Source organism: Thalia democratica, chromosome 8 (assembly GCF_965202585.1).
Source record: "Thalia democratica chromosome 8, ktThaDemo2.hap1.1, whole genome shotgun sequence".
Taxonomy (NCBI): Eukaryota; Metazoa; Chordata; class Thaliacea; order Salpida; family Salpidae; genus Thalia; species Thalia democratica.
Window position 1 is genome coordinate 57,456,298 of NC_139172.1, and position 72,089 is coordinate 57,528,386.

Consider the following 72,089-nt stretch of genomic DNA (forward strand, 5'->3'; position numbering starts at 1 on the left):
GCTTAAAATTGTTTAAAAAAAAATTTACGGTCTTCTGAACTTTTTACATTAAAAAACACCTATGCTTGCTTTCGTCAATGTATAATCCATACGTTTTAGCACTCTTACACAAACAATTCTTGACTAAAACAGTTAAAACTTTGCAAATATGTTGTTTAATGTATTGGCTACGACAAGCTTTTTTTATTTTTGCTCAAAATTGTTTAAAAAAAATTTTACAGTCTTCTGAACTTTTTACTAGTCAATGTATAATCCATACGTTTTAGCACTCTTACACAAACAATTCTTGACTAAAACAGTTAAAACTTTGCAAATATGTTGTTTAATGTATTGGCTACGACACGCTTTTTTTATTTTTGCTTAAAATTGTTTAGAAAAAATTTTACAGTCTTCTGAACTTTTTACTAGTCAATGTATAATCCATACGTTTTAGCACTCTTACACAAACAATTCTTGACTAAAACAGTTAAAACTTTGCAAATATGTTGTTTAATGTATTGGCTACGACACGCGTTTTTTATTTTTGCTTAAAATTGTTTAAAAAAAATTTTACAGTCTTCTGAACTTTTTACTAGTCAATGTATAATCCATACGTTTTAGCACTCTTACACAAACAATTCTTGACTAAAACAGTTAAAACTTTGCAAATATGTTGTTTAATGTATTGGCTACGACACGCTTTTTTTATTTTTGCTTAAAATTGTTTAGAAAAAATTTTACGGTCTTCTGAACTGTTTACATTAAAAAACACCTATGCTTGCTTTCGTCAATGTATAATCCATACGTTTTAGCACTCTTACACAAACAATTCTTGACTAAAACAGTTAAAACTTTGCAAATATGTTGTTTAATGTATTGGCTACGGCACGCTTTTTTTATTTTTGCTTAAAATTGTTTTAAAAAAATTTTACGGTCTTCTGAACTTTTTACATTAAAAAACACCTATGCTTGCTTTCGTCAATGTATAATCCATACGTTTTAGCACTCTTACACAAACAATTCTTGACTAAAACAGTTAAAACTTTGCAAATATGTTGTTTAATGTATTGGCTACGACACGCTTTTTTTATTTTTGCTTAAAATTGTTTAAAAAAAAATTTACAGTCTTCTGAACTTTTTACTAGTCAATGTATAATCCATACGTTTTAGCACTCTTACACAAACAATTCTTGACTAAAACAGTTAAAACTTTGCAAATATGTTGTTTAATGTATTGGCTACGACACGCTTTTTTTATTTTTGCTTAAAATTGTTTAGAAAAAATTTTACGGTCTTCTGAACTTTTTACATTAAAAAAACACCTATGCTTGCTTTCGTCAATGTATAATCCATACGTTTTAGCACTCTTACACAAACAATTCTTGACTAAAACAGTTAAAACTTTGCAAATATGTTGTTTAATGTATTGGCTACGACACGCTTTTTTTATTTTAGCTTAAAATTGTTTAAAAAAAATTTTACAGTTTTCTGAACTTTTTACTAGTCAATGTATAATCCATACATTTTAGCACTCTTACACAAACAATTCTTGACTAAAACAGTTAAAACTTTGCAAATATGTTTTTTAATGTATTGGCTACGACACGCTTTTTTTATTTTTGCTTAAAATTGTTTAGTTAAAATTTTACGGTCTTCTGAACTTTTTACATTAAAAAACACCTATGCTTGCTTTCGTCAATGTATAATCCATACGTTTTAGCACTCTTACACAAATAATTCTTGACTAAAACAGTTAAAACTTTGCAAATATGTTGTTTAATGTATTGGCTACGACACGCTTTTTTTTATTTTTGCTTAAAATTGTTTAGAAAAAATTTTACGGTCTTCTGAACTTTTTACATTAAAAAACACCTATGCTTGCTTTCGTAAATGTATAATCCATACGTTTTAGCACTCTTACACAAACAATTCTTGACTAAAACAGTTAAAACTTTGCAAATATGTTGTTTAATGTATTGGCTACGACACGCTTTTTTTATTTTTGCTTAAAATTGTTTAAAAAAAATTTTACGGTCTTCTGAACTTTTTACATTAAAAAACACCTATTCTTGCTTTCGTCAATGTATAATCCATACGTTTTAGCACTCTTACACAAACAATTCTTGACTAAAACAGTTAAAACTTTGCAAATATGTTGTTTAATGTATTGGCTACGACACGCTTTTTTTTATTTTTGCTTAAAATTGTTTAGAAAAAATTTTACAGTCTTCTGAACTTTTTACATTATAAAACACCTATGCTTGCTTTCGTCAATGTATAATCCATACGTTTTAGCACTCTTACACAAACAATTCTTGACTAAAACAGTTAAAACTTTGCAAATATGTTGTTTAATGTATTGGCTACGACACGCTTTTTTTATTTTTGCTTAAAATTGTTTAAAAAAAATTTTACAGTCTTCTGAACTTTTTACTGTCAATGTATAATCCATACGTTTTAGCACTCTTACACAAACAATTCTTGACTAAAACAGTTAAAACTTTGCAAATATGTTGTTTAATGTATTGGCTACGACACGCTTTTTTTATTTTTGCTTAAAATTGTTTAAAAAAAATTTTACAGTCTTCTGAACTTTTTACTAGTCAATGTATAATCCATACGTTTTAGCACTCTTCCACAAACAATTCTTGACTAAAACAGTTAAAACTTTGCAAATATGTTGTTTAATGTATTGGCTACGACACGCTTTTTTTATTTTTGCTTAAAATTGTTTAAAAAAAATTTTACGGTCTTCTGAACTTTTTACATTAAAAAACACCTATGCTTGCTTTCGTCAATGTATAATCCATACGTTTTAGCACTCTTACACAAACAATTCTTGACTAAAACAGTTAAAACTTTGCAAACATGTTGTTTAATGTATTGGCTACGACACGCTTTTTTTATTTTTGCTTAAAATTGTTTAAAAAAAATTTTACAGTCTTCTGAACTTTTTACTAGTCAATGTATAATCCATACGTTTTAGCACTCTTACACAAACAATTCTTGACTAAAACAGTTAAAACTTTGCAAATATGTTGTTTAATGTATTGGCTACGACACGCTTTTTTTATTTTTGCTTAAAATTGTTTAAAAAAAAATTTACAGTCTTCTGAACTTTTTACTAGTCAATGTATAATCCATACGTTTTAGCACTCTTACACAAACAATTCTTGACTAAAACAGTTAAAACTTTGCAAATATGTTGTTTAATGTATTGGCTACGACACGCTTTTTTTATTTTTGCTTAAAATTGTTTAGAAAAAATTTTACGGTCTTCTGAACTTTTTATATTAAAAAACACCTATGCTTGCTTTCGTCAATGTATAATCCATACGTTTTAGCACTCTTACACAAACAATTCTTGACTAAAACAGTCAAAACTTTGCAAATATGTTGTTTAATGTATTGGCTACGACACGCTTTTTTTATTTTTGCTTAAAATTGTTTAAAAAAAATTTTACAGTCTTCTGAACTTTTTACTAGTCAATGTATAATCCATACGTTTTAGCACTCTTACACAAACAATTCTTGACTAAAACAGTTAAAACTTTGCAAATATGTTGTTTAATGTATTGGCTACGACACGCTTTTTTTATTTTTGCTTAAAATTGTTTAAAAAAAATTTTACAGTCTTCTGAACTTTTTACTAGTCAATGTATAATCCATACGTTTTAGCACTCTTACACAAACAATTCTTGACTAAAACAGTTAAAACTTCGCAAATATGTTGTTTAATGTATTGGCTACGACACGCTTTTTTTTATTTTTGCTTAAAATTGTTTAGAAAAAATTTTACGGTCTTCTGAACTTTTTACATTAAAAAACACCTATGCTTGCTTTCGTCAATGTATAATCCATACGTTTTAGCACTCTTACACAAACAATTCTTGACTGAAACAGTTAAAACTTTGCAAATATGTTGTTTAATGTATTTACTACGACACGCTTTTTTTATTTTTGCTTAAAATTGTTTAAAAAAAATTTTACAGTCTTCTGAACTTTTTACTAGTCAATGTATAATCCATACGTTTTAGCACTCTTACACAAACAATTCTTGACTAAAACAGTTAAAACTTTGCAAATATGTTGTTTAATGTATTGGCTACGACACGCTTTTTTTATTTTTGCTTAAAATTGTTTAAAAAAAATTTTACAGTCTTCTGAACTTTTTACTAGTCAATGTATAATCCATACGTTTTAGCACTCTTACACAAACAATTCTCGACTAAAACAGTTAAAACTTCGCAAATATGTTGTTTAATGTATTGGCTACGACGCGCTTTTTTTATTTTTGTTTAAAATTGTTTAGAAAAAATTTTACGGTCTTCTTAACTTTTTACATTAAAAAACACCTATGCTTGCTTTCGTCAATGTATAATCCATACGTTTTAGCACTCTTACACAAACAATTCTTGACTAAAACAGTTAAAACTTTGCAAATATGTTGTTTAATGTATTGGCTACGACACGCTTTTTTTATTTTTGCTTAAAATTGTTTAAAAAAAATTTTACGGTCTTCTGAACTTTTTACAATAAAAAACACCTATGCTTGCTTTTGTCAATGTATAATCCATACGTTTTAGCACTCTTACACAAACAATTCTTGACTAAAACAGTCAAAACTTTGCAAATATGTTGTTTAATGTATTGGCTACGACACGCTTTTTTTATTTTTGCTTAAAATTGTTTAAAAAAAATTTTACAGTCTTCTGAACTTTTTACTAGTCAATGTATAATCCATACGTTTTAGCACTCTTACACAAACAATTCTTGACTAAAACAGTTAAAACTTTGCAAATATGTTGTTTAATGTATTGGCTACGACACGCTTTTTTTATTTTTGCTTAAAATTGTTTAAAAAAAATTTTACAGTCTTCTGAACTTTTTACTAGTCAATGTATAATCCATACGTTTTAGCACTCTTACACAAACAATTCTTGACTAAAACAGTTAAAACTTTGCAAATATGTTGTTTAATGTATTGGCTACGACACGCTTTTTTTATTTTTGCTTAAAATTGTTTAAAAAAAATTTTACAGTCTTCTGAACTTTTTAATAGTCAATGTATATTCCATACGTTTTAGCACTCTTACACAAACAATTCTTGACTAAAACAGTTAAAACTTTGCAAATATGTTGTTTAATGTATTGGCTACGACAGGCTTTTTTTATTTTTGCTTAAAATTGTTTAGTTAAAATTTTACGGTCTTCTGAACTTTTTACATTAAAAAACACCTATGCTTGCTTTCGTCAATGTATAATCCATACGTTTTAGCACTCTTACACAAATAATTCTTGACTAAAACAGTTAAAACTTTGCAAATATGTTGTTTAATGTATTGGCTACGACACGCTTTTTTTATTTTTGCTTTAAATTGTTTAAAAAAATTTTACAGTCTTCTGAACTTTTTACTAGTCAATGTATAACCCATACGTTTTAGCACTCTTACACAAACAATTCTTGACTACAACAGTTAAAACTTTGCAAATATGTTGTTTAATGTATTGGCTACGACACGCTTTTTTTTTATTTTTGCTTAAAATTGTTTAAAAAAAATTTTACAGTCTTCTGAACTTTTTACTAGTCAATGTATAATCCATACGTTTTAGCACTCTTACACAAACAATTCTTGACTAAAACAGTTAAAACTTTGCAAATATGTTGTTTAATGTATTGGCTACGACACGCTTTTTTTATTTTTGCTTAAAATTGTTTAAAAATAATTTTACAGTCTTCTGAACTTTTTACTAGTCAATGTATAATCCATACGTTTTAGCACTTGTACATAAACAATTCTTGACTAAAACAGTTAAAACTTTGCAAATATGTTGTTTAATGTATTGGCTACGACACGCTTTTTTTATTTTTGCTTAAAATTGTTTAGAAAAAATTTTACGGTCTTCTGAACTTTTTACATTTAGAAAACACCTATGCTTGCTTTCGTCAATGTATAATCCATACGTTTTAGCACTCTTACACAAACAATTCTTGACTAAAACAGTTAAAACTTTGCAAATATGTTGTTTAATGTATTGGCTACGACACGCTTTTTTTATTTTTGCTTAAAATTGTTTAGAAAAAATTTTACAGTCTTCTGAACTTTTTACATTAAAAAACACCTATGCTTGCTTTCGTCAATGTATAATCCATACGTTTTAGCACTCTTACACAAACAATTCTTGACTGAAACAGTTAAAACTTTGCAAATATGTTGTTTAATGTATTTACTACGACACGCTTTTTTTATTTTTGCTTAAAATTGTTTAAAAAAAATTTTACAGTCTTCTGAACTTTTTACTAGTCAATGTATAATCCATACGTTTTAGCACTCTTACACAAACAATTCTTGACTAAAACAGTTAAAACTTTGCAAATATGTTGTTTAATGTATTGGCTACGACACGCTTTTTTTATTTTTGCTTAAAATTGTTTAAAAAAAATTTTACAGTCTTCTGAACTTTTTACTAGTCAATGTATAATCCATACGTTTTAGCACTCTTACACAAACAATTCTCGACTAAAACAGTTAAAACTTCGCAAATATGTTGTTTAATGTATTGGCTACGACGCGCTTTTTTTATTTTTGCTTAAAATTGTTTAGAAAACATTTTACGGTCTTCTTAACTTTTTACATTAAAAAACACCTATGCTTGCTTTCGTCAATGTATAATCCATACGTTTTAGCACTCTTACACAAACAATTCTTGACTAAAACAGTTAAAACTTTGCAAATATGTTGTTTAATGTATTGGCTACGACACGCTTTTTTTATTTTTGCTTAAAATTGTTTAAAAAAAATTTTACGGTCTTCTGAACTTTTTACAATAAAAAACACCTATGCTTGCTTTCGTCAATGTATAATCCATACGTTTTAGCACTCTTACACAAACAATTCTTGACTAAAACAGTTAAAACTTTGCAAATATGTTGTTTAATGTATTGGCTACGACACGCTTTTTTTCTTTTGCTTAAAATTGTTTAAAAAAAATTTTACAGTCTTCTGAACTTTTTACTAGTCAATGTATAATCCATACGTTTTAGCACTCTTACACAAACAATTCTTGACTAAAACAGTTAAAACTTTGCAAATATGTTGTTTAATGTATTGGCTACGACACGCTTTTTTTATTTTTGCTTAAAATTGTTTAAAAAAAATTTTACAGTCTTCTGAACTTTTTACTAGTCAATGTATAATCCATACGTTTTAGCACTCTTACACAAACAATTCTTGACTAAAACAGTTAAAACTTTGCAAATATGTTGTTTAATGTATTGGCTACGACACGCTTTTTTTATTTTTGCTTAAAATTGTTTAAAAAAAATTTTACAGTCTTCTGAACTTTTTAATAGTCAATGTATATTCCATACGTTTTAGCACTCTTACACAAACAATTCTTGACTAAAACAGTTAAAACTTTGCAAATATGTTGTTTAATGTATTGGCTACGACAGGCTTTTTTTATTTTTGCTTAAAATTGTTTAAAAAAAATTTTACGGTCTTCTGAACTTTTTACATTAAAAAACACCTATGCTTGCTTTCGTCAATGTATAATCCATACGTTTTAGCACTCTTACACAAACAATTCTTGACTAAAACAGTTAAAACTTTGCAAATATGTTGTTTAATGTATTGGCTACGACACGCTTTTTTTATTTTTGCTTTAAATTGTTTAAAAAAATTTTACAGTCTTCTGAACTTTTTACTAGTCAATGTATAACCCATACGTTTTAGCACTCTTACACAAACAATTCTTGACTACAACAGTTAAAACTTTGCAAATATGTTGTTTAATGTATAGGCTACGACACGCTTTTTTTTTATTTTTGCTTAAAATTGTTTAAAAAAAATTTTACAGTCTTCTGAACTTTTTACTAGTCAATGTATAATCCATACGTTTTAGCACTCTTACACAAACAATTCTTGACTAAAACAGTTAAAACTTTGCAAATATGTTGTTTAATGTATTGGCTACGACACGCTTTTTTTATTTTTGCTTAAAATTGTTTAAAAATAATTTTACAGTCTTCTGAACTTTTTACTAGTCAATGTATAATCCATACGTTTTAGCACTTGTACATAAACAATTCTTGACTAAAACAGTTAAAACTTTGCAAATATGTTGTTTAATGTATTGGCTACGACACGCTTTTTTTATTTTTGCTTAAAATTGTTTAGAAAAAATTTTACGGTCTTCTGAACTTTTTACATTTAGAAAACACCTATGCTTGCTTTCGTCAATGTATAATCCATACGTTTTAGCACTCTTACACAAACAATTCTTGACTAAAACAGTTAAAACTTTGCAAATATGTTGTTTAATGTATTGGCTACGACACGCTTTTTTTATTTTTGCTTAAAATTGTTTAGAAAAAATTTTACAGTCTTCTGAACTTTTTACATTAAAAAACACCTATGCTTGCTTTCGTCAATGTATAATCCATACGTTTTAGCACTCTTACACAAACAATTCTTGACTAAAACAGTTAAAACTTTGCAAATATGTTGTTTAATGTATTGGCTACGACACGCTTTTTTTATTTTTGCTTAAAATTGTTTAGAAAAAATTTTACAGTCTTTTGAACTTTTTACATTAAAAAACACCTATGCTTGCTTTCGTCAATGTATAATCCATACGTTTTAGCACTCTTACACAAACAATTCTTGACTAAAACAGTTAAAACTTTGCAAATATGTTGTTTAATGTATTGGCTACGACACGCTTTTTTTATTTTTGCTTAAAATTGTTTAAAAAAAATTTTACAGTCTTCTGAACTTTTTACTGTCAATGTATAATCCATACGTTTTAGCACTCTTACACAAACAATTCTTGACTAAAACAGTTAAAACTTTGCAAATATGTTGTTTAATGTATTGGCTACGACACGCTTTTTTTATTTTTGCTTAAAATTGTTTAAAAAAAAATTTACAGTCTTCTGAACTTTTTACTAGTCAATGTATAATCCATACGTTTTAGCACTCTTACACAAACAATTCTTGACTAAAACAGTTAAAACTTTGCAAATATGTTGTTTAATGTATTGGCTACGACACGCTTTTTTTTATTTTTGCTTAAAATTGTTTAGAAAAAATTTTACGGTCTTCTGAACTTTTTACATTAAAAAACACCTATGCTTGCTTTCGTCAATGTATAATCCATACGTTTTAGCACTCTTACACAAACAATTCTTGACTAAAACAGTCAAAACTTTGCAAATATGTTGTTTAATGTATTGGCTACGACACGCTTTTTTTATTTTTGCTTAAAATTGTTTAAAAAAAAATTTACAGTCTTCTGAACTTTTTACTAGTCAATGTATAATCCATACGTTTTAGCACTCTTACACAAACAATTCTTGACTAAAACAGTTAAAACTTTGCAAATATGTTGTTTAATGTATTGGCTACGACACGCTTTTTTTTATTTTTGCTTAAAATTGTTTAGAAAAAATTTTACGATCTTCTGAACTTTTTACATTAAAAAACACCTATGCTTGCTTTCGTCAATGTATAATCCATACGTTTTAGCACTCTTACACAAACAATTCTTGACTAAAACAGTCAAAACTTTGCAAATATGTTGTTTAATGTATTGGCTACGACACGCTTTTTTTCTTTTGCTTAAAATTGTTTAAAAAAAATTTTACAGTCTTCTGAACTTTTTACTAGTCAATGTATAATCCATACGTTTTAGCACTCTTACACAAACAATTCTTGACTAAAACAGTTAAAACTTTGCAAATATGTTGTTTAATGTATTGGCTACGACACGCTTTTTTTATTTTTGCTTAAAATTGTTTAAAAAAAATTTTACAGTCTTCTGAACTTTTTACTAGTCAATGTATAATCCATACGTTTTAGCACTCTTACACAAACAATTCTTGACTAAAACAGTTAAAACTTTGCAAATATGTTGTTTAATGTATTGGCTACGACACGCTTTTTTTATTTTTGCTTAAAATTGTTTAAAAAAAATTTTACAGTCTTCTGAACTTTTTAATAGTCAATGTATATTCCATACGTTTTAGCACTCTTACACAAACAATTCTTGACTAAAACAGTTAAAACTTTGCAAATATGTTGTTTAATGTATTGGCTACGACAGGCTTTTTTTATTTTTGCTTAAAATTGTTTAAAAAAAATTTTACGGTCTTCTGAACTTTTTACATTAAAAAACACCTATGCTTGCTTTCGTCAATGTATAATCCATACGTTTTAGCACTCTTACACAAACAATTCTTGACTAAAACAGTTAAAACTTTGCAAATATGTTGTTTAATGTATTGGCTACGACACGCTTTTTTTATTTTTGCTTTAAATTGTTTAAAAAAATTTTACAGTCTTCTGAACTTTTTACTAGTCAATGTATAACCCATACGTTTTAGCACTCTTACACAAACAATTCTTGACTACAACAGTTAAAACTTTGCAAATATGTTGTTTAATGTATTGGCTACGACACGCTTTTTTTTTATTTTTGCTTAAAATTGTTTAAAAAAAATTTTACAGTCTTCTGAACTTTTTACTAGTCAATGTATAATCCATACGTTTTAGCACTCTTACACAAACAATTCTTGACTAAAACAGTTAAAACTTTGCAAATATGTTGTTTAATGTATTGGCTACGACACGCTTTTTTTATTTTTGCTTAAAATTGTTTAAAAATAATTTTACAGTCTTCTGAACTTTTTACTAGTCAATGTATAATCCATACGTTTTAGCACTTGTACATAAACAATTCTTGACTAAAACAGTTAAAACTTTGCAAATATGTTGTTTAATGTATTGGCTACGACACGCTTTTTTTATTTTTGCTTAAAATTGTTTAGAAAAAATTTTACGGTCTTCTGAACTTTTTACATTTAGAAAACACCTATGCTTGCTTTCGTCAATGTATAATCCATACGTTTTAGCACTCTTACACAAACAATTCTTGACTAAAACAGTTAAAACTTTGCAAATATGTTGTTTAATGTATTGGCTACGACACGCTTTTTTTATTTTTGCTTAAAATTGTTTAGAAAAAATTTTACAGTCTTCTGAACTTTTTACATTAAAAAACACCTATGCTTGCTTTCGTCAATGTATAATCCATACGTTTTAGCACTCTTACACAAACAATTCTTGACTAAAACAGTTAAAACTTTGCAAATATGTTGTTTAATGTATTGGCTACGACACGCTCTTTTTATTTTTGCTTAAAATTGTTTAGAAAAAATTTTACAGTCTTTTGAACTTTTTACATTAAAAAACACCTATGCTTGCTTTCGTCAATGTATAATCCATACGTTTTAGCACTCTTACACAAACAATTCTTGACTAAAACAGTTAAAACTTTGCAAATATGTTGTTTAATGTATTGGCTACGACACGCTTTTTTTATTTTTGCTTAAAATTGTTTAAAAAAAATTTTACAGTCTTCTGAACTTTTTACTGTCAATGTATAATCCATACGTTTTAGCACTCTTACACAAACAATTCTTGACTAAAACAGTTAAAACTTTGCAAATATGTTGTTTAATGTATTGGCTACGACACGCTTTTTTTATTTTTGCTTAAAATTGTTTAAAAAAAAATTTACAGTCTTCTGAACTTTTTACTAGTCAATGTATAATCCATACGTTTTAGCACTCTTACACAAACAATTCTTGACTAAAACTGTTAAAACTTTGCAAATATGTTGTTTAATGTATTGGCTACGACACGCTTTTTTTTATTTTTGCTTAAAATTGTTTAGAAAAAATTTTACGGTCTTCTGAACTTTTTACATTAAAAAACACCTATGCTTGCTTTCGTCAATGTATAATCCATACGTTTTAGCACTCTTACACAAACAATTCTTGACTAAAACAGTCAAAACTTTGCAAATATGTTGTTTAATGTATTGGCTACGACACGCTTTTTTTATTTTTGCTTAAAATTGTTTAAAAAAAATTTTACAGTCTTCTGAACTTTTTACTAGTCAATGTATAATCCATACGTTTTAGCACTCTTACACAAACAATTCTTGACTAAAACAGTTAAAACTTTGCAAATATGTTGTTTAATGTATTGGCTACGACACGCTTTTTTTATTTTTGCTTAAAATTGTTTAAAAAAAATTTTACAGTCTTCTGAACTTTTTACTAGTCAATGTATAATCCATACGTTTTAGCACTCTTACACAAACAATTCTTGACTAAAACAGTTAAAACTTTGCAAATATGTTGTTTAATGTATTGGCTACGACACGCTTTTTTTATTTTTGCTTAAAATTGTTTAAAAAAAAATTTACGGTCTTCTGAACTTTTTACATTAAAAAACACCTATGCTTGCTTTCGTCAATGTATAATCCATACGTTTTAGCACTCTTACACAAACAATTCTTGACTAAAACAGTTAAAACTTTGCAAATATGTTGTTTAATGTATTGGCTACGACAAGCTTTTTTTATTTTTGCTCAAAATTGTTTAAAAAAAATTTTACAGTCTTCTGAACTTTTTACTAGTCAATGTATAATCCATACGTTTTAGCACTCTTACACAAACAATTCTTGACTAAAACAGTTAAAACTTTGCAAATATGTTGTTTAATGTATTGGCTACGACACGCTTTTTTTATTTTTGCTTAAAATTGTTTAGAAAAAATTTTCAGTCTTCTGAACTTTTTACTAGTCAATGTATAATCCATACGTTTTAGCACTCTTACACAAACAATTCTTGACTAAAACAGTTAAAACTTTGCAAATATGTTGTTTAATGTATTGGCTACGACACGCTTTTTTTATTTTTGCTTAAAATTGTTTAAAAAAAATTTTACAGTCTTCTGAACTTTTTACTAGTCAATGTATAATCCATACGTTTTAGCACTCTTACACAAACAATTCTTGACTAAAACAGTTAAAACTTTGCAAATATGTTGTTTAATGTATTGGCTACGACACGCTTTTTTTATTTTTGCTTAAAATTGTTTAGAAAAAATTTTACGGTCTTCTGAACTGTTTACATTAAAAAACACCTATGCTTGCTTTCGTCAATGTATAATCCATACGTTTTAGCACTCTTACACAAACAATTCTTGACTAAAACAGTTAAAACTTTGCAAATATGTTGTTTAATGTATTGGCTACGACACGCTTTTTTTATTTTTGCTTAAAATTGTTTAAAAAAAATTTTACGGTCTTCTGAACTTTTTACATTAAAAAACACCTATGCTTGCTTTCGTCAATGTATAATCCATACGTTTTAGCACTCTTACACAAACAATTCTTGACTAAAACAGTTAAAACTTTGCAAATATGTTGTTTAATGTATTGGCTACGACACGCTTTTTTTATTTTTGCTTAAAATTGTTTAAAAAAAAATTTACAGTCTTCTGAACTTTTTACTAGTCAATGTATAATCCATACGTTTTAGCACTCTTACACAAACAATTCTTGACTAAAACAGTTAAAACTTTGCAAATATGTTGTTTAATGTATTGGCTACGACACGCTTTTTTTATTTTTGCTTAAAATTGTTTAGAAAAAATTTTACGGTCTTCTGAACTTTTTACATTAAAAAAACACCTATGCTTGCTTTCGTCAATGTATAATCCATACGTTTTAGCACTCTTACACAAACAATTCTTGACTAAAACAGTTAAAACTTTGCAAATATGTTGTTTAATGTATTGGCTACGACACGCTTTTTTTTATTTTAGCTTAAAATTGTTTAAAAAAAATTTTACAGTCTTCTGAACTTTTTACTAGTCAATGTATAATCCATACATTTTAGCACTCTTACACAAACAATTCTTGACTAAAACAGTTAAAACTTTGCAAATATGTTTTTTAATGTATTGGCTACGACACGCTTTTTTTATTTTTGCTTAAAATTGTTTAGTTAAAATTTTACGGTCTTCTGAACTTTTTACATTAAAAAACACCTATGCTTGCTTTCGTCAATGTATAATCCATACGTTTTAGCACTCTTACACAAATAATTCTTGACTAAAACAGTTAAAACTTTGCAAATATGTTGTTTAATGTATTGGCTACGACACGCTCATTTTTATTTTTGCTTAAAATTGTTTAGAAAAAATTTTACGGTCTTCTGAACTTTTTACATTAAAAAACACCTATGCTTGCTTTCGTCAATGTATAATCCATACGTTTTAGCACTCTTACACAAACAATTCTTGACTAAAACAGTTAAAACTTTGCAAATATGTTGTTTAATGTATTGGCTACGACACGCTTTTTTTATTTTTGCTTAAAATTGTTTAGAAAAAATTTTACAGTCTTCTGAACTTTTTACATTATAAAACACCTATGCTTGCTTTCGTCAATGTATAATCCATACGTTTTAGCACTCTTACACAAACAATTCTTGACTAAAACAGTTAAAACTTTGCAAATATGTTGTTTAATGTATTTGCTACGACACGCTTTTTTTATTTTTGCTTAAAATTGTTTAAAAAAAATTTTACAGTCTTCTGAACTTTTTACTGTCAATGTATAATCCATACGTTTTAGCACTCTTACACAAACAATTCTTGACTAAAACAGTTAAAACTTTGCAAATATGTTGTTTAATGTATTGGCTACGACACGCTTTTTTTATTTTTGCTTAAAATTGTTTAAAAAAAATTTTACAGTCTTCTGAACTTTTTACTAGTCAATGTATAATCCATACGTTTTAGCACTCTTACACAAACAATTCTTGACTAAAACAGTTAAAACTTTGCAAATATGTTGTTTAATGTATTGGCTACGACACGCATTTTTTATTTTTGCTTAAAATTGTTTAAAAAAAATTTTACGGTCTTCTGAACTTTTTACATTAAAAAACACCTATGCTTGCTTTCGTCAATGTATAATCCATACGTTTTAGCACTCTTACACAAACAATTCTTGACTAAAACAGTTAAAACTTTGCAAACATGTTGTTTAATGTATTGGCTACGACACGCTTTTTTTATTTTTGCTTAAAATTGTTTAAAAAAAATTTTACAGTCTTCTGAACTTTTTACTAGTCAATGTATAATCCATACGTTTTAGCACTCTTACACAAACAATTCTTGACTAAAACAGTTAAAACTTTGCAAATATGTTGTTTAATGTATTGGCTACGACACGCTTTTTTTATTTTTGCTTAAAATTGTTTAAAAAAAATTTACAGTCTTCTGAACTTTTTACTAGTCAATGTATAATCCATACGTTTTAGCACTCTTACACAAACAATTCTTGACTAAAACAGTTAAAACTTTGCAAATATGTTGTTTAATGTATTGGCTACGACACGCTTTTTTTATTTTTGCTTAAAATTGTTTAGAAAAAATTTTACGGTCTTCTGAACTTTTTACATTAAAAAACACCTATGCTTGCTTTCGTCAATGTATAATCCATACGTTTTAGCACTCTTACACAAACAATTCTTGACTAAAACAGTCAAAACTTTGCAAATATGTTGTTTAATGTATTGGCTACGACACGCTTTTTTTATTTTTGCTTAAAATTGTTTAAAAAAAATTTTACAGTCTTCTGAACTTTTTACTAGTCAATGTATAATCCATACGTTTTAGCACTCTTACACAAACAATTCTTGACTAAAACAGTTAAAACTTTGCAAATATGTTGTTTAATGTATTGGCTACGACACGCTTTTTTTATTTTTGCTTAAAATTGTTTAAAAAAAATTTTACAGTCTTCTGAACTTTTTACATTAAAAAACACCTATGCTTGCTTTCGTCAATGTATAATCCATACGTTTTAGCACTCTTACACAAACAATTCTTGACTAAAACAGTTAAAACTTTGCAAATATGTTGTTTAATGTATTTACTACGACACGCTTTTTTTATTTTTGCTTAAAATTGTTTAAAAAAAATTTTACAGTCTTCTGAACTTTTTACTAGTCAATGTATAATCCATACGTTTTAGCACTCTTACACAAACAATTCTTGACTAAAACAGTTAAAACTTTGCAAATATGTTGTTTAATGTATTGGCTACGACACGCTTTTTTTATTTTTGCTTAAAATTGTTTAAAAAAAATTTTACAGTCTTCTGAACTTTTTACTAGTCAATGTATAATCCATACGTTTTAGCACTCTTACACAAACAATTCTTGACTAAAACAGTTAAAACTTCGCAAATATGTTGTTTAATGTATTGGCTACGACGCGCTTTTTTTATTTTTGCTTAAAATTGTTTAGAAAAAATTTTACGGTCTTCTTAACTTTTTACATTAAAAAACACCTATGCTTGCTTTCGTCAATGTATAATCCATACGTTTTAGCACTCTTACACAAACAATTCTTGACTAAAACAGTTAAAACTTTGCAAATATGTTGTTTAATGTATTGGCTACGACACGCTTTTTTTATTTTTGCTTAAAATTGTTTAAAAAAAATTTTACGGTCTTCTGAACTTTTTACAATAAAAAACACCTATGCTTGCTTTCGTCAATGTATAATCCATACGTTATAGCACTCTTACACAAACAATTCTTGACTAAAACAGTTAAAACTTTGCAAATATGTTGTTTAATGTATTGGCTACGACACGCTTTTTTTCTTTTGCTTAAAATTGTTTAAAAAAAATTTTACAGTCTTCTGAACTTTTTACTAGTCAATGTATAATCCATACGTTTTAGCACTCTTACACAAACAATTCTTGACTAAAACAGTTAAAACTTTGCAAATATGTTGTTTAATGTATTGGCTACGACACGCTTTTTTTATTTTTGCTTAAAATTGTTTAAAAAAAATTTTACAGTCTTCTGAACTTTTTACTAGTCAATGTATAATCCATACGTTTTAGCACTCTTACACAAACAATTCTTGACTAAAACAGTTAAAATTTTGCAAATATGTTGTTTAATGTATTGGCTACGACACGCTTTTTTTATTTTTGCTTAAAATTGTTTAAAAAAAATTTTACAGTCTTCTGAACTTTTTAATAGTCAATGTATATTCCATACGTTTTAGCACTCTTACACAAACAATTCTTGACTAAAACAGTTAAAACTTTGCAAATATGTTGTTTAATGTATTGGCTACGACAGGCTTTTTTTATTTTTGCTTAAAATTGTTTAGAAAAAATTTTACGGTCTTCTGAACTTTTTACATTAAAAAACACCTATGCTTGCTTTCGTCAATGTATAATCCATACGTTTTAGCACTCTTACACAAACAATTCTTGACTAAAACAGTTAAAACTTTGCAAATATGTTGTTTAATGTATTGGCTACGACACGCTTTTTTTATTTTTGCTTTAAATTGTTTAAAAAAATTTTACAGTCTTCTGAACTTTTTACTAGTCAATGTATAACCCATACGTTTTAGCACTCTTACACAAACAATTCTTGACTAAAACAGTTAAAACTTTGCAAATATGTTGTTTAATGTATTGGCTACGACACGCTTTTTTTTTATTTTTGCTTAAAATTGTTTAAAAAAAATTTTACAGTCTTCTGAACTTTTTACTAGTCAATGTATAATCCATACGTTTTAGCACTCTTACACAAACAATTCTTGACTAAAACAGTTAAAACTTTGCAAATATGTTGTTTAATGTATTGGCTACGACACGCTTTTTTTATTTTTGCTTAAAATTGTTTAAAAATAATTTTACAGTCTTCTGAACTTTTTACTAGTCAATGTATAATCCATACGTTTTAGCACTTGTACATAAACAATTCTTGACTAAAACAGTTAAAACTTTGCAAATATGTTGTTTAATGTATTGGCTACGACACGCTTTTTTTATTTTTGCTTAAAATTGTTTATAAAAAATTTTACGGTCTTCTGAACTTTTTACATTTAGAAAACACCTATGCTTGCTTTCGTCAATGTATAATCCATACGTTTTAGCACTCTTACACAAACAATTCTTGACTAAAACAGTTAAAACTTTGCAAATATGTTGTTTAATGTATTGGCTACGACACGTTTTTTTTATTTTTGCTTAAAATTGTTTAAAAAAAATTTTACGGTCTTCTGAACTTTTTACATTAAAAAACACCTATGCTTGCTTTCGTCAATGTATAATCCATACGTTTTAGCACTCTTACACAAACAATTCTTGACTAAAACAGTTAAAACTTTGCAAATATGTTGTTTAATGTATTTACTACGACACGCTTTTTTTATTTTTGCTCAAAATTGTTTAAAAAAAATTTTACAGTCTTCTGAACTTTTTACTAGTCAATGTATAATCCATACGTTTTAGCACTCTTACACAAACAATTCTTGACTAAAACAGTTAAAACTTTGCAAATATGTTGTTTAATGTATTGGCTACGACACGCTTTTTTTATTTTCGCTTAAAATTGTTTAGAAAAAATTTTACAGTCTTCTGAACTTTTTACTAGTCAATGTATAATCCATACGTTTTAGCACTCTTACACAAACAATTCTTGACTAAAACAGTTAAAACTTTGCAAATATGTTGTTTAATGTATTGGCTACGACACGCTTTTTTTATTTTTGCTTAAAATTGTTTAAAAAAAATTTTACAGTCTTCTGAACTTTTTACTAGTCAATGTATAATCCATACGTTTTAGCACTCTTACACAAACAATTCTTGACTAAAACACTTAAAACTTTGCAAATATGTTGTTTAATGTATTGGCTACGACACGCTTTTTTTATTTTTGCTTAAAATTGTTTAGAAAAAATTTTACGGTCTTCTGAACTTTTTACATTAAAAAACACCTATGCTTGCTTTCGTCAATGTATAATCCATACGTTTTAGCACTCTTACACAAACAATTCTTGACTAAAACAGTTAAAACTTTGCAAATATGTTGTTTAATGTATTGGCTACGACACGCTTTTTTTATTTTTGCTTATAATTGTTTAAAAAAAATTTTACGGTCTTCTGAACTTTTTACATTAAAAAACACCTATGCTTGCTTTCGTCAATGTATAATCCATACGTTTTAGCACTCTTACACAAACAATTCTTGACTAAAACAGTTAAAACTTTGCAAATATGTTGTTTAATGTATTGGCTACGACACGCTTTTATTATTTTTGCTTAAAATTGTTTAAAAAAAATTTTACAGTCTTCTGAACTTTTTACTAATCAATGTATAATCCATACGTTTTAGCACTCTTACACAAACAATTCTTGACTAAAACAGTTAAAACTTTGCAAATATGTTGTTTAATGTATTGGCTACGACACGCTTTTTTTATTTTTGCTTAAAATTGTTTAAAAAAAATTTTACAGTCTTCTGAACTTTTTAATAGTCAATGTATATTCCATACGTTTTAGCACTCTTACACAAACAATTCTTGACTAAAACAGTTAAAACTTTGCAAATATGTTGTTTAATGTATTGGCTACGACAGGCTTTTTTTATTTTTGCTTAAAATTGTTTAGAAAAAATTTTACGGTCTTCTGAACTTTTTACATTAAAAAACACCTATGCTTGCTTTCGTCAATGTATAATCCATACGTTTTAGCACTCTTACACAAACAATTCTTGACTAAAACAGTTAAAACTTTGCAAATATGTTGTTTAATGTATTGGCTACGACACGCTTTTTTTATTTTTGCTTAAAATTGTTTAAAAAAAATTTTACAGACTTCTGAACTTTTTACTAGTCAATGTATAATCCATACGTTTTAGCACTCTTACACAAACAATTCTTGACTAAAACAGTTAAAACTTTGCAAATATGTTGTTTAATGTATTGGCTACGACACGCTTTTTTTATTTTTGCTTAAAATTGTTTAAAAAAAATTTTACAGTCTTCTAAACTTTTTACTAGTCAATGTATAATCCATACGTTTTAGCACTCTTACACAAACAATTCTTGACTAAAACAGTTAAAACTTTGCAAATATGTTGTTTAATGTATTGGCTACGACACGCTTTTTTTATTTTTGCTTAAAATTGTTTAGAAAAAATTTTACGGTCTTCTGAACTTTTTACATTAAAAAACACCTATGCTTGCTTTCGTCAATGTATAATCCATACGTTTTAGCACTCTTACACAAACAATTCTTGACTAAAACAGTCAAAACTTTGCAAATATGTTGTTTAATGTATTGGCTACGACACGCTTTTTTTATTTTTGCTTAAAATTGTTTAAAAAAAATTTTACAGTCTTCTGAACTTTTTACTAGTCAATGTATAATCCATAAGTTTTAGCACTCTTACACAAACAATTCTTGACTAAAACAGTTAAAACTTTGCAAATATGTTGTTTAATGTATTGGCTACGACACGCTTTTTTTATTTTTGCTTAAAATTGTTTAGAAAAAATTTTACGGTCTTCTGAACTTTTTACATTAAAAAACACCTATGCTTGCTTTCGTCAATGTATAATCCATACTTTTTAGCACTCTTACACAAACAATTCTTGACTAAAACAGTCAAAACTTTGCAAATATGTTGTTTAATGTATTGGCTACGACACGCTTTTTTTATTTTTGCTTAAAATTTTTTAAAAACAATTTTACGGTCTTCTGAACTTTTTACATTAAAAAACACCTATGCTTGCTTTCGTCAATGTATAATCCATACGTTTTAGCACTCTTACACAAACAATTCTTGACTAAAACAGTTAAAACTTTGCAAATATGTTGTTTAATGTATTGGCTACGACACGCTTTTTTTTATTTTTGCTTAAAATTGTTTAGAAAAAATTTTACAGTCTTCTGAACTTTTTACATTAAAAAACACCTATGCTTGCTTTCGTCAATGTATAATCCATACGTTTTAGCACTCTTACACAAACAATTCTTGACTAAAACAGTTAAAACTTTGCAAATATGTTGTTTAATGTATTGGCTACGACACGCTTTTTTTATTTTTGCATAAAATTGTTTAAAAAAAATTTTACAGTCTTCTGAACTTTTTACTGTCAATGTATAATCCATACGTTTTAGCACTCTTACACAAACAATTCTTGACTAAAACAGTTTAAACTTTGCAAATATGTTGTTCAATGTATTGGCTACGACACGCTTTTTTAATTTTTGCTTAAAATTGTTTAAAAAAAATTTTACAGTCTTCTGAACTTTTTACTAGTCAATGTATAATCCATACGTTTTAGCACTCTTACACAAACAATTCTTGACTAAAACAGTTAAAACTTTGCAAATATGTTGTTTAATGTATTGGCTACGACACGCTTTTTTTATTTTTGCTTAAAGTGTTTTAAAAAAATTTTACAGTCTTCTGAACTTTTTACTAGTCAATGTATAATCCATACGTTTTAGCACTCTTACACAAACAATTCTTGACTAAAACAGTTAAAACTTTGCAAATATGTTGTTTAATGTATTGGCTACGACACGCTTTTTTTATTTTTGCTTAAAATTGTTTAAAAAAAAATTTACAGTCTTCTGAACTTTTTACTAGTCAATGTATAATCCATACGTTTTAGCACTCTTACACAAACAATTCTTGACTAAAACAGTTAAAACTTTGCAAATATGTTGTTTAATGTATTGGCTACGACACGCTTTTTTTATTTTTGCTTAAAATTGTTTAGAAAAAATTTTACGGTCTTCTGAACTTTTTACATTAAAAAACACCTATGCTTGCTTTCGTCAATGTATAATCCATACGTTTTAGCACTCTTACACAAACAATTCTTGACTAAAACAGTCAAAACTTTGCAAATATGTTGTTTAATGTATTGGCTACGACACGCTTTTTTTATTTTTGCTTAAAATTGTTTAAAAAAAATTTTACAGTCTTCTGAACTTTTTACTAGTCAATGTATAATCCATACGTTTTAGCACTCTTACACAAACAATTCTTGACTAAAACAGTTAAAACTTTGCAAATATGTTGTTTAATGTATTGGCTACGACACGCTTTTTTTATTTTTGCTTAAAATTGTTTAAAAAAAATTTTACAGTCTTATGAACTTTTTACTAGTCGATGTATAATCCATACGTTTTAGCACTCTTACACAAACAATTCTTGACTAAAACAGTTAAAACTTTGCAAATATGTTGTTTAATGTATTGGCTACGACACGCTTTTTTTATTTTTGCTTAAAATTGTTTAGAAAAAATTTTACGGTCTTCTGAACTTTATACATTAAAAAACACCTATGCTTGCTTTCGTCAATGTATAATCCATACGTTTTAGCACTCTTACACAAACAATTCTTGAAACAGTTAAAACTTTGCAAATATGTTGTTTAATGTATTGGCTACGACACGCTTTTTTTATTTTTGCTTAAAATTGTTTAAAAAAAATTTTACGGTCTTCTGAACTTTTTACATTAAAAAACACCTATGCTTGCTTTCGTCAATGTATAATCCATACGTTTTAGCACTCTTACACAAACAATTCTTGACTAAAACAGTTAAAACTTTGCAAATATGTTGTTTAATGTATTTACTACGACACGCTTTTTTTATTTTTGCTCAAAATTGTTTAAAAAAAATTTTACAGTCTTCTGAACTTTTTACTAGTCAATGTATAATCCATACGTTTTAGCACTCTTACACAAACAATTCTTGACTAAAACAGTTAAAACTTTGCAAATATGTTGTTTAATGTATTGGCTACGACACGCTTTTTTTATTTTTGCTTAAAATTGTTTAGAAAAAATTTTACAGTCTTCTGAACTTTTTACTAGTCAATGTATAATCCATACGTTTTAGCACTCTTACACAAAGAATTCTTGACTAAAACAGTTAAAACTTTGCAAATATGTTGTTTAATGTATTGGCTACGACACGCTTTTTTAATTTTTGCTTAAAATTGTTTAAAAAAAATTTTACAGTCTTCTGAACCATTTACTAGTCAATGTATAATCCATACGTTTTAGCACTCTTACACAAACAATTCTTGACTAAAACAGTTAAAACTTTGCAAATATGTTGTTTAATGTATTGGCTACGACACGCTTTTTTTATTTTTGCTTAAAGTGTTTTAAAAAAATTTTACAGTCTTCTGAACTTTTTACTAGTCAATGTATAATCCATACGTTTTAGCACTCTTACACAAACAATTCTTGACTAAAACAGTTAAAACTTTGCAAATATGTTGTTTAATGTATTGGCTACGACACGCTTTTTTTATTTTTGCTTAAAATTGTTTAAAAAAAAATTTACAGTCTTCTGAACTTTTTACTAGTCAATGTATAATCCATACGTTTTAGCACTCTTACGCAAACAATTCTTGACTAAAACAGTTAAAACTTTGCAAATATGTTGTTTAATGTATTGGCTACGACACGCTTTTTTTATTTTTGCTTAAAATTGTTTAGAAAAAATTTTACGGTCTTCTGAACTTTTTACATTAAAAAACACCTATGCTTGCTTTCGTCAATGTATAATCCATACGTTTTAGCACTCTTACACAAACAATTCTTGACTAAAACAGTCTAAACTTTGCAAATATGTTGTTTAATGTATTGGCTACGACACGCTTTTTTTATTTTTGCTTAAAATTGTTTAAAAAAAATTTTACAGTCTTCTGAACTTTTTACTAGTCAATGTATAATCCATACGTTTTAGCACTCTTACACAAACAATTCTTGACTAAAACAGTTAAAACTTTGCAAATATGTTGTTTAATGTATTGGCTACGACACGCTTTTTTTATTTTTGCTTAAAATTGTTTAAAAAAAATTTTACAGTCTTATGAACTTTTTACTAGTCGATGTATAATCCATACGTTTTAGCACTCTTACACAAACAATTCTTGACTAAAACAGTTAAAACTTTGCAAATATGTTGTTTAATGTATTGGCTACGACACGCTTTTTTTATTTTTGCTTAAAATTGTTTAGAAAAAATTTTACGGTCTTCTGAACTTTATACATTAAAAAACACCTATGCTTGCTTTCGTCAATGTATAATCCATACGTTTTAGCACTCTTACACAAACAATTCTTGAAACAGTTAAAACTTTGCAAATATGTTGTTTAATGTATTGGCTACGACACGCTTTTTTTATTTTTGCTTAAAATTGTTTAAAAAAAATTTTACGGTCTTCTGAACTTTTTACATTAAAAAACACCTATGCTTGCTTTCGTCAATGTATAATCCATACGTTTTAGCACTCTTACACAAACAATTCTTGACTAAAACAGTTAAAACTTTGCAAATATGTTGTTTAATGTATTTACTACGACACGCTTTTTTTATTTTTGCTCAAAATTGTTTAAAAAAAATTTTACAGTCTTCTGAACTTTTTACTAGTCAATGTATAATCCATACGTTTTAGCACTCTTACACAAACAATTCTTGACTAAAACAGTTAAAACTTTGCAAATATGTTGTTTAATGTATTGGCTACGACACGCTTTTTTTATTTTTGCTTAAAATTGTTTAGAAAAAATTTTACAGTCTTCTGAACTTTTTACTAGTCAATGTATAATCCATACGTTTTAGCACTCTTACACAAAGAATTCTTGACTAAAACAGTTAAAACTTTGCAAATATGTTGTTTAATGTATTGGCTACGACACGCTTTTTTTATTTTTGCTTAAAATTGTTTAAAAAAAATTTTACAGTCTTCTGAACTTTTTACTAGTCAATGTATAATCCATACGTTTTAGCACTCTTACACAAACAATTCTTGACTAAAACAGTTAAAACTTTGCAAATATGTTGTTTAATGTATTGGCTACGACACGCTTTTTTTATTTTTGCTTAAAATTGTTTAGAAAAAATTTTACGGTCTTCTGAACTTTTTACATTAAAAAACACCTATGCTTGCTTTCGTCAATGTATAATTCATACGTTTTAGCACTCTTACACAAACAATTCTTGACTAAAACAGTTAAAACTTTGCAAATATGTTGTTTAATGTATTGGCTACGACACGCTTTTTTTATTTTTGCTTAAAATTGTTTAAAAAAAATTTTACGGTCTTCTGAACTTTTTACATTAAAAAACACCTATGCTTGCTTTCGTCAATGTATAATCCATACGTTTTAGCACTCTTACACAAACAATTCTTGACTAAAACAGTTAAAACTTTGCAAATATGTTGTTTAATGTATTGGCTACGACACGCTTTTTTTATTTTTGCTTAAAATTGTTTAAAAAAAAATTTACAGTCTTCTGAACTTTTTACTAGTCAATGTATAATCCATACGTTTTAGCACTCTTACACAAACAATTCTTGACTAAAACAGTTAAAACTTTGCAAATATGTTGTTTAATGTATTGGCTACGACACGCTTTTTTTATTTTTGCTTAAAATTGTTTAAAAAAAATTTTACGGTCTTCTGAACTTTTTACATTAAAAAACACCTATGCTTGCTTTCGTCAATGTATAATCCATACGTTTTAGCACTCTTACACAAACAATTCTTGACTAAAACAGTTAAAACTTTGCAAATATGTTGTTTAATGTATTGGCTATGACACGCTTTTTTTATTTTTGCTTAAAATTGTTTAAAAAAAATTTTACAGTCTTCTGAACTTTTTACTAGTCAATGTATAATCCATACGTTTTAGCACTCTTACACAAACAATTCTTGACTAAAACAGTTAAAACTTTGCAAATATGTTGTTTAATGTATTGGCTACGACACACTTTTTTTATTTTTGCTTAAAATTGTTTAAAAAAAATTTTACAGTCTTCTGAACTTTTTACTAGTCAATGTATAATCCATACGTTTTAGCACTCTTACACAAACAATTCTTGACTAAAACAGTTAAAACTTTGCAAATATGTTGTTTAATGTATTGGCTACGACACACTTTTTTTATTTTTGCTTAAAATTGTTTAAAAAAAATTTTACAGTCTTCTGAACTTTTTACTAGTCAATGTATAATCCATACGTTTTAGCACTCTTACACAAACAATTCTTGACTAAAACAGTTAAAACTTCGCAAATATGTTGTTTAATGTATTGGCTACGACGCGCCTTTTTTATTTTTGCTTAAAATTGTTTAGAAAAAATTTTACGGTCTTCTGAACTTTTTACATTAAAAAACACCTATGCTTGCTTTCGTCAATGTATAATCCATACGTTTTAGCACTCTTACACAAACAATTCTTGACTAAAACAGTTAAAACTTTGCAAATATGTTGTTTAATGTATTGGCTACGACACGCTATTTTTATTTTTGCTTAAAATTGTTTAAAAAAAATTCTACGGTCTTCTGAACTTTTTACATTAAAAAACACCTATGCTTGCTTTCGTCAATGTATAATCCATACGTTTTAGCACTCTTACACAAACAATTCTTGACTAAAACAGTTAAAACTTTGCAAATATGTTGTTTAATGTATTGGCTACGACACGCTTTTTTTCTTTTGCTTAAAATTGTTTAAAAAAAATTTTACAGTCTTCTGAACTTTTTACTAGTCAATGTATAATCCATACGTTTTAGCACTCTTACACAAACAATTCTTGACTAAAACAGTTAAAACTTTGCAAATATGTTGTTTAATGTATTGGCTACGACAGGCTTTTTTTATTTTTGCATAAAATTGTTTAGAAAAAATTTTACGGTCTTCTGAACTTTTTACATTAAAAAACACCTATGCTTGCTTTCGTCAATGTATAATCCATACGTTTTAGCACTTTTACACAAACAATTCTTGACTAAAACAGTTAAAACTTTGCAAATATGTTGTTTAATGTATTGGCTACGACACGCTTTTTTTATTTTCGCTTAAAATTGTTTAGAAAAAATTTTACAGTCTTCTGAACTTTTTACTAGTCAATGTATAATCCATACGTTTTAGCACTCTTACACAAACAATTCTTGACTAAAACAGTTAAAACTTTGCAAATATGTTGTTTAATGTATTGGCTACGACACGCTTTTTTTATTTTTGCTTAAAATTGTTTAAAAAAAATTTTACAGTCTTCTGAACTTTTTACTAGTCAATGTATAATCCATACGTTTTAGCACTCTTACACAAACAATTCTTGACTAAAACACTTAAAACTTTGCAAATATGTTGTTTAATGTATTGGCTACGACACGCTTTTTTTATTTTTGCTTAAAATTGTTTAGAAAAAATTTTACGGTCTTCTGAACTTTTTACATTAAAAAACACCTATGCTTGCTTTCGTCAATGTATAATCCATACGTTTTAGCACTCTTACACAAACAATTCTTGACTAAAACAGTTAAAACTTTGCAAATATGTTGTTTAATGTATTGGCTACGACACGCTTTTTTTATTTTTGCTTATAATTGTTTAAAAAAAATTTTACGGTCTTCTGAACTTTTTACATTAAAAAACACCTATGCTTGCTTTCGTCAATGTATAATCCATACGTTTTAGCACTCTTACACAAACAATTCTTGACTAAAACAGTTAAAACTTTGCAAATATGTTGTTTAATGTATTGGCTACGACACGCTTTTATTATTTTTGTTTAAAATTGTTTAAAAAAAATTTTACAGTCTTCTGAACTTTTTACTAATCAATGTATAATCCATACGTTTTAGCACTCTTACACAAACAATTCTTGACTAAAACAGTTAAAACTTTGCAAATATGTTGTTTAATGTATTGGCTACGACACGCTTTTTTTATTTTTGCTTAAAATTGTTTAAAAAAAATTTTACAGTCTTCTGAACTTTTTAATAGTCAATGTATATTCCATACGTTTTAGCACTCTTACACAAACAATTCTTGACTAAAACAGTTAAAACTTTGCAAATATGTTGTTTAATGTATTGGCTACGACAGGCTTTTTTTATTTTTGCTTAAAATTGTTTAGAAAAAATTTTACGGTCTTCTGAACTTTTTACATTAAAAAACACCTATGCTTGCTTTCGTCATAAATAATCCATACGTTTTAGCACTCTTACACAAACAATTCTTGACTAAAACAGTCAAAACTTTGCAAATATGTTGTTTAATGTATTGGCTACGACACGCTTTTTTTATTTTTGCTTAAAATTGTTTAAAAAAAATTTTACAGTCTTCTGAACTTTTTACTAGTCAATGTATAATCCATAAGTTTTAGCACTCTTACACAAACAATTCTTGACTAAAACAGTTAAAACTTTGCAAATATGTTGTTTAATGTATTGGCTACGACACGCTTTTTTTATTTTTGCTTAAAATTGTTTAAAAAAAATTTTACAGTCTTCTGAACTTTTTAATAGTCAATGTATATTCCATACGTTTTAGCACTCTTACACAAACAATTCTTGACTAAAACAGTCAAAACTTTGCAAATATGTTGTTTAATGTATTGGCTACGACACGCTTTTTTTATTTTTGCTTAAAATTGTTTAAAAAAAATTTTACAGTCTTCTGAACTTTTTACTAGTCAATGTATAATCCATAAGTTTTAGCACTCTTACACAAACAATTCTTGACTAAAACAGTTAAAACTTTGCAAATATGTTGTTTAATGTATTGGCTACGACACGCTTTTTTTATTTTTGCTTAAAATTGTTTAGAAAAAATTTTACGGTCTTCTGAACTTTTTACATTAAAAAACACCTATGCTTGCTTTCGTCAATGTATAATCCATACTTTTTAGCACTCTTACACAAACAATTCTTGACTAAAACAGTCAAAACTTTGCAAATATGTTGTTTAATGTATTGGCTACGACACGCTTTTTTTATTTTTGCTTAAAATTTTTTAAAAACAATTTTACGGTCTTCTGAACTTTTTACATTAAAAAACACCTATGCTTGCTTTCGTCAATGTATAATCCATACGTTTAAGCACTCTTACACAAACAATTCTTGACTAAAACAGTCAAAACTTTGCAAATATGTTGTTTAATGTATTGGCTACGACACGCTTTTTTTATTTTTGCATAAAATTGTTTAAAAAAAATTTTACAGTCTTCTGAACTTTTTACTGTCAATGTATAATCCATACGTTTTAGCACTCTTACACAAACAATTCTTGACTAAAACAGTTAAAACTTTGCAAATATGTTGTTCAATGTATTGGCTACGACACGCTTTTTTAATTTTTGCTTAAAATTGTTTAAAAAAAATTTTACAGTCTTCTGAACTTTTTACTAGTCAATGTATAATCCATACGTTTTAGCAGTCTTACATAAACAATTCTTGACTAAAACAGTTAAAACTTTGCAAATATGTTGTTTAATGTATTGGCTACGACACGCTTTTTTTATTTTTGCTTAAAATTGTTTTAAAAAAATTTTACAGTCTTCTGAACTTTTTACTAGTCAATGTATAATCCATACGTTTTAGCACTCTTACACAAACAATTCTTGACTAAAACAGTTAAAACTTTGCAAATATGTTGTTTAATGTATTGGCTACGACACGCTTTTTTTATTTTTGCTTAAAATTGTTTAAAAAAAAATTTACAGTCTTCTGAACTTTTTACTAGTCAATGTATAATCCATACGTTTTAGCACTCTTACACAAACAATTCTTGACTAAAACAGTTAAAACTTTGCAAATATGTTGTTTAATGTATTGGCTACGACACGCTTTTTTTATTTTTGCTTAAAATTGTTTAGAAAAAATTTTACGGTCTTCTGAACTTTTTACATTAAAAAACACCTATGCTTGCTTTCGTCAATGTATAATCCATACGTTTTAGCACTCTTACACAAACAATTCTTGACTAAAACAGTCAAAACTTTGCAAATATGTTGTTTAATGTATTGGCTACGACACGCTTTTTTTATTTTTGCTTAAAATTGTTTAAAAAAAATTTTACAGTCTTCTGAACTTTTTACTAGTCAATGTATAATCCATACGTTTTAGCACTCTTACACAAACAATTCTTGACTAAAACAGTTAAAACTTTGCAAATATGTTGTTTAATGTATTGGCTACGACACGCTTTTTTTATTTTTGCTTAAAATTGTTTAAAAAAAATTTTACAGTCTTATGAACTTTTTACTAGTCAATGTATAATCCATACGTTTTAGCACTCTTACACAAACAATTCTTGACTAAAACAGTTAAAACTTTGCAAATATGTTGTTTAATGTATTGGCTACGACACGCTTTTTTTATTTTTGCTTAAAATTGTTTAGAAAAAATTTTACGGTCTTCTGAACTTTTTACATTAAAAAACACCTATGCTTGCTTTCGTCAATGTATAATCCATACGTTTTAGCACTCTTACACAAACAATTCTTGAAACAGTTAAAACTTTGCAAATATGTTGTTTAATGTATTGGCTACGACACGCTTTTTTTATTTTTGCTAAAAATTGTTTAAAAAAAATTTTACGGTCTTCTGAACTTTTTACATTAAAAAACACCTATGCTTGCTTTCGTCAATGTATAATCCATACGTTTTAGCACTCTTACACAAACAATTCTTGACTAAAACAGTTAAAACTTTGCAAATATGTTGTTTAATGTATTTACTACGACACTTTTTTTATTTTTGCTCAAAATTGTTTAAAAAAAATTTTACAGTCTTCTGAACTTTTTACTAGTCAATGTATAATCCATACGTTTTAGCACTCTTACACAAACAATTCTTGACTAAAACAGTTAAAACTTTGCAAATATGTTGTTTAATGTATTGGCTACGACACGCTTTTTTTATTTTTGCTTAAAATTGTTTAGAAAAAATTTTACAGTCTTCTGAACTTTTTACTAGTCAATGTATAATCCATACGTTTTAGCACTCTTACACAAACAATTCTTGACTAAAACAGTTAAAACTTTGCAAATATGTTGTTTAATGTATTGGCTACGACACGCTTTTTTTATTTTTGCTTAAAATTGTTTAAAAAAAATTTTACAGTCTTCTGAACTTTTTACTAGTCAATGTATAATCCATACGTTTTAGCACTCTTACACAAACAATTCTTGACTAAAACAGTTAAAACTTTGCAAATATGTTGTTTAATGTATTGGCTACGACACGCTTTTTTTATTTTTGCTTAAAATTGTTTAGAAAAAATTTTACGGTCTTCTGAACTTTTTACATTAAAAAACACCTATGCTTGCTTTCGTCAATGTATAATTCATACGTTTTAGCACTCTTACACAAACAATTCTTGACTAAAACAGTTAAAACTTTGCAAATATGTTGTTTAATGTATTGGCTACGACACGCTTTTTTTATTTTTGCTTAAAATTGTTTAAAAAAAATTTTACGGTCTTCTGAACTTTTTACATTAAAAAACACCTATGCTTGCTTTCGTCAATGTATAATCCATACGTTTTAGCACTCTTACACAAACAATTCTTGACTAAAACAGTTAAAACTTTGCAAATATGTTGTTTAATGTATTGGCTACGACACGCTTTTTTTATTTTTGCTTAAAATTGTTTAAAAAAAAATTTACAGTCTTCTGAACTTTTTACTAGTCAATGTATAATCCATACGTTTTAGCACTCTTACACAAACAATTCTTGACTAAAACAGTTAAAACTTTGCAAATATGTTGTTTAATGTATTGGCTACGACACGCTTTTTTTATTTTTGCTTAAAATTGTTTAAAAAAAATTTTACGGTCTTCTGAACTTTTTACATTAAAAAACACCTATGCTTGCTTTCGTCAATGTATAATCCATACGTTTTAGCACTCTTACACAAACAATTCTTGACTAAAACAGTTAAAACTTTGCAAATATGTTGTTTAATGTATTGGCTATGACACGCTTTTTTTATTTTTGCTTAAAATTGTTTAAAAAAAATTTTACAGTCTTCTGAACTTTTTACTAGTCAATGTATAATCCATACGTTTTAGCACTCTTACACAAACAAATCTTGACTAAAACAGTTAAAACTTTGCAAATATGTTGTTTAATGTATTGGCTACGACACACTTTTTTTATTTTTGCTTAAAATTGTTTAAAAAAAATTTTACAGTCTTCTGAACTTTTTACTAGTCAATGTATAATCCATACGTTTTAGCACTCTTACACAAACAATTCTTGACTAAAACAGTTAAAACTTCGCAAATATGTTGTTTAATGTATTGGCTACGACGCGCTTTTTTTATTTTTGCTTAAAATTGTTTAGAAAAAATTTTACGGTCTTCTTAACTTTTTACATTAAAAAACACCTATGCTTGCTTTCGTCAATGTATAATCCATACGTTTTAGCACTCTTACACAAACAATTCTTGACTAAAACAGTTAAAACTTTGCAAATATGTTGTTTAATGTATTGGCTACGACACGCTATTTTTATTTTTGCTTAAAATTGTTTAAAAAAAATTCTACGGTCTTCTGAACTTTTTACATTAAAAAACACCTATGCTTGCTTTCGTCAATGTATAATCCATACGTTTTAGCACTCTTACACAAACAATTCTTGACTAAAACATTTAAAACTTTGCAAATATGTTGTTTAATGTATTGGCTACGACACGCTTTTTTTCTTTTGCTTAAAATTGTTTAAAAAAAATTTTACAGTCTTCTGAACTTTTTACTAGTCAATGTATAATCCATACGTTTTAGCACTCTTACACAAACAATTCTTGACTAAAACAGTTAAAACTTTGCAAATATGTTGTTTAATGTATTGGCTACGACAGGCTTTTTTTATTTTTGCATAAAATTGTTTAGAAAAAATTTTACGGTCTTCTGAACTTTTTACATTAAAAAACACCTATGCTTGCTTTCGTCAATGTATAATCCATACGTTTTAGCACTTTTACACAAACAATTCTTGACTAAAACAGTTAAAACTTTGCAAATATGTTGTTTAATGTATTGGCTACGACACGCTTTTTTTATTTTTGCTTAAAATTGTTTAAAAAAAATTTTACAGTCTTCTGAACTTTTTACTAGTCAATGTATAATCCATACGTTTTAGCACTCTTACACAAACAATTCTTGACTAAAACAGTTAAAACTTTGCAAATATGTTGTTTAATGTATTGGCTACGACACGCTTTTTTTTTATTTTTGCTTAAAATTGTTTAAAAATATTTTACAGTCTTCTGAACTTTTTACTAGTCAATGTATAATCCATACGTTTTAGCACTCTTACACAAACAATTCTTGACTAAAACAGTTAAAACTTTGCAAATATGTTGTTTAATGTATTGGCTACGACACGCTTTTTTTATTTTTGCTTAAAATTGTATAAAAATAATTTTACAGTCTTCTGAACTTTTTACTAGTCAATGTATAATCCATACGTTTTAGCACTCTTATACAAACAATTCTTGACTAAAACAGTTAAAACTTTGCAAATATGTTGTTTAATGTATTGGCTACGACACGCTTTTTTTATTTTTGCTTAAAATTGTTTAAAAAAAATTTTACAGTCTTCTGAACTTTTTACTAGTCAATGTATAATCCATAAGTTTTAGCACTCTTACACAAACAATTCTTGACTAAAACAGTTAAAACTTTGCAAATATGTTGTTTAATGTATTGGCTACGACACGCTTTTTTTATTTTTGCTTAAAATTGTTTAGAAAAAATTTTACGGTCTTCTGAACTTTTTACATTAAAAAACACCTATGCTTGCTTTCATCAATGTATAATCCATACGTTTTAGCACTCTTACACAAACAATTCTTGACTAAAACAGTTAAAACTTTGCAAATATGTTGTTTAATGTATTGGCTACGACACGCTTTTTTTATTTTTGCTTAAAATTGTTTAAAAAAAATTTTACAGTCTACTGAACTTTTTACTAGTCAATGTATAATCCATACGTTTTAGCACTCTTACACAAACAATTCTTGACTAAAACAGTTAAAACTTTGCAAATATGTTGTTTAATGTATTGGCTACGACACTATTTTTTTATTTTTGCTTAAAATTGTTTAAAAAAAATTTTACAGTCTTCTGAACTTTTTACTAGTCAATGTATAATCCATAAGTTTTAGCACTCTTACACAAACAATTCTTGACTAAAACAGTTAAAACTTTGCAAATATGTTGTTTAATGTATTGGCTACGACACGCTTTTTTTATTTTTGCTTAAAATTGTTTAGAAAAAATTTTACGGTCTTCTGAACTTTTTACATTAAAAAACACCTATGCTTGCTTTCGTCAATGTATAATCCATACCTTTTAGCACTCTTACACAAACAATTCTTGACTAAAACAGTTAAAACTTTGCAAATATGTTGTTTAATGTATTGGCTACGACAAGCTTTTTTTATTTTTGCTTAAAATTTTTTAAAAACAATTTTACGGTCTTCTGAACTTTTTACATTAAAAAACACCTATGCTTGCTTTCGTCAATGTATAATCCATACGTTTTAGCACTCTTACACAAACAATTCTTGACTAAAACAGTTAAAACTTTGCAAATATGTTGTTTAATGTATTGGCTACGACACTCTTTTTTTTTTTTTGCTTAAAATTGTTTAAAAAAAATTTTACGGTCTTCTGAACTTTTTACATAAAAAAACACCTATGCTTGCTTTCATCAATGTATAATCCCTACGTTTTAGCACTCTTACACAAACAATTCTTGACTAAAACAGTTAAAACTTTGCAAATATGTTGTTTAATATATTGGCTACGACACGCTTTTTTTATTTTTGCTTAAATTTGTTTAAAAAAAAATTTACAGTCTTCTGAACTTTTTACTAGTCAATGTATAATCCATACGTTTTAGCACTCTTACACAAACAATTCTTGACTAAAACAGTTAAAACTTTGCAATTATGTTGTTTAATGTATTGGCTACGACACGCTTTTTTTTATTTTTGCTTAAAATTGTTTAAAAAAAATTTTACGGTCTTCTGAACTTTTTACATTAAAAAACACCTATGCTTGCTTTCGTCAATGTATAATCCATACGTTTTAGCACTCTTACACAAACAATTCTTGACTAAAACAGTTAAAACTTTGCAAATATGTTGTTTAATGTATTGGCTACGACACGCTTTTTTTATTTTATCTTAAAATTGTTTAAAAAAAATTTTACAGTCTTCTGAACTTTTTACTAGTCAATGTATAATCCATACGTTTTAGCACTCTTACACAAACAATTCTTGACTAAAACAGTTAAAACTTTGCAAATATGTTGTTTAATGTATTGGCTACGACACGCTTTTTTTATTTTTGCTTAAAATTGTTAAAAAAGAAGTTTTACAGTCTTCTGAACTTTTTACTAGTCAATGTATAATCCATACGTTTTAGCACTCTTACACAAACAATTCTTGACTAAAACAGTTAAAACTTTGCAAATATGTTGTTTAATGTATTGGCTACGACACGCTTTTTTTATTTTTGCTTAAAATTGTTTAAAAAAAATTTTACAGTCTTCTGAACTTTTTACTAGTCAATGTATAATCCATACGTTTTAGCACTCTTACACAAACAATTCTTGACTAAAACAGTTAAAACTTTGCAAATATGTTGTTTAATGTATTGGCTACGACACGCTTTTTTTATTTTTGCTTAAAATTGTTTAAAAAAAATTTTACAGTCTTCTGAACTTTTTACTAGTCAATGTATAATCCATACGTTTTAGCACTCTTACACAAACAATTCTTGACTAAAACAGTTAAAACTTTGCAAATATGTTGTTTAATGTATTGGCTACGACACGCTTTTTTTATTTTTGCTTAAAATTGTTTAAAAAAAATTTTACGGTCTTCTGAACTTTTTACATTAAAAAACACCTATGCTTGCTTTCGTCAATGTATAATCCATACGTTTTAGCACTCTTACACAAACAATTCTTGACTAAAACAGTTAAAACTTTGCAAATATGTTGTTTAATGTATTGGATACGACACGCTTTTTTTATTTTTGCTTAAAATTGTTTAAAAAAAATTTTACAGTCTTCTGAACTTTTTACTAGTCAATGTATAATCCATACGTTTTAGCACTCTTACACAAACAATTCTTGACTAAAACAGTTAAAACTTTGCAAATATGTTGTTTAATGTATTGGCTACGACACGCTTTTTTTATTTTTGCTTAAAATTGTTTAAAAAAAATTTTACAGTCTTCTGAACTTTTTACATTAAAAAACACCTATGCTTGCTTTCGTCAATGTATAATCCATACGTTTTAGCACTCTTACACAAACAATTCTTGACTAAAACATTTAAAACTTTACAAATATGTTGTTTAATTTATTGGCTACGACACGCTTTTTTAATTTTGCTTAAAATTGTTTAAAAAAAATTTTACAGTTTTCTGAACTTTTTACTAGTCAATGTATAATCCATACGTTTTAGCACTCTTACACAAACAATTCTTAACTAAAACAGTTAAAACTTTGCAAATATGTTGTTTAATGTATTGGCTACGACACGCTTTTTTTATTTTTGCTTAAAATTGTTTTAAAAAAATTTTACGGTCTTCTGAACTTTTTAGATTAAAAAACACCTATGCTTGCTTTCGTCAATGTATAATCCATACGTTTTAGCAATCTTACACAAACAATTCTTGAATAAAACAGTTAAAACTTTGCAAATATGTTGTTTAATGTATTGGCTACGACACGCTTTTTTTATTTTTGCTTAAAAATGTTTAAAAAAAATTTTACAGTCTTCTTAACTTTTTACTAGTCAATGTATAATCAATACGTTTTAGCACTCTTACACAAACAATTCTTGACTAAAACAGTTAAAACTTTGCAAATATGTTGTTTAATGTATTGGCTACGACACGCTTTTTTTATTTTTGCTTAAAATTGTTTAAAAAAAAATTTACGGTCTTCTGAACTTTTTACATTAAAAAACACCTATGCTTGCTTTCGTCAATGTATAATCCATACGTTTTAGCACTCTTACACAAACAATTCTTGACTAAAACAGTTAAAACTTTGCAAATATGTTGTTTAATGTATTGGCTACGACACGTTTTTTTTATTTTTGCTTAAAATTGTTTAAAAAAAATTTTACAGTCTTCTGAACTTTTTACTAGTCAATGTATAATCCATACGTTTTAGCACTCTTACACAAACAATTCTTGACTAAAACAGTTAAAACTTTGCAAATATGTTGTTTAATGTATTGGCTACGACACGCTTTTTTTATTTTTGCTTAAAATTGTTTAAAAAAAATTTTACAGTCTTCTGAACTTTTTACTAGTCAATGTATAATCCATACGTTTTAGCACTCTTACACAAACAATTCTTGACTAAAACAGTTAAAACTTTGCAAATATGTTGTTTAATGTATTAGCTACGACACACTTTTTTATTTTTGCTTAAAATTGTTTAAAAAAAATTTTACGGTCTTCTGAACTTTTTACATTAAAAAACACCTATGCTTGCTTTCGTCAATGTATAATCCATACGTTTTAGCACTCTTACACAAACAATTCTTGACTAAAACAGTTAAAACTTTGCAAATATGTTGTTTAATGTATTGGCTACGACACGCTTTTTTTATTTTTGCTTAAAATTGTTTAAAAAAAATTTTACAGTCTTCTGAACTTTTTACTAGTCAATGTATAATCCATACGTTTTAGCACTCTTACACAAACAATTCTTGACTAAAACAGTTAAAACTTTGCAAATATGTTGTTTAATGTATTGGCTACGACACTATTTTTTTATTTTTGCTTAAAATTGTTTAAAAAAAATTTTACAGTCTTCTGAACTTTTTACATTAAAAAACACCTATGCTTGCTTTCGTCAATGTATAATCCATACGTTTTAGCACTCTTACACAAACAATTCTTGACTAAAACATTTAAAACTTTGCAAATATGTTGTTTAATGTATTGGCTACGACACGCTTTTTTTATTTTTGCTTAAAATTGTTTAGAAAAAATTTTACAGTCTTCTGAACTTTTTACTAGTCAATCTTTTATCCATACGTTTTAGCACTCTTACAAAAACAATTCTTGACTAAAACAGTTAAAACTTTGCAAACATGTTGTTTAACGTATTGGCTACGACACGCTTTTTTTATTTTTGCTTAAAATTGTTTAAAAAAAATTTTACAGTCTTCTGAACTTTTTACTAGTCAATGTATAATCCATACGTTTTAGCACTCTTACACAAACAATTCTTGACTAAAACAGTTAAAACTTTGCAAATATGTTGTTTAATGTATTGGCTACGACACGCATTTTTTATTTTTGCTTAAAATTGTTTAAAAAAAATTTTACGGTCTTCTGAACTTTTTACTAGTCAATGTATAATCCATACGTTTTAGCACTCTTACACAAACAATTCTTGACTAAAACAGTTAAAACTTTGCAAACATGTTGTTAAATGTATTGGCTACGACACGCTTTTTTTATTTTTGCTTAAAATTGATTAGAAAAAATTTTACGGTCTTCTGAACTTTTTACATTAAAAAACACCTATGCTTGCTTTCGTCAATGTATAATCCATACGTTTTAGCACTCTTACACAAACAATTCTTGACTAAAACAGTTAAAACTTTGCAAATATGTTGTTTAATGTATTGGCTACGACACGCTTTTTTTATTTTTGCTTAAAATTGTTTAAAAAAAATTTTACAGTCTTCTGAACTTTTTACTAGTCAATGTATAATCCATACGTTTTAGCACTCTTACACAAACAATTCTTGACTAAAACAGTTAAAACTTTGCAAATATGTTGTTTAATGTATTGGCTACGACACTATTTTTTTATTTTTGCTTAAAATTGTTCAAAAAAAATTTTACAGTCTTCTGAACTTTTTACATTAAAAAACACCTATGCTTGCTTTCGTCAATGTATAATCCATACGTTTTAGCACTCTTACACAAACAATTCTTGACTAAAACATTTAAAACTTTGCAAATATGTTGTTTAATGTATTGGCTAAGACACGCTTTTTTTATTTTTGCTTAAAATTGTTTAAAAAAAAATTTACAGTCTTCTGAACTTTTTACTAGTCAATGTATAATCCATACGTTTTAGCACTCTTACACAAACAATTCTTGACTAAAACAGTTAAAACTTTGCAAATATGTTGTTTAATGTATTGGCTAAGACACGCTTTTTTTATTTTTGCTTAAAATTGTTTAAAAAAAATTTTACGGTCTTCTGAACTTTTTACATTAAAAAACACCTATGCTTGCTTTCGTCAATGTATAATCCATACGTTTTAGCACTCTTACACAAACAATTCTTGACTAAAACATTTAAAACTTTGCAAATATGTTGTTTAATGTATTGGCTACGACACGCTTTTTTTATTTTTGCTTAAAATTGTTTAAAAAAAAATTTACAGTCTTCTGAACTTTTTACTAGTCAATGTATAATCCATACGTTTTAGCACTCTTACACAAACAATTCTTGACTAAAACAGTTAAAACTTTGCAAATATGTTGTTTAATGTATTGGCTAAGACACGCTTTTTTTATTTTTGCTTAAAATTGTTTTAAAAAAATTTTACAGTCTTCTGAACTTTTTACATTAAAAAACACCTATGCTTGCTTTCGTCAATGTATAATCCATACGTTTTAGCACTCTTACACAAACAATTCTTGACTAAAACATTTAAAACTTTGCAAATATGTTGTTTAATGTATTGGCTACGACACGCTTTTTTTATTTTTGCTTAAAATTGTTTAAAAAAAAATTTACAGTCTTCTGAACTTTTTACTAGTCAATGTATAATCCATACGTTTTAGCACTCTTACACAAACAATTCTTGACTAAAACAGTTAAAACTTTGCAAATATGTTGTTTAATGTATTGGCTAAGACACGCTTTTTTTATTTTTGCTTAAAATTGTTTTAAAAAAATTTTACGGTCTTCTGAACTTTTTACATTAAAAAACACCTATGCTTGCTTTCGTCAATGTATAATCCATACGTTTTAGCACTCTTACACAAACAATTCTTGACTAAAACAGTTAAAACTTTGCAAATATGTTGTTTAATGTATTGGCTACGACACGCTTTTTTTATTTTTGCTTAAAATTGTTTAAAAAAAATTTTACAGTCTTATGAACTTTTTACTAGTCAATGTATAATCCATACGTTTTAGCACTCTTACACAAACAATTCTTGACTAAAACAGTTAAAACTTTGCAAATATGTTGTTTAATGTATTGGCTACGACACGCTTTTTTTATTTTTGCTTAAAATTGTTTAGAAAAAATTTTACGGTCTTCTGAACTTTTTACATTAAAAAACACCTATGCTTGCTTTCGTCAATGTATAATCCATACGTTTTAGCACTCTTACACAAACAATTCTTGACTAAAACAGTTAAAACTTTGCAAATATGTTGTTTAATGTATTGGCTACGACACGCTTTTTTTATTTTTGCTTAAAATTGTTTAAAAAAAATTTTACAGTCTTCTGAACTTTTTACTAGTCAATGTATAATCCATACGTTTTAGCACTCTTACACAAACAATTCTTGACTAAAACAGTTAAAACTTTGCAAATATGTTGTTTAATGTATTGGCTACGACACGCTTTTTTTATTTTTGCTTAAAATTGTTTAAAAAAAATTTTACAGTCTTCTGAACTTTTTACTAGTCAATGTATAATCCATACGTTTTAGCACTCTTACACAAACAATTCTTGACTAAAACAGTTAAAACTTTGCAAATATGTTGTTTAATGTATTGGCTACGACACGCTTTTTTTATTTTTGCTTAAAATTGTTTAGAAAAAATTTTACGGTCTTCTGAACTTTTTACATTAAAAAACACCTATGCTTGCTTTCGTCAATGTATAATCCATACGTTTTAGCACTCTTACACAAACAATTCTTGACTAAAACAGTTAAAACTTTGCAAATATGTTGTTTAATGTATTGGCTACGTCACGCTTTTTTTATTTTTGCTTAAAATTGTTTAAAAAAAATTTTACGGTCTTCTGAACTTTTTACATTAAAAAACACCTATGCTTGCTTTCGTCAATGTATAATCCATACGTTTTAGCACTCTTACACAAACAATTCTTGACTAAAACAGTTAAAACTTTGCAAATATGTTGTTTAATGTATTGGCTACGACACTATTTTTTTATTTTTGCTTAAAATTGTTTAAAAAAAATTTTACAGTCTTCTGAACTTTTTACTAGTCAATGTATAATCCATACGTTTTAGCACTCTTACACAAACAATTCTTGACTAAAACAGTTAAAACTTTGCAAATATGTTGTTTAATGTATTGGCTACGACACGCTTTTTTTATTTTTGCTTAAAATTGTTTAAAAAAAATTTTACAGTCTTCTGAACTTTTTACTAGTCAATGTATAATCCATACGTTTTAGCACTCTTACACAAACAATTCTTGACTAAAACAGTTAAAACTTTGCAAATATGTTGTTTAATGTATTGGCTACGACACGCTTTTTTTATTTTTGCTTAAAATTGTTTAAAAAAAATTTTACAGTCTTCTGAACTTTTTACTAGTCAATGTATAATCCATACGTTTTAGCACTCTTACACAAACAATTCTTGACTAAAACAGTTAAAACTTTGCAAATATGTTGTTTAATGTATTGGCTACGACACGCTTTTTTTATTTTTGCTTAAAATTGTTTAAAAAAAATTTTACAGTCTTCTGAACTTTTTACTAGTCAATGTATAATCCATACGTTTTAGCACTCTTACACAAACAATTCTTGACTAAAACAGTTAAAACTTTGCAAATATGTTGTTTAATGTATTGGCTACGACACTATTTTTTTATTTTTGCTTAAAATTGTTTAAAAAAAATTTTACAGTCTTCTGAACTTTTTACATTAAAAAACACCTATGCTTGCTTTCGTCAATGTATAATCCATACGTTTTAGCACTCTTACACAAACAATTCTTGACTAAAACATTTAAAACTTTGCAAATATGTTGTTTAATGTATTGGCTACGACACGCTTTTTTTATTTTTGCTTAAAATTGTTTAGAAAAAATTTTACAGTCTTCTGAACTTTTTACTAGTCAATCTTTTATCCATACGTTTTAGCACTCTTACAAAAACAATTCTTGACTAAAACAGTTAAAACTTTGCAAACATGTTGTTTAACGTATTGGCTACGACACGCTTTTTTTATTTTTGCTTAAAATTGTTTAAAAAAAATTTTACAGTCTTCTGAACTTTTTACTAGTCAATGTATAATCCATACGTTTTAGCACTCTTACACAAACAATTCTTGACTAAAACAGTTAAAACTTTACAAATATGTTGTTTAATGTATTGGCTACGACACGCTTTTTTTATTTTTGCTTAAAATTGTTTAGAAAAAATTTTACAGTCTTCTGAACTTTTTACTAGTCAATGTATAATCCATACGTTTTAGCACTCTTACACAAACAATTCTTGACTAAAACAGTTAAAACTTTGCAAACATGTTGTTAAATGTATTGGCTACGACACGCTTTTTTTATTTTTGGTTAAAATTGATTAGAAAAAATTTTACGGTCTTCTGAACTTTTTACATTAAAAAACACCTATGCTTGCTTTCGTCAATGTATAATCCATACGTTTTAGCACTCTTACACAAAAAATTCTTGACTAAAACAGTTAAAACTTTGCAAATATGTTGTTTAATGTATTGGCTACGACACGCTTTTTTTATTTTTGCTTAAAATTGTTTAAAAAAAATTTTACAGTCTTCTGAACTTTTTACTAGTCAATGTATAATCCATACGTTTTAGCACTCTTACACAAACAATTCTTGACTAAAACAGTTAAAACTTTGCAAATATGTTGTTTAATGTATTGGCTACGACACTATTTTTTTATTTTTGCTTAAAATTGTTTAAAAAAAATTTTACAGTCTTCTGAACTTTTTACATTAAAAAACACCTATGCTTGCTTTCGTCAATGTATAATCCATACGTTTTAGCACTCTTACACAAACAATTCTTGACTAAAACATTTAAAACTTTGCAAATATGTTGTTTAATGTATTGGCTAAGACACGCTTTTTTTATTTTTGCTTAAAATTGTTTAAAAAAAAATTTACAGTCTTCTGAACTTTTTACTAGTCAATGTATAATCCATACGTTTTAGCACTCTTACACAAACAATTCTTGACTAAAACAGTTAAAACTTTGCAAATATGTTGTTTAATGTATTGGCTAAGACACGCTTTTTTTATTTTTGCTTAAAATTGTTTTAAAAAAATTTTACGGTCTTCTGAACTTTTTACATTAAAAAACACCTATGCTTGCTTTCGTCAATGTATAATCCATACGTTTTAGCACTCTTACACAAACAATTCTTGACTAAAACATTTAAAACTTTGCAAATATGTTGTTTAATGTATTGGCTACGACACGCTTTTTTTATTTTTGCTTAAAATTGTTTAAAAAAAAATTTACAGTCTTCTGAACTTTTTACTAGTCAATGTATAATCCATACGTTTTAGCACTCTTACACAAACAATTCTTGACTAAAACAGTTAAAACTTTGCAAATATGTTGTTTAATGTATTGGCTAAGACACGCTTTTTTTATTTTTGCTTAAAATTGTTTTAAAAAAATTTTACAGTCTTCTGAACTTTTTACATTAAAAAACACCTATGCTTGCTTTCGTCAATGTATAATCCATACGTTTTAGCACTCTTACACAAACAATTCTTGACTAAAACATTTAAAACTTTGCAAATATGTTGTTTAATGTATTGGCTACGACACGCTTTTTTTATTTTTGCTTAAAATTGTTTAAAAAAAAATTTACAGTCTTCTGAACTTTTTACTAGTCAATGTATAATCCATACGTTTTAGCACTCTTACACAAACAATTCTTGACTAAAACAGTTAAAACTTTGCAAATATGTTGTTTAATGTATTGGCTAAGACACGCTTTTTTTATTTTTGCTTAAAATTGTTTTAAAAAAATTTTACGGTCTTCTGAACTTTTTACATTAAAAAACACCTATGCTTGCTTTCGTCAATGTATAATCCATACGTTTTAGCACTCTTACACAAACAATTCTTGACTAAAACAGTTAAAACTTTGCAAATATGTTGTTTAATGTATTGGCTACGACACGCTTTTTTTATTTTTGCTTAAAATTGTTTAAAAAAAATTTTACAGTCTTATGAACTTTTTACTAGTCAATGTATAATCCATACGTTTTAGCAATCTTACACAAACAATTCTTGACTAAAACAGTTAAAACTTTGCAAATATGTTGTTTAATGTATTGGCTACGACACGCTTTTTTTATTTTTGCTTAAAATTGTTTAGAAAAAATTTTACGGTCTTCTGAACTTTTTACATTAAAAAACACCTATGCTTGCTTTCGTCAATGTATAATCCATACGTTTTAGCACTCTTACACAAACAATTCTTGACTAAAACAGTTAAAACTTTGCAAATATGTTGTTTAATGTATTGGCTACGACACGCTTTTTTTATTTTTGCTTAAAATTGTTTAAAAAAAATTTTACAGTCTTCTGAACTTTTTACTAGTCAATGTATAATCCATACGTTTTAGCACTCTTACACAAACAATTCTTGACTAAAACAGTTAAAACTTTGCAAATATGTTGTTTAATGTATTGGCTACGACACGCTTTTTTTATTTTTGCTTAAAATTGTTTAAAAAAAATTTTACAGTCTTCTGAACTTTTTACTAGTCAATGTATAATCCATACGTTTTAGCACTCTTACACAAACAATTCTTGACTAAAACAGTTAAAACTTTGCAAATATGTTGTTTAATGTATTGGCTACGACACGCTTTTTTTATTTTTGCTTAAAATTGTTTAGAAAAAATTTTACGGTCTTCTGAACTTTTTACATTAAAAAACACCTATGCTTGCTTTCGTCAATGTATAATCCATACGTTTTAGCACTCTTACACAAACAATTCTTGACTAAAACAGTTAAAACTTTGCAAATATGTTGTTAAATGTATTGGCTACGTCACGCTTTTTTTATTTTTGCTTAAAATTGTTTAAAAAAAATTTTACGGTCTTCTGAACTTTTTACATTAAAAAACACCTATGCTTGCTTTCGTCAATGTATAATCCATACGTTTTAGCACTCTTACACAAACAATTCTTGACTAAAACAGTTAAAACTTTGCAAATATGTTGTTTAATGTATTGGCTACGACACTATTTTTTTATTTTTGCTTAAAATTGTTTAAAAAAAATTTTACAGTCTTCTGAACTTTTTACTAGTCAATGTATAATCCATACGTTTTAGCACTCTTACACAAACAATTCTTGACTAAAACAGTTAAAACTTTGCAAATATGTTGTTTAATGTATTGGCTACGACACGCTTTTTTTATTTTTGCTTAAAATTGTTTAAAAAAAATTTTACAGTCTTCTGAACTTTTTACTAGTCAATGTATAATCCATACGTTTTAGCACTCTTACACAAACAATTCTTGACTAAAACAGTTAAAACTTTGCAAATATGTTGTTTAATGTATTGGCTACGACACGCTTTTTTTATTTTTGCTTAAAATTGTTTAAAAAAAATTTTACAGTCTTCTGAACTTTTTACTAGTCAATGTATAATCCATACGTTTTAGCACTCTTACACAAACAATTCTTGACTAAAACAGTTAAAACTTTGCAAATATGTTGTTTAATGTATTGGCTACGATACGCTTTTTTTATTTTTTGCTTAAAATTGTTTAAAAAAAATTTTACAGTCTTCTGAACTTTTTACTAGTCAATGTATAATCCATACGTTTTAGCACTCTTACACAAACAATTCTTGACTAAAACAGTTAAAACTTTGCAAATATGTTGTTTAATGTATTGGCTACGACACGCTTTTTTTATTTTTGCTTAAAATTGTTTAAAAAAAATTTTACAGTCTTCTGAACTTTTTACTAGTCAATGTATAATCCATACGTTTTAGCACTCTTACACAAACAATTCTTGACTAAAACAGTTAAAACTTTGCAAATATGTTGTTTAATGTATTGGCTACGACACGCTTTTTTTATTTTTGCTTAAAATTGTTTAGAAAAAATTTTACGGTCTTCTGAACTTTTTACATTAAAAAACACCTATGCTTGCTTTCGTCAATGTATAATCCATACGTTTTAGCACTCTTACACAAACAATTCTTGACTAAAACAGTTAAAACTTTGCAAATATGTTGTTTAATGTATTAGCTACGACACGCTTTTTTTATTTTTGCTTAAAATTGTTTAAAAAAAATTTTACGGTCTTCTGAACTTTTTACATTAAAAAACACCTATGCTTGCTTTCGTCAATGTATAATCCATACGTTTTAGCACTCTTACACAAACAATTCTTGACTAAAACAGTTAAAACTTTGCAAATATGTTGTTTAATGTATTGGCTACGACACGCTTTTTTTATTTTTGCTTAAAATTGTTTAAAAAAAATTTTACAGTCTTCTGAACTTTTTACTAGTCAATGTATAATCCATACGTTTTAGCACTCTTACACAAACAATTCTTGACTAAAACAGTTAAAACTTTGCAAATATGTTGTTTAATGTATTGGCTACGACACGCTTTTTTTATTTTTGCTTAAAATTGTTTAAAAAAATTTTTACAGTCTTCTGAACTTTTTACTAGTCAATGTATAATCCATACGTTTTAGCACTCTTACACAAACAATTCTTGACTAAAACAGTTAAAACTTTGCAAATATGTTGTTTAATGTATTGGCTACGACACGCTTTTTTTATTTTTGCTTAAAATTGTTTAAAAAAAATTTTACAGTCTTCTGAACTTTTTACTAGTCAATGTATAATCCATACGTCTTAGCACTATTACACAAACAATTCTTGACTAAAACAGTTTAAACTTTGCAAATATGTTGTTTAATATATTGGCTACGACACGCTTTTTTTATTTTTGCTTAAAATTGTTTAAAAAAAATTTTACAGTCTTCTGAACTTTTTACTAGTCAATGTATAATCCATACGTTTTAGCACTCTTACACAAACTATTCTTGACTAAAACAGTTAAAACTTTTCAAATATGTTGTTTAATGTATTGGCTACGACAAGCTTTTTTTATTTTTGCTTAAAATTGTTTAGAAAAAATTTTACGGTCTTCTGAACTTTTTACATTAAAAAACACCTATGCTTGCTTTCGTCAATGTATAATCCATACGTTTTAGCACTCTTACACAAACAATTCTTGACTAAAACAGTTAAAACTTTGCAAATATGTTGTTTAATGTGTTGGCTACGACACGCTTTTTTTATTTTTGCTTAAAATTGTTTAAAAAAAATTTTACGGTCTTCTGAACTTTTTACATTAAAAAACACCTATGCTTGCTTTCGTCAATGTATAATCCATACGTTTTAGCACTCTTACACAAACAATTCTTGACTAAAACAGTTAAAACTTTGCAAATATGTTGTTTAATGTATTGGCTACGACACGCTTTTTTTATTTTTGCTTAAAATTGTTTAAAAAAAATTTTACAGTCTTCTGAACTTTTTACTAGTCAATGTATAATCCATACGTTTTAGCACTCTTACACAAACAATTCTTGACTAAAACAGTTAAAACTTTGCAAATATGTTGTTTAATGTATTGGCTACGACACGCTTTTTTTATTTTTGCTTAAAATTGTTTAAAAAAAATTTTACAGTCTTCTGAACTTTTTACTAGTCAATGTATAATCCATACGTTTTAGCACTCTTACACAAACAATTCTTGACTAAAACAGTTAAAACTTTTCAAATATGTTGTTTAATGTATTGGCTACGACAAGCTTTTTTTATTTTTGCTTAAAATTGTTTAGAAAAAATTTTACGGTCTTCTGAACTTTTTACATTAAAAAACACCTATGCTTGCTTTTGTCAATGTATAATCCATACGTTTTAGCACTCTTACACAAACAATTCTTGACTAAAACAGTTAAAACTTTGCAAATATGTTGTTTAATGTGTTGGCTACGACACGCTTTTTTTATTTTTGCTTAAAATTGTTTAAAAAAAATTTTACGGTCTTCTGAACTTTTTACATTAAAAAACACCTATGCTTGCTTTCGTCAATGTATAATCCATACGTTTTAGCACTCTTACACAAACAATTCTTGACTAAAACAGTTAAAACTTTGCAAATATGTTGTTTAATGTATTGGCTACGACACGCTTTTTTTATTTTTGCTTAAAATTGTTTAAAAAAAATTTTACAGTCTTCTGAACTTTTTACTAGTCAATGTATAATCCATACGTTTTAGCACTCTTACACAAACAATTCTTGACTAAAACAGTTAAAACTTTGCAAATATGTTGTTTAATGTATTGGCTACGACACGCTTTTTTTATTTTTGCTTAAAATTGTTTAAAAAAAATTTTACAGTCTTCTGAACTTTTTACTAGTCAATGTATAATCCATACGATTTAGCACTCTTACACAAACAATTCTTGACTAAAACAGTTAAAACTTTGCAAATATGTTGTTTAATGTATTGGCTACGACACGCTTTTTTTATTTTTGCTTAATATTGTTTAAAAAAAATTTTACAGTCTTCTGAACTTTTTACTAGTCAATGTATAATCCATACGTTTTAGCACTATTACACAAACAATTCTTGACTAAAACAGTTTAAACTTTGCAAATATGTTGTTTAATATATTGGCTACGACACGCTTTTTTTATTTTTGCTTAAAATTGTTTAAAAAAAATTTTACAGTCTTCTGAACTTTTTACTAGTCAATGTATAATCCATACGTTTTAGCACTCTTACACAAACAATTCTTGACTAAAACAGTTAAAACTTTGCAAATATGTTGTTTAATGTATTGGCTACGACACGCTTTTTTTATTTTTGCTTAAAATTGTTTAGAAAAAATTTTACGGTCTTCTGAACTTTTTACATTAAAAAACACCTAAGCTTGCTTTCGTCAATGTATAATCCATACGTTTTAGCACTCTTACACAAACATTTCTTGATTAAAACAGTTAAAACTTTGCAAATATGTTGTTTAATGTATTGGCCTCGACACGCTTTTTTTATTTTTGCTTAAAATTGTTTAAAAAAAAATTTTACAGTCTTCTGAACTTTTTACTAGTCAATGTATAATCCATACGTTTTAGCACTCTTACACAAACAATTCTTGACTAAAACAGTTAAAACTTTGCAAATATGTTGTTTAATGTATTGGCTACGACACCCTTTTTTTTATTTTTGCTTAAAATTGTTTAAAAAAAATTTTACAGTCTTCTGAACTTTTTACTAGTCAATGTATAATTCAAACGTTTTAGCACTCTTACACAAACAATTCTTGACTAAAACAGTTAAAACTTTGCAAATATGTTGTTTAATGTATTGGCTACGACACGCTTTTTTTATTTTTGCTTAAAATTGTTTAAAAAAAATTGTTTAGAAAAAATTTTACGGTCTTCTGAACTTTTTACATTAAAAAACACCTATGCTTGCTTTCGTCAATGTATAATCCATACGTTTTAGCACTCTTACACAAACAATTCTTGACTAAAACAGTTAAAACTTTGCAAATATGTTGTTTAATGTATTGGCTACGACACGCTTTTTTTATTTTTGCTTAAAATTGTTTAAAAAAATTTTTACAGTCTTCTGAACTTTTTACTAGTCAATGTATAATCCATACGTTTTAGCACTCTTACACAAACAATTCTTGACTAAAACAGTTAAAACTTTGCAAATATGTTGTTTAATGTATTGGCTACGACACGCTTTTTTTATTTTTGCTTAATATTGTTTAAAAAAAATTTTACAGCCTTCTGAACTTTTTACTAGTCAATGTATAATCCATACGTTTTAGCACTATTACACAAACAATTCTTGACTAAAACAGTTTAAACTTTGCAAATATGTTGTTTAATATATTGGCTACAACACGCTTTTTTTATTTTTGCTTAAAATTGTTTAAAAAAAATTTTACAGTCTTCTGAACTTTTTACTAGTCAATGTATAATCCATACGTTTTAGCACTCTTACACAAACAATTCTTGACTAAAACAGTTAAAACTTTGCCAATATGTTGTTTAATGTATTGGCTACGACACGCTTTTTTTATTTTTGCTTAAAATTGTTTAGAAAAAATTTTACGGTCTTCTGAACTTTTTACATTAAAAAACACCTAAGCTTGCTTTCGTCAATGTATAATCCATACGTTTTAGCACTCTTACACAAACATTTCTTGATTAAAACAGTTAAAACTTTGCAAATATGTTGTTTAATGTATTGGCTACGACACGCTTTTTTTATTTTTGCTTAAAATTGTTTAAAAAAAATTTCACAGTCTTCTGAACTTTTTACTAGTCAATGTATAATCCATACGTTTTAGCACTCTTACACAAACAATTCTTGACTAAAACAGTTAAAACTTTGCAAATATGTTGTTTAATGTATTGGCTACGACACCCTTTTTTTTATTTTTGCTTAAAATTGTTTAAAAAAAATTTTACAGTCTTCTGAACTTTTTACTAGTCAATGTATAATCCATACGTTTTAGCACTCTTACACAAACAATTCTTGACTAAAACAGTTAAAACTTTGCAAATATGTTGTTTAATGTATTGGCTACGACACGCTTTTTTTATTTTTGCTTAAAATTGTTTAAAAAAAATTGTTTAGAAAAAATTTTACGGTCTTCTGAACTTTTTACATTAAAAAACACCTATGCTTGCTTTCGTCAATGTATAATCCATACGTTTTAGCACTCTTACACAAACAATTCTTGACTAAAACAGTTAAAACTTTGCAAATATGTTGTTTAATATATTGGCTACGACACGCTTTTTTTATTTTTGCTTAAAATTGTTTAAAAAAAATTTTACGGTCTTCTGAACTTTTTACATTAAAAAACACCTATGCTTGCTTTCGTCAATGTATAATCCATACGTTTTAGCACTCTTACACAAACAATTCTTGACTAAAACAGTTAAAACTTTGCAAATATGTTGTTTTATGTATTGGCTACGACACGCTTTTTTTATTTTTGCTTAAAATTGTTAATAAAAAATTTTACAGTCTTCTGAACTTTTTACTAGTCAATGTATAATCCATACGTTTTAGCACTCTTACACAAACAATTCTTGACTAAAACAGTAAAAACTTTGCAAATATGTTGTTTAATGTATTGGCTACGACACGCTTTTTTTATTTTTGCTTAAAATTGTTTAAAAAAAAATTTACAGTCTTCTGAACTTTTTACTAGTCAATGTATAATCCATACGTTTTAGCACTCTTACACAAACAATTCTTAACTAAAACAGTTAAAACTTTGCAAATATGTTGTTTAATGTATTGGCTACGACACGCTTTTTTTATTTTTGCTTAAAATTGTTTAGAAAAAATTTTACGGTCTTCTGAACTTTTTACATTAAAAAACACCTATGCTTGCTTTCGTCAATGTATAATCCATACGTTTTAGCACTCTTACACAAACAATTCTTGACTAAAACAGTTAAAACTTTGCAAATATGTTGTTTAATGTATTGGCTACGCGACGCTTTTTTTATTTTTGCTTAAAATTGTTTAAAAAAAATTTTACAGTCTTCTGAACTTTTTACTAGTCAATGTATAATCCATACGTTTTAGCACTCTTACACAAACAATTCTTGACTAAAACAGTTAAAACTTTGCAAATATGTTGTTTAACGTATTGGCTACGACACGCTTTTTTTATTTTTGCTTAAAATTGTTTAAAAAAAAATTTACGGTCTTCTGAACTTTTTACATTAAAAAACACCTATGCTTGCTTTCGTCAATGTATAATCCATACGTTTTAGCACTCTTACACAAACAATTCTTGACTAAAACAGTTAAAACTTTGCAAATATGTTGTTTAATGTATTGGCTACGACACGCTTTTTTTATTTTTGCTTAAAATTGTTTAGAAAAAATTTTACGGTCTTCTGAACTTTTTACATTAAAAAACACCTATGCTTGCTTTCGTCAATGTATAATCCATACGTTTTAGCACTCTTACACAAACAATTCTTGACTAAAACAGTTAAAACTTTGCAAATATGTTGTTTAATGTATTGGCTACGACACGCTTTTTTTATTTTTGCTTAAAATTGTTTAAAAAAAATTTTACAGTCTTCTGAACTTTTTACTAGTCAATGTATAATCCATACGTTTTAGCACTCTTACACAAACAATTCTTGACTAAAACAGTTAAAACTTTGCAAATATGTTGTTTAATGTATTGGCTACGACACGCTTTTTTTTTATTTTTGCTTAAAATAGTTTAAAAAAAATTTTACAGTCTTCTGAACTTTTTACTAGTCAATGTATAATCCATACGTTTTAGCACTCTTACACAAACAATTCTTGACTAAAACAGTTAAAACTTTGCAAATATGTTGTTTAATGTATTGGCTACGACACGCTTTTTTTATTTTTGCTTAAAATTGTTTAAAAATAATTTTACAGTCTTCTGAACTTTTTACTAGTCTATGTATAATCCATACGTTTTAGCACTCTTATACAAACAATTCTTGACTAAAACAGTTAAAACTTTGCAAATATGTTGTTTAATGTATTGGCTACGACACGCTTTTTTATTTTTGCTTAAAATTGTTTAAAAAAAATTTTACAGTCTTCTGAACTTTTTACTAGTCAATGTATAATCCATAAGTTTTAGCACTCTTACACAAACAATTCTTGACTAAAACAGTTAAAACTTTGCAAATATGTTGTTTAATGTATTGGCTACGACACGCTTTTTTTATTTTTGCTTAAAATTGTTTAGAAAAAATTTTACGATCTTCTGAACTTTTACATTAAAAAACACCTATGCTTGCTTTCATCAATGTATAATCCATACGTTTTAGCACTCTTACACAAACAATTCTTGACTAAAACAGTTAAAACTTTGCAAATATGTTGTTTAATGTATTGGCTACGACACGCTTTTTTTATTTTTGCTTAAAATTGTTTAAAAAAAATTTTACAGTCTTCTGAACTTTTTACTAGTCAATGTATAATCCATACGTTTTAGCACTCTTACACAAACAATTCTTGACTAAAACAGTTAAAACTTTGCAAATATGTTGTTTAATGTATTGGCTACGACACGCTTTTTTTATTTTTGCTTAAAATTGTTTAGAAAAAATTTTACGGTCTTCTTAACTTTTTACATTAAAAAACACCTATGCTTGCTTTCGTCAATGTATAATCCATACGTTTTAGCACTCTTACACAAACAATTCTTGACTAAAACAGTCAAAACTTTGCAAATATGTTGTTTAATGTATTGGCTACGATAAGCTTTTTTTATTTTTGCTTAAAATTGTTTAAAAAAAATTTTACAGTCTTCTGAACTTTTTACTAGTCAATGTATAATCCATAAGTTTTAGCACTCTTACACAAACAATTCTTGACTAAAACAGTTAAAACTTTGCAAATATGTTGTTTAATGTATTGGCTACGACACGCTTTTTTTATTTTTGCTTAAAATTGTTTAGAAAAAATTTTACGGTCTTCTGAACTTTTTACATTAAAAAACACCTATGCTTGCTTTCGTCAATGTATAATCCATACTTTTTAGCACTCTTACACAAACAATTCTTGACTAAAACAGTCAAAACTTTGCAAATATGTTGTTTAATGTATTGGCTACGACACGCTTTTTTTATTTTTGCTTAAAATTTTTTAAAAACAATTTTACGGTCTTCTGAACTTTTTACATTAAAAAACACCTATGCTTGCTTTCGTATATGTATAATCCATACGTTTTAGCACTCTTACACAAACAATTCTTGACTAAAACAGTTAAAACTTTGCAAATATGTTGTTTAATGTATTGGCTAAGACACGCTTTTTTTTATTTTTGCTTAAAATTGTTTAGAAAAAATTTTACAGTCTTCTGAACTTTTTACATTAAAAAACACCTATGCTTGCTTTCGTCAATGTATAATCCATACGTTTTAGCACTCTTACACAAACAATTCTTGACTAAAACAGTTAAAACTTTGCAAATATGTTGTTTAATGTATTGGCTACGACACGCTTTTTTTATTTTTGCATAAAATTGTTTAAAAAAAATTTTACAGTCTTCTGAACTTTTTACTGTCAATGTATAATCCATACGTTTTAGCACTCTTACACAAACAATTCTTGACTAAAACAGTTAAAACTTTGCAAATATGTTGTTCAATGTATTGGCTACGACACGCTTTTTTAATTTTTGCTTAAAATTGTTTAAAAAAAATTTTACAGTCTTCTGAACTTTTTACTAGTCAATGTATAATCCATACGTTTTAGCACTCTTACACAAACAATTCTTGACTAAAACAGTTAAAACTTTGCAAATATGTTGTTTAATGTATTGGCTACGACACGCTTTTTTTATTTTTGCTTAAAATTGTTTTAAAAAAATTTTACAGTCTTTTGAACTTTTTACTAGTCAATGTATAATCCATACGTTTTAGCACTCTTACACAAACAATTCTTGACTAAAACAGTTAAAACTTTGCAAATATGTTGTTTAATGTATTGGCTACGACACGCTTTTTTTATTTTTGCTTAAAATTGTTTAAAAAAAAATTTACAGTCTTCTGAACTTTTTACTAGTCAATGTATAATCCATACGTTTTAGCACTCTTACACAAACAATTCTTGACTAAAACAGTTAAAACTTTGCAAATATGTTGTTTAATGTATTGGCTACGACACGCTTTTTTTATTTTTGCTTAAAATTGTTTAGAAAAAATTTTACGGTCTTCTGAACTTTTTACATTAAAAAACACCTATGCTTGCTTTCGTCAATGTATAATCCATACGTTTTAGCACTCTTACACAAACAATTCTTGACTAAAACAGTCAAAACTTTGCAAATATGTTGTTTAATGTATTGGCTACGACACGCTTTTTTTATTTTTGCTTAAAATTGTTTAAAAAAAATTTTACAGTCTTCTGAACTTTTTACTAGTCAATGTATAATCCATACGTTTTAGCACTCTTACACAAACAATTCTTGACTAAAACAGTTAAAACTTTGCAAATATGTTGTTTAATGTATTGGCTACGACACGCTTTTTTTATTTTTGCTTAAAATTGTTTAAAAAAAATTTTACAGTCTTCTGAACTTTTTACTAGTCAATGTATAATCCATACGTTTTAGCACTCTTACACAAACAATTCTTGACTAAAACAGTTAAAACTTTGCAAATATGTTGTTTAATGTATTGGCTACGACACGCTTTTTTTATTTTTGCTTAAAATTGTTTAGAAAAAATTTTACGGTCTTCTGAACTTTTTACATTAAAAAACACCTATGCTTGCTTTCGTCAATGTATAATCCATACGTTTTAGCACTCTTACACAAACAATTCTTGACTAAAACAGTTAAAACTTTGCAAATATGTTGTTTAATGTATTGGCTACGACACGCTTTTTTTATTTTTGCTTAAAATTGTTTAAAAAAAATTTTACAGTCTTCTGAACTTTTTACTAGTCAATGTATAATCCATACGTTTTAGCACTCTTACACAAACAATTCTTGACTAAAACAGTTAAAACTTTGCAAATATGTTGTTTAATGTATTGGCTACGACACGCTTTTTTTTTATTTTTGCTTAAAATAGTTTAAAAAAAATTTTACAGTCTTCTGAACTTTTTACTAGTCAATGTATAATCCATACGTTTTAGCACTCTTACACAAACAATTCTTGACTAAAACAGTTAAAACTTTGCAAATATGTTGTTTAATGTATTGGCTACGACACGCTTTTTTTATTTTTGCTTAAAATTGTTTAAAAATAATTTTACAGTCTTCTGAACTTTTTACTAGTCTATGTATAATCCATACGTTTTAGCACTCTTATACAAACAATTCTTGACTAAAACAGTTAAAACTTTGCAAATATGTTGTTTAATGTATTGGCTACGACACGCTTTTTTTATTTTTGCTTAAAATTGTTTAAAAAAAATTTTACAGTCTTCTGAACTTTTTACTAGTCAATGTATAATCCATAAGTTTTAGCACTCTTACACAAACAATTCTTGACTAAAACAGTTAAAACTTTGCAAATATGTTGTTTAATGTATTGGCTACGACACGCTTTTTTTATTTTTGCTTAAAATTGTTTAGAAAAAATTTTACGATCTTCTGAACTTTTTACATTAAAAAACACCTATGCTTGCTTTCATCAATGTATAATCCATACGTTTTAGCACTCTTACACAAACAATTCTTGACTAAAACAGTTAAAACTTTGCAAATATGTTGTTTAATGTATTGGCTACGACACGCTTTTTTTATTTTTGCTTAAAATTGTTTAAAAAAAATTTTACAGTCTTCTGAACTTTTTACTAGTCAATGTATAATCCATACGTTTTAGCACTCTTACACAAACAATTCTTGACTAAAACAGTTAAAACTTTGCAAATATGTTGTTTAATGTATTGGCTACGACACGCTTTTTTTATTTTTGCTTAAAATTGTTTAGAAAAAATTTTACGGTCTTCTGAACTTTTTACATTAAAAAACACCTATGCTTGCTTTCGTCAATGTATAATCCATACGTTTTAGCACTCTTACACAAACAATTCTTGACTAAAACAGTCAAAACTTTGCAAATATGTTGTTTAATGTATTGGCTACGATAAGCTTTTTTTATTTTTGCTTAAAATTGTTTAAAAAAAATTTTACAGTCTTCTGAACTTTTTACTAGTCAATGTATAATCCATAAGTTTTAGCACTCTTACACAAACAATTCTTGACTAAAACAGTTAAAACTTTGCAAATATGTTGTTTAATGTATTGGCTACGACACGCTTTTTTTATTTTTGCTTAAAATTGTTTAGAAAAAATTTTACGGTCTTCTGAACTTTTTACATTAAAAAACACCTATGCTTGCTTTCGTCAATGTATAATCCATACTTTTTAGCACTCTTACACAAACAATTCTTGACTAAAACAGTCAAAACTTTGCAAATATGTTGTTTAATGTATTGGCTACGACACGCTTTTTTTATTTTTGCTTAAAATTTTTTAAAAACAATTTTACGGTCTTCTGAACTTTTTACATTAAAAAACACCTATGCTTGCTTTCGTCAATGTATAATCCATACGTTTTAGCACTCTTACACAAACAATTCTTGACTAAAACAGTTAAAACTTTGCAAATATGTTGTTTAATGTATTGGCTACGACACGCTTTTTTTTATTTTTGCTTAAAATTGTTTAGAAAAAATTTTACAGTCTTCTGAACTTTTTACATTAAAAAACACCTATGCTTGCTTTCGTCAATGTATAATCCATACGTTTTAGCACTCTTACACAAACAATTCTTGACTAAAACAGTCAAAACTTTGCAAATATGTTGTTTAATGTATTGGCTACGACACGCTTTTTTTATTTTTGCTTAAAATTGTTTAAAAAAAATTTTACAGTCTTCTGAACTTTTTACTAGTCAATGTATAATCCATACGTTTTAGCACTCTTACACAAACAATTCTTGACTAAAACAGTTAAAACTTTGCAAATATGTTGTTTAATGTATTGGCTACGACACGCTTTTTTTATTTTTGCTTAAAATTGTTTAAAAAAAATTTTACAGTCTTCTGAACTTTTTACTAGTCAATGTATAATCCATACGTTTTAGCACTCTTACACAAACAATTCTTGACTAAAACAGTTAAAACTTTGCAAATATGTTGTTTAATGTATTGGCTACGACACGCTTTTTTTATTTTTGCTTAAAATTGTTTAGAAAAAATTTTACGGTCTTCTGAACTTTTTACATTAAAAAACACCTATGCTTGCTTTCGTCAATGTATAATCCATACGTTTTAGCACTCTTACACAAACAATTCTTGACTGAAACAGTTAAAACTTTGCAAATATGTTGTTTAATGTATTGGCTACGACACGCTTTTTTTATTTTTGCTTAAAATTGTTTAAAAAAAATTTTACAGTCTTCTGAACTTTTTACTAGTCAATGTATAATCCATACGTTTTAGCACTCTTACACAAACAATTCTTGACTAAAACAGTTAAAACTTTGCAAATATGTTGTTTAATGTATTGGCTACGACACGCTTTTTTTTTATTTTTGCTTAAAATAGTTTAAAAAAAATTTTACAGTCTTCTGAACTTTTTACTAGTCAATGTATAATCCATACGTTTTAGCACTCTTACACAAACAATTCTTGACTAAAACAGTTAAAACTTTGCAAATATGTTGTTTAATGTATTGGCTACGACACGCTTTTTTTATTTTTGCTTAAAATTGTTTAAAAATAATTTTACAGTCTTCTGAACTTTTTACTAGTCTATGTATAATCCATACGTTTTAGCACTCTTATACAAACAATTCTTGACTAAAACAGTTAAAACTTTGCAAATATGTTGTTTAATGTATTGGCTACGACACGCTTTTTTTATTTTTGCTTAAAATTGTTTAAAAAAAATTTTACAGTCTTCTGAACTTTTTACTAGTCAATGTATAATCCATAAGTTTTAGCACTCTTACACAAACAATTCTTGACTAAAACAGTTAAAACTTTGCAAATATGTTGTTTAATGTATTGGCTACGACACGCTTTTTTTATTTTTGCTTAAAATTGTTTAGAAAAAATTTTACGATCTTCTGAACTTTTTACATTAAAAAACACCTATGCTTGCTTTCATCAATGTATAATCCATACGTTTTAGCACTCTTACACAAACAATTCTTGACTAAAACAGTTAAAACTTTGCAAATATGTTGTTTAATGTATTGGCTACGACACGCTTTTTTTATTTTTGCTTAAAATTGTTTAAAAAAAATTTTACAGTCTTCTGAACTTTTTACTAGTCAATGTATAATCCATACGTTTTAGCACTCTTACACAAACAATTCTTGACTAAAACAGTTAAAACTTTGCAAATATGTTGTTTAATGTATTGGCTACGACACGCTTTTTTTATTTTTGCTTAAAATTGTTTAGAAAAAATTTTACGGTCTTCTGAACTTTTTACATTAAAAAACACCTATGCTTGCTTTCGTCAATGTATAATCCATACGTTTTAGCACTCTTACACAAACAATTCTTGACTAAAACAGTCAAAACTTTGCAAATATGTTGTTTAATGTATTGGCTACGATAAGCTTTTTTTATTTTTGCTTAAAATTGTTTAAAAAAAATTTTACAGTCTTCTGAACTTTTTACTAGTCAATGTATAATCCATAAGTTTTAGCACTCTTACACAAACAATTCTTGACTAAAACAGTTAAAACTTTGCAAATATGTTGTTTAATGTATTGGCTACGACACGCTTTTTTTATTTTTGCTTAAAATTGTTTAGAAAAAATTTTACGGTCTTCTGAACTTTTTACATTAAAAAACACCTATGTTTGCTTTCGTCAATGTATAATCCATACTTTTTAGCACTCTTACACAAACAATTCTTGACTAAAACAGTCAAAACTTTGCAAATATGTTGTTTAATGTATTGGCTACGACACGCTTTTTTTATTTTTGCTTAAAATTTTTTAAAAACAATTTTACGGTCTTCTGAACTTTTTACATTAAAAAACACCTATGCTTGCTTTCGTCAATGTATAATCCATACGTTCTAGCACTCTTACACAAACAATTCTTGACTAAAACAGTTAAAACTTTGCAAATATGTTGTTTAATGTATTGGCTACGACACGCTTTTTTTTATTTTTGCTTAAAATTGTTTAGAAAAAATTTTACAGTCTTCTGAACTTTTTACATTAAAAAACACCTATGCTTGCTTTCGTCAATGTATAATCCATACGTTTTAGCACTCTTACACAAACAATTCTTGACTAAAACAGTTAAAACTTTGCAAATATGTTGTTTAATGTATTGGCTACGACACGCTTTTTTTATTTTTGCATAAAATTGTTTAAAAAAAATTTTACAGTCTTCTGAACTTTTTACTGTCAATGTATAATCCATACGTTTTAGCACTCTTACACAAACAATTCTTGACTAAAACAGTTAAAACTTTGCAAATATGTTGTTCAATGTATTGGCTACGACACGCTTTTTTAATTTTTGCTTAAAATTGTTTAAAAAAAATTTTACAGTCTTCTGAACTTTTTACTAGTCAATGTATAATCCATACGTTTTAGCACTCTTACACAAACAATTCTTGACTAAAACAGTTAAAACTTTGCAAATATGTTGTTTAATGTATTGGCTACGACACGCTTTTTTTATTTTTGCTTAAAATTGTTTTAAAAAAATTTTACAGTCTTTTGAACTTTTTACTAGTCAATGTATAATCCATACGTTTTAGCACTCTTACACAAACAATTCTTGACTAAAACAGTTAAAACTTTGCAAATATGTTGTTTAATGTATTGGCTACGACACGCTTTTTTTATTTTTGCTTAAAATTGTTTAAAAAAAAATTTACAGTCTTCTGAACTTTTTACTAGTCAATGTATAATCCATACGTTTTAGCACTCTTACACAAACAATTCTTGACTAAAACAGTTAAAACTTTGCAAATATGTTGTTTAATGTATTGGCTACGACACGCTTTTTTTATTTTTGCTTAAAATTGTTTAGAAAAAATTTTACGGTCTTCTGAACTTTTTACATTAAAAAACACCTATGCTTGCTTTCGTCAATGTATAATCCATACGTTTTAGCACTCTTACACAAACAATTCTTGACTAAAACAGTCAAAACTTTGCAAATATGTTGTTTAATGTATTGGCTACGACACGCTTTTTTTATTTTTGCTTAAAATTGTTTAAAAAAAATTTTACAGTCTTCTGAACTTTTTACTAGTCAATGTATAATCCATACGTTTTAGCACTCTTACACAAACAATTCTTGACTAAAACAGTTAAAACTTTGCAAATATGTTGTTTAATGTATTGGCTACGACACGCTTTTTTTATTTTTGCTTAAAATTGTTTAAAAAAAATTTTACAGTCTTCTGAACTTTTTACTAGTCAATGTATAATCCATACGTTTTAGCACTCTTACACAAACAATTCTTGACTAAAACAGTTAAAACTTTGCAAATATGTTGTTTAATGTATTGGCTACGACACGCTTTTTTCATTTTTGCTTAAAATTGTTTAGAAAAAATTTTACGGTCTTCTGAACTTTTTACATTAAAAAACACCTATGCTTGCTTTCGTCAATGTATAATCCATACGTTTTAGCACTCTTACACAAACAATTCTTGACTAAAACAGTTAAAACTTTGCAAATATGTTGTTTAATGTATTGGCTACGACACGCTTTTTTTATTTTTGCTTAAAATTGTTTAAAAAAAATTTTACAGTCTTCTGAACTTTTTACTAGTCAATGTATAATCCATACGTTTTAGCACTCTTACACAAACAACTCTTGACTAAAACAGTTAAAACTTTGCAAATATGTTGTTTAATGTATTGGCTACGACACGCTTTTTTTTTTTTTGCTTAAAATTGTTTAGAAAAAATTTTACGGTCTTCTGAACTTTTTACATTAAAAAACACCTATGCTTGCTTTCGTCAATGTATAATCCATACGTTTTAGCACTCTTACACAAACAATTCTTGACTAAAACAGTCAAAACTTTGCAAATATGTTGTTTAATGTATTGGCTACGACACGCTTTTTTTATTTTTGCTTAAAATTGTTTAAAAAAAATTTTACAGTCTTCTGAACTTTTTACTAGTCAATGTATAATCCATAAGTTTTAGCACTCTTACACAAACAATTCTTGACTAAAACAGTTAAAACTTTGCAAATATGTTGTTTAATGTATTGGCTACGACACGCTTTTTTTATTTTTGCTTAAAATTGTTTAGAAAAAATTTTACGGTCTTCTGAACTTTTTACATTAAAAAACACCTATGCTTGCTTTCGTCAATGTATAATCCATACTTTTTAGCACTCTTACACAAACAATTCTTGACTAAAACAGTTAAAACTTTGCAAATATGTTGTTTAATGTATTGGCTACGACACGCTTTTTTTTATTTTTGCTTAAAATTGTTTAGAAAAAATTTTACAGTCTTCTGAACTTTTTACATTAAAAAACACCTATGCTTGCTTTCGTCAATGTATAATCCATACGTTTTAGCACTCTTACACAAACAATTCTTGACTAAAACAGTTAAAACTTTGCAAATATGTTGTTTAATGTATTGGCTACGACACGCTTTTTTTATTTTTGCATAAAATTGTTTAAAAAAAATTTTACAGTCTTCTGAACTTTTTACTGTCAATGTATAATCCATACGTTTTAGCACTCTTACACAAACAATTCTTGACTAAAACAGTTAAAACTTTGCAAATATGTTGTTCAATGTATTGGCTACGACACGCATTTTTAATTTTTGCTTAAAATTGTTTAAAAAAAAATTTTACAGTCTTCTGAACTTTTTACTAGTCAATGTATAATCCATACGTTTTAGCACTCTTACACAAACAATTCTTGACTAAAACAGTTAAAACTTTGCAAATATGTTGTTTAATGTATTGGCTACGACACGCTTTTTTTATTTTTGCATAAAATTGTTTTAAAAAAATTTTACAGTCTTCTGAACTTTTTACTAGTCAATGTATAATCCATACGTTTTAGCACTCTTACACAAACAATTCTTGACTAAAACAGTTAAAACTTTGCAAATATGTTGTTTAATGTATTGGCTACGACACGCTTTTTTTATTTTTGCTTAAAATTGTTTAAAAAAAAATTTACAGTCTCTGAACTTTTTACTAGTCAATGTATAATCCATACGTTTTAGCACTCTTACACAAACAATTCTTGACTAAAACAGTTAAAACTTTGCAAATATGTTGTTTAATGTATTGGCTACGACACGCTTTTTTTATTTTTGCTTAAAATTGTTTAGAAAAAATTTTACGGTCTTCTGAACTTTTTACATTAAAAAACACCTATACTTGCTTTCGTCAATGTATAATCCATACGTTTTAGCACTCTTACACAAACAATTCTTGAAACAGTTAAAACTTTGCAAATATGTTGTTTAATGTATTGGCTACGACACGCTTTTTTTATTTTTGCTTAAAATTGTTTAAAAAAAATTTTACGGTCTTCTGAACTTTTTACATTAAAAAACACCTATGCTTGCTTTCGTCAATGTATAATCCATACGTTTTAGCACTCTTACACAAACAATTCTTGACTAAAACAGTTAAAACTTTGCAAATATGTTGTTTAATGTATTTACTACGACACGCTTTTTTTATTTTTGCTCAAAATTGTTTAAAAAAAATTTTACAGTCTTCTGAACTTTTTACTAGTCAATGTATAATCCATACGTTTTAGCACTCTTACACAAACAATTCTTGACTAAAACAGTTAAAACTTTGCAAATATGTTGTTTAATGTATTGGCTACGACACGCTTTTTTTATTTTTGCTTAAAATTGTTTAGAAAAAATTTTACAGTCTTCTGAACTTTTTACTAGTCAATGTATAATCCATACGTTTTAGCACTCTTACACAAACAATTCTTGACTAAAACAGTTAAAACTTTGCAAATATGTTGTTTAATGTATTGGCTACGACACGTTTTTTTTATTTTTGCTTAAAATTGTTTAAAAAAAATTTTACAGTCTTCTGAACTTTTTACTAGTCAATGTATAATCCATACGTTTTAGCACTCTTACACAAACAATTCTTGACTAAAACAGTTAAAACTTTGCAAATATGTTGTTTAATGTATTGGCTACGACACGCTTTTTTTATTTTTGCTTAAAATTGTTTAGAAAAAATTTTACGGTCTTCTGAACTTTTTACATTAAAAAACACCTATGCTTGCTTTCGTCAATGTATAATCCATACGTTTTAGCACTCTTACACAAACAATTCTTGACTAAAACAGTTAAAACTTTGCAAATATGTTGTTTAATGTATTGGCTACGACACGCTTTTTTTATTTTTGCTCAAAATTGTTTAAAAAAAATTTTACGGTCTTCTGAACTTTTTACATTAAAAAACACCTATGCTTGCTTTCGTCAATGTATAATCCATACGTTTTAGCACTCTTACACAAACAATTCTTGACTAAAACAGTTAAAACTTTGCAAATATGTTGTTTAATGTATTGGCTACGACACGCTTTTTTTATTTTTGCTTAAAATTGTTTAAAAAAAAATTTACAGTCTTCTGAACTTTTTACTAGTCAATGTATAATCCATACGTTTTAGCACTCTTACACAAACAATTCTTGACTAAAACAGTTAAAACTTTGCAAATATGTTGTTTAATGTATTGGCTACGACACGCTTTTTTTATTTTTGCTTAAAATTGTTTAAAAAAAATTTTACGGTCTTCTGAACTTTTTACATTAAAAAACACCTATGCTTGCTTTCGTCAATGTATAATCCATACGTTTTAGCACTCTTACACAAACAATTCTTGACTAAAACAGTTAAAACTTTGCAAATATGTTGTTTAATGTATTGGCTACGACATGCTTTTTTTATTTTTGCTTAAATTTGTTTAGAAAAAATTTTACAGTCTTCTGAACTTTTTACTAGTCAATGTATAATCCATACGTTTTAGCACTCTTACACAAACAATTCTTGACTAAAACAGTTAAAACTTTGCAAATATGTTGTTTAATGTATTGGCTACGACACGCTTTTTTTATTTTTGCATAAAATTGTTTTAAAAAAATTTTACAGTCTTCTGAACTTTTTACTAGTCAATGTATAATCCATACGTTTTAGCACTCTTACACAAACAATTCTTGACTAAAACAGTTAAAACTTTGCAAATATGTTGTTTAATGTATTGGCTACGACACGCTTTTTTTATTTTTGCTTAAAATTGTTTAAAAAAAATTTACAGTCTCTGAACTTTTTACTAGTCAATGTATAATCCATACGTTTTAGCACTCTTACACAAACAATTCTTGACTAAAACAGTTAAAACTTTGCAAATATGTTGTTTAATGTATTGGCTACGACACGCTTTTTTTATTTTTGCTTAAAATTGTTTAGAAAAAATTTTACGGTCTTCTGAACTTTTTACATTAAAAAACACCTATACTTGCTTTCGTCAATGTATAATCCATACGTTTTAGCACTCTTACACAAACAATTCTTGAAACAGTTAAAACTTTGCAAATATGTTGTTTAATGTATTGGCTACGACACGCTTTTTTTATTTTTGCTTAAAATTGTTTAAAAAAAATTTTACGGTCTTCTGAACTTTTTACATTAAAAAACACCTATGCTTGCTTTCGTCAATGTATAATCCATACGTTTTAGCACTCTTACACAAACAATTCTTGACTAAAACAGTTAAAACTTTGCAAATATGTTGTTTAATGTATTTACTACGACACGCTTTTTTTATTTTTGCTCAAAATTGTTTAAAAAAAATTTTACAGTCTTCTGAACTTTTTACTAGTCAATGTATAATCCATACGTTTTAGCACTCTTACACAAACAATTCTTGACTAAAACAGTTAAAACTTTCCAAATATGTTGTTTAATGTATTGGCTACGACACGCTTTTTTTATTTTTGCTTAAAATTGTTTAGAAAAAATTTTACAGTCTTCTGAACTTTTTACTAGTCAATGTATAATCCATACGTTTTAGCACTCTTACACAAACAATTCTTGACTAAAACAGTTAAAACTTTGCAAATATGTTGTTTAATGTATTGGCTACGACACGTTTTTTTTATTTTTGCTTAAAATTGTTTAAAAAAAATTTTACAGTCTTCTGAACTTTTTACTAGTCAATGTATAATCCATACGTTTTAGCACTCTTACACAAACAATTCTTGACTAAAACAGTTAAAACTTTGCAAATATGTTGTTTAATGTATTGGCTACGACACCCTTTTTTTATTTTTGCTTAAAATTGTTTAGAAAAAATTTTACGGTCTTCTGAACTTTTTACATTAAAAAACACCTATGCTTGCTTTCGTCAATGTATAATCCATACGTTTTAGCACTCTTACACAAACAATTCTTGACTAAAACAGTTAAAACTTTGCAAATATGTTGTTTAATGTATTGGCTACGACACGCTTTTTTTATTTTTGCTCAAAATTGTTTAAAAAAAATTTTACGGTCTTCTGAACTTTTTACATTAAAAAACACCTATGCTTGCTTTCGTCAATGTATAATCCATACGTTTTAGCACTCTTACACAAACAATTCTTGACTAAAACAGTTAAAACTTTGCAAATATGTTGTTTAATGTATTGGCTACGACACGCTTTTTTTATTTTTGCTTAAAATTGTTTAAAAAAAAATTTACAGTCTTCTGAACTTTTTACTAGTCAATGTATAATCCATACGTTTTAGCACTCTTACACAAACAATTCTTGACTAAAACAGTTAAAACTTTGCAAATATGTTGTTTAATGTATTGGCTACGACACGCTTTTTTTATTTTTGCTTAAAATTGTTTAAAAAAAATTTTACGGTCTTCTGAACTTTTTACATTAAAAAACACCTATGCTTGCTTTCGTCAATGTATAATCCATACGTTTTAGCACTCTTACACAAACAATTCTTGACTAAAACAGTTAAAACTTTGCAAATATGTTGTTTAATGTATTGGCTATGACACGCTTTTTTTATTTTTGCTTAAAATTGTTTAAAAAAAATTTTACAGTCTTCTGAACTTTTTACTAGTCAATGTATAATCCATACGTTTTAGCACTCTCACACAAACAATTCTTGACTAAAACAGTTAAAACTTTGCAAATATGTTGTTTAATGTATTGGCTACGACACACTTTTTTTATTTTTGCTTAAAATTGTTTAAAAAAAATTTTACAGTCTTCTGAACTTTTTACTAGTCAATGTATAATCCATACGTTTTAGCACTCTTACACAAACAATTCTTGACTAAAACAGTTAAAACTTCGCAAATATGTTGTTTAATGTATTGGCTACGACGCGCTTTTTTTATTTTTGCTTAAAATTGTTTAGAAAAAATTTTACGGTCTTCTTAACTTTTTACATTAAAAAACACCTATGCTTGCTTTCGTCAATGTATAATCCATACGTTTTAGCACTCTTACACAAACAATTCTTGACTAAAACAGTTAAAACTTTGCAAATATGTTGTTTAATGTATTGGCTACGACACGCTATTTTTATTTTTGCTTAAAATTGTTTAAAAAAAATTCTACGGTCTTCTGAACTTTTTACATTAAAAAACACCTATGCTTGCTTTCGTCAATGTATAATCCATACGTTTTAGCACTCTTACACAAACAATTCTTGACTAAAACAGTTAAAACTTTGCAAATATGTTGTTTAATGTATTGGCTACGACACGCTTTTTTTATTTTTGCTTAAAATTGTTTAAAAAAAATTTTACAGTCTTCTGAACTTTTTACTAGTCAATGTATAATCCATACGTTTTAGCACTCTTACACAAACAATTCTTGACTAAAACAGTTAAAACTTTGCAAATATGTTGTTTAATGTATTGGCTACGACAGGCTTTTTTTATTTTTGCATAAAATTGTTTAGAAATAATTTTACGGTCTTCTGAACTTTTTACATTAAAAAACACCTATACTTGCTTTCGTCAATGTATAATCCATACGTTTTAGCACTCTTACACAAACAATTCTTGAAACAGTTAAAACTTTGCAAATATGTTGTTTAATGTATTGGCTACGACACGCTTTTTTTATTTTTGCTTAAAATTGTTTAAAAAAAATTTTACGGTCTTCTGAACTTTTTACATTAAAAAACACCTATGCTTGCTTTCGTCAATGTATAATCCATACGTTTTAGCACTCTTACACAAACAATTCTTGACTAAAACAGTTAAAACTTTGCAAATATGTTGTTTAATGTATTTACTACGACACGCTTTTTTTATTTTTGCTCAAAATTGTTTAAAAAAAATTTTACAGTCTTCTGAACTTTTTACTAGTCAATGTATAATCCATACGTTTTAGCACTCTTACACAAACAATTCTTGACTAAAACAGTTAAAACTTTGCAAATATGTTGTTTAATGTATTGGCTACGACACGCTTTTTTTATTTTTGCTTAAAATTGTTTAGAAAAAATTTTACAGTCTTCTGAACTTTTTACTAGTCAATGTATAATCCATACGTTTTAGCACTCTTACACAAACAATTCTTGACTAAAACAGTTAAAACTTTGCAAATATGTTGTTTAATGTATTGGCTACGACACGTTTTTTTTATTTTTGCTTAAAATTGTTTAAAAAAAATTTTACAGTCTTCTGAACTTTTTACTAGTCAATGTATAATCCATACGTTTTAGCACTCTTACACAAACAATTCTTGACTAAAACAGTTAAAACTTTGCAAATATGTTGTTTAATGTATTGGCTACGACACGCTTTTTTTATTTTTGCTTAAAATTGTTTAGAAAAAATTTTACGGTCTTCTGAACTTTTTACATTAAAAAACACCTATGCTTGCTTTCGTCAATGTATAATCCATACGTTTTAGCACTCTTACACAAACAATTCTTGACTAAAACAGTTAAAACTTTGCAAATATGTTGTTTAATGTATTGGCTACGACACGCTTTTTTTATTTTTGCTCAAAATTGTTTAAAAAAAATTTTACGGTCTTCTGAACTTTTTACATTAAAAAACACCTATGCTTGCTTTCGTCAATGTATAATCCATACGTTTTAGCACTCTTACACAAACAATTCTTGACTAAAACAGTTAAAACTTTGCAAATATGTTGTTTAATGTATTGGCTACGACACGCTTTTTTTATTTTTGCTTAAAATTGTTTAAAAAAAAATTTACAGTCTTCTGAACTTTTTACTAGTCAATGTATAATCCATACGTTTTAGCACTCTTACACAAACAATTCTTGACTAAAACAGTTAAAACTTTGCAAATATGTTGTTTAATGTATTGGCTACGACACGCTTTTTTTATTTTTGCTTAAAATTGTTTAAAAAAAATTTTACGGTCTTCTGAACTTTTTACATTAAAAAACACCTATGCTTGCTTTCGTCAATGTATAATCCATACGTTTTAGCACTCTTACACAAACAATTCTTGACTAAAACAGTTAAAACTTTGCAAATATGTTGTTTAATGTATTGGCTATGACACGCTTTTTTTATTTTTGCTTAAAATTGTTTAAAAAAAATTTTACAGTCTTCTGAACTTTTTACTAGTCAATGTATAATCCATACGTTTTAGCACTCTTACACAAACAATTCTTGACTAAAACAGTTAAAACTTTGCAAATATGTTGTTTAATGTATTGGCTACGACACACTTTTTTTATTTTTGCTTAAAATTGTTTAAAAAAAATTTTACAGTCTTCTGAACTTTTTACTAGTCAATGTATAATCCATACGTTTTAGCACTCTTACACAAACAATTCTTGACTAAAACAGTTAAAACTTCGCAAATATGTTGTTTAATGTATTGGCTACGACGCGCTTTTTTTATTTTTGCTTAAAATTGTTTAGAAAAAATTTTACGGTCTTCTTAACTTTTTACATTAAAAAACACCTATGCTTGCTTTCGTCAATGTATAATCCATACGTTTTAGCACTCTTACACAAACAATTCTTGACTAAAACAGTTAAAACTTTGCAAATATGTTGTTTAATGTATTGGCTACGACACGCTATTTTTATTTTTGCTTAAAATTGTTTAAAAAAAATTCTACGGTCTTCTGAACTTTTTACATTAAAAAACACCTATGCTTGCTTTCGTCAATGTATAATCCATACGTTTTAGCACTCTTACACAAACAATTCTTGACTAAAACAGTTAAAACTTTGCAAATATGTTGTTTAATGTATTGGCTACGACACGCTTTTTTTATTTTTGCTTAAAATTGTTTAAAAAAAATTTTACAGTCTTCTGAACTTTTTACTAGTCAATGTATAATCCATACGTTTTAGCACTCTTACACAAACAATTCTTGACTAAAACAGTTAAAACTTTGCAAATATGTTGTTTAATGTATTGGCTACGACAGGCTTTTTTTATTTTTGCATAAAATTGTTTAGAAATAATTTTACGGTCTTCTGAACTTTTTACATTAAAAAACACCTATGCTTGCTTTCGTCAATGTATAATCCAAACGTTTTAGCACTTTTACACAAACAATTCTTGACTAAAACAGTTAAAACTTTGCAAATATGTTGTTTAATGTATTGGCTACGACACGCTTTTTTTATTTTTGCTTAAAATTGTTTAAAAAAAATTTTACAGTCTTCTGAACTTTTTACTAGTCAATGTATAATCCATACGTTTTAGCACTCTTACACAAACAATTCTTGACTAAAACAGTTAAAACTTTGCAAATATGTTGTTTAATGTATTGGCTACGACACGCTTTTTTTTTATTTTTGCTTAAAATTGTTTAAAAATATTTTACAGTCTTCTGAACTTTTTACTAGTCAATGTATAATCCATACGTTTTAGCACTCTTACACAAACAATTCTTGACTAAAACAGTTAAAACTTTGCAAATATGTTGTTTAATGTATTGGCTACGACACGCTTTTTTTTTATTTTTGCTTAAAATTGTTTAAAAATATTTTACAGTCTTCTGAACTTTTTACTAGTCAATGTATAATCCATACGTTTTAGCACTCTTATACAAACAATTCTTGACTAAAACAGTTAAAACTTTGCAAATATGTTGTTTAATGTATTGGCTACGACACGCTTTTTTTATTTTTGCTTAAAATTGTTTAAAAAAAATTTTACAGTCTTCTGAACTTTTTACTAGTCAATGTATAATCCATAAGTTTTAGCACTCTTACACAAACAATTCTTGACTAAAACAGTTAAAACTTTGCAAATATGTTGTTTAATGTATTGGCTACGACACGCTTTTTTTATTTTTGCTTAAAATTGTTTAGAAAAAATTTTACGGTCTTCTGAACTTTTTACATTAAAAAACACCTATGCTTGCTTTCATCAATGTATAATCCATACGTTTTAGCACTCTTACACAAACAATTCTTGACTAAAACAGTTAAAACTTTGCAAATATGTTGTTTAATGTATTGGCTACGACACGCTTTTTTTATTTTTGCTTAAAATTGTTTAAAAAAAATTTTACAGTCTTCTGAACTTTTTACTAGTCAATGTATAATCCATACGTTTTAGCACTCTCACACAAACAATTCTTGACTAAAACAGTTAAAACTTTGCAAATATGTTGTTTAATGTATTGGCTACGACACGCTTTTTTTATTTTTGCTTAAAATTGTTTAAAAAAAATTTTACAGTCTTCTGAACTTTTTACTAGTCAATGTATAATCCATAAGTTTTAGCACTCTTACACAAACAATTCTTGACTAAAACAGTTAAAACTTTGCAAATATGTTGTTTAATGTATTGGCTACGACACGCTTTTTTTATTTTTGCTTAAAATTGTTTAGAAAAAATTTTACGGTCTTCTGAACTTTTTACATTAAAAAACACCTATGCTTGCTTTCGTCAATGTATAATCCATACCTTTTAGCACTCTTACACAAACAATTCTTGACTAAAACAGTTAAAACTTTGCAAATATGTTGTTTAATGTATTGGCTACGACACGCTTTTTTTATTTTTGCTTAAAATTTTTTAAAAACAATTTTACGGTCTTCTGAACTTTTTACATTAAAAAAAACCTATGCTTGCTTTCGTCAATGTATAATCCATACGTTTTAGCACTCTTACACAAACAATTCTTGACTAAAACAGTTAAAACTTTGCAAATATGTTGTTTAATGTATTGGCTACGACACTCTTTTTTTTTTTTTTGCTTAAAATTGTTTAAAAAAAATTTTACGGTCTTCTGAACTTTTTACATAAAAAAACACCTATGCTTGCTTTCATCAATGTATAATCCCTACGTTTTAGCACTCTTACACAAACAATTCTTGACTAAAACAGTCAAAACTTTGCAAATATGTTGTTTAATGTATTGGCTACGACACGCTTTTTTTATTTTTGCTTAAATTTGTTTAAAAAAAAATTTACAGTCTTCTGAACTTTTTACTAGTCAATGTATAATCCATACGTTTTAGCACTCTTACACAAACAATTCTTGACTAAAACAGTTAAAACTTTGCAATTATGTTGTTTAATGTATTGGCTACGACACGCTTTTTTTTATTTTTGCTTAAAATTGTTTAAAAAAATTTTACGGTCTTCTGAACTTTTTACATTAAAAAACACCTATGCTTGCTTTCGTCAATGTATAATCCATACGTTTTAGCACTCTTACACAAACAATTCTTGACTAAAACAGTTAAAACTTTGCAAATATGTTGTTTAATGTATTGGCTACGACACGCTTTTTTTATTTTATCTTAAAATTGTTTAAAAAAATTTTACAGTCTTCTGAACTTTTTACTAGTCAATGTATAATCCATACGTTTTAGCACTCTTACACAAACAATTCTTGACTAAAACATTTAAAACTTTGCAAATATGTTGTTTAATGTATTGGCTACGACACGCTTTTTTTATTTTTGCTTAAAATTGTTAAAAAAGAAGTTTTACAGTCTTCTGAACTTTTTACTAGTCAATGTATAATCCATACGTTTTAGCACTCTTACACAAACAATTCT